The 72,089-nt window shown below is 35.9% G+C and overlaps 1 protein-coding gene across 1 annotated transcript; it reads right to left on the bottom strand.

Moving 5' to 3' along the window:
- Window positions 1–22,767: 22,767 nt before the first annotated feature.
- On the bottom strand, window positions 22,768–64,006 carry LOC149193021 (actin-100-like). The gene is made up of 3 exons (XM_089407183.1): window positions 63,358–64,006; window positions 24,231–24,871; window positions 22,768–23,097 (listed from the first exon to the last, which is right to left on the bottom strand). The coding sequence occupies exons 1-3, from the start codon at window positions 64,004–64,006 to the stop codon at window positions 23,032–23,034; spliced, it is 1,356 nt and encodes a 451-aa protein (XP_089263309.1). The 3' UTR covers window positions 22,768–23,031.
- Between the last annotated feature and the right edge of the window lie 8,083 nt (window positions 64,007–72,089).

Raw genomic sequence — 72,089 nt, 5'->3', positions numbered from 1 at the left:
ACTGTCAAAAATTAATTTAAAATACACACAGTTATCCACTTTTCTTCTTGTGAAGAAAAATCCCCATATATATGTATCAAATTTCTAGTACTACATCCTTGGTGACTATTTTAACCTATACATAGACGGTTTTAACCTGCATTAAAGTTCTTTCTTACCCTCCATCATAAAGCCTTATGGTTGCTTCATGTAGATATGTTCTTCCAGATCCTTGTGAAGAAATTTTATCTTCGCATCCACTTGTCCTACCTCAAAATCAAAAGCAACAACAATAGATAAAAGTAATCTAATAGAATCTAACTTGGAAATAGGAGAAAAAATATCACCGAAATCAATTCCCAACACATGGAAATAAACTTTTTCTACCAACCAAGCTTTGCATTTTTCCACCTTGCCTTCTATATTCATATTCTTATTAAGCACCCATTTGTTTCCAATGGGTTTCATTCCAGCCGAAAAAAAGCCTCATTTTTGTCAAAAGATGCCATTTCATCAACCATAGCCTCTTTCTAGAGGTTTCCATCCTCTAAATCCACTGCCTCCTTGACAATTTTGGGATCATCATCTGTAATAGATAAAGAAATATTTTAACTGAAATAAAATGGACTATACCTCTCTAGCTTCCTTCTCCCTCGAACTGAACTTCTCAAACTGGAGTATGTGTCTCTTCCTCTTCTGATTCTTGTTTTGCTATAGATTTTGATTCTTCCTCCTTTAGTTCAAACTCTATCTTTTCAGGTTACTTTGGTAGGAATTCTTGTTTAATAACATCCTTCACCTCTCTAAACACCACATCTCATTTTTACACAACCTTCCTTGTTTCTGGGTTCCAAATACTATAACATTTTAAACTATCCTTATATCCAATTAAAATGAACCTTTCAGATTTACTATCCAACTTGGTTCTTTTCTCCTTTGGAATGTGTACATATGCATCACAAGAAAACACCCTCATATGTGAAAGAGAGGGTTTCTTACCAATCCATACCTAATGTGGGGTCTTATCCTCCAATGTTGATAAAGGTGATCTGTTAACCAGGTAACATGCAATATCCACTACCTCTACCCATAATTTATGCCATAATCGAGTGCCATTGAGCGTGCTTCTTTCCTTTTCCATCAATGTCCTATTCATTCTTTCTACAACTCCATTTTGATGAAGTGTGTATGGAGTATTATTTTACCATGCTATACCACACTTCTTACAGAACACTTCAAATTCCTTCTTACAAAAATCTCCACCATTATTTGTCCTCAACACCTTAATATTCTTCTCTACTTGATTTTCCACTAGAGCCTTAAATTCTTTAAACCTATTAAAGATTTTAGATTTCTTCCTGAGGAAATATATCCATGTATTTCTCAAGAATTCATCTATAAATGAGACATAGTACATGGAATTATCCAGTGATGGAACCATCATAGGTCCAAACACATAATTGTGCACAAGCTCTAATATCCCTTTCACCCTCTTGGCACTTGAGGGGAAACTCGGTTGATTCTGCTTCCCATATACACAATGTTCACAAAAATCGAAATCCAAAGAGAAATTACACATACCTTCTACCATACCATTACCATGTAGTATTCAAAGGCCCTTATCTCCAATATGTCCAAGCCTTTAATGCCATAGCACGGTCTTTTATCGAGAGACCACTATATATTATTTGCTCCACTTTCAGGAACCACATAACTATTGCACCCATCAATAAAAGTGTTACCTAGAAGCTTGTACATAGTTCCAATCTGAGCTCCCTGCATCAATACCAATGCTCTGTGAACCATCTTTCATGTATCTTTCTCAAACACTACTTTTACACATGCATCATCTATCTTGCTTACAAGAATCAGATTTCTATCCAACACAAGAATATCTAGAACACCAAGAAGTGTTCTAAACCTTCCAACTTACAACTTTAGCTTAACTTTTTTGCGTCTAATGATTATGGACTTCTTGTCATCCCCTAGGGAGACATCAACACCATCATATTTCTCGTACTCACAAAACCACTCCCTACGGGGAGTAAAGTGAAAGGATGCACCTGAGTCAATCAATCATGCATCATGATCTACATCTGTACTTGAAGAAGAAGCCAAGTATAAATCCCCACCTTCATCTAAGGTGATTTTCACCTTTGTAGAAGGAGAATCATCATATCCATTTCCTTTCTCATGAGCTTTAGATTTACAATCCTTTTTTTAGTGCCATTATTTTCAACATTTCGAGCACACCTTTACAAGTTTACTTGGAGATTTAGATCTCCCACTTGAGGACTTATTTTTATCTCTATTTTGGGACCATCCTCTTATAAAAAACACATCCCCATTCTATCTCTCCATATTTGTCCATCTCATCTCCTTCGACTAAGGTAGTTGTATTGTGACCTATTGCAACAACCATAAAATCCCACGAAATCTGGTAGAGAACACAACAAACTGATGCACTTATCCTCATCTAAAATTTTAATATCAACAAATAAAAATTGACTTACCATAGTATTAAAGGCGTTTATATGCTCTGTCACCAAGTCTCCATCCTTCATCCTTAGGTTCTACAAATTTTTCGTAGGAATAGTTTGTTCACCACAGACTTAGATAGATACAAGCTCCCTAACTTGTCTCAAAAATCCTTCGCCATTGTTTCCCCTGATACATTCAACAATACTGGATATGAGAGACACAGTTGTATTGTGTTGTTCGCCTTCTGATATAGCTTCGCCCAATATTCTATTTCCATTATTGTTGGTGCTGAATCAAGATCTACAATGATCCACAAATCTCAGTCTAGTAACAAATCCTCCATCTTGAGATTCCACAACTCAAAACTCTAACCATTAAATTTCTCAATCTCTATCTTTCTATTGTTCATTATATTATTTCACTGCAAGAATCGATCATGTAGATCCCCCATTGAACAGGGTCTACCATAGGCTCGAGAAAAACCTCTTAGCAGTAAAGGCGCCCCCTTGAAGACAAAATTGCTCTAATACCAAATGTAGGTTTTAACTTTTAAAAAAAATACCTACAAATGAATTCTTAAAATAGAAAAATTAACAATGGAAATAACATAAAACAAATATAAACATATATTTTCCCTTAGATCCCAAAACTGGGACTACCAAATTGATTTTTCATTATATTCCTTTAAATGTTACAATACACATATATACATGTTGAAGCATTCATAAACTCCAATCCATAACCATGGATTAGAACATAACCGTTGTTCCCTTGACTAGATCTACAAAATACTAAGGGAAGAAAAACATCATGCCCAAAACCATGTGCAAAACACATGCACAAAATAATGGGTAGGTCCGCCCACCATTTGTGGGTCCCCCCCGCATCCTTGGGTTATCCCAACTATTATTAGGTCTCATAAAATAAAAATTCCTAGGGCATTTCCCAAGACCTCATGTAGGGGGGTTACCACCTCCCGCTACGCATGTGCATCTAGTCGTGGAAAGAATATAACTCACACCCAACACTTTTCCATTGATGTCAAAGGGGGGAATATTGCATATAGGGGGAACCCTTCAATATTAGGTAGCATATTTAAAATTTTGGTAGTTCCCATCAATGAAAAAGGGGGAGATTGTTCGAAAATGTGTTGTCATTAATGTCAATGTTAGGGGGAGTACCTACATTGTTTTAATTGATTTGAATATAGGGGTAACACATTTGGACACACAAGGAAAACACTTGGATTGATGAAGAACAACTTGGATAAATAGATCAACAAATTAGTGGATCAACGTAGCTTGGATGAAATCAATGACTCTTATTCATTTAAGGGGGTCCTAACATGTTCAATTCTTAACTATATGGGAGTTACAACATATTCAGTGCTTCACTACATAGGGTGTCCTAAATGATGTCAATATGGTAAACCACAGAGGGAACATCAAATTCGATAAAATAATTTAGGCCCCCCTTACCAAAACCATCATCGACACCCCCTCGAAACTACTGAAGGTGATATGACATTGGTTAGGGTGATGTCACATTGGTGGGGTAGATGTGATGGGTACTTGTCAATTAATGAATAGAATTATATATAGAATTTACAGGACAAACAGTAAGGATTTCATGTAGGGCTTCGCCTATTGAGCCCCCAAAACATAAATGGTTATCAATACAAAAATTCATGATATTTCATAATTATCTGGTGAACCTTTTCCCCCAGTCATAAGTCTTAGTCATAAAAGGTTGGTATGTAGCACCTGAGTGTTAAGAACCCTCGAGCCCCTAGAACATTCAATGTGTAAATATGTAAGCGTTAGCTAATTTGCCCAACATATAATATGATTTTCCCTTGGCTAATCCCCTGATCATATAGCATGTAAGCATTAACACCCAAGGGATAAGATCCATTAGGTTCTTGAAACATTAGTTATGAAAAATTTAATAATTTTCTCTAATACATGATATGGTTGGGCATTGGTCAAACCTCCATTCAAAGAGCATTAACGAATTAACGTCGAAGGGCTAAGAGCTGTCAGGCCCCTAAAACACTGGATGTGAAAAAGTTAATATATTTCTTTGATACTTTAATTGTTGGTTCCTAGTAAAGCGCATAGTTGTAGAGAAATACGACATAGCGCCCCATCATCTGAATCCCCCTAGAACAATAGGTGTACAAAAGTTCTTAAATTTTTTTGATAGTTTAATGCATGGGATTGGATAGCTGGAACAATGATAGAGCAGTCACATGGTGTGCTAAGTGGATCAGGTGACATGGCGGTGGAGGACACGTATTAACTATTTTTGGAATTTTTGGATGGCAATCTTTATAGAGGCTAGTGACACATGGTATGTGTTAGTAGTGCCATGTGGTTGATGACATGTTAACATTCGACACATGTCAGACTATGATTATTTGTTAGAAGAATGATGTGGTAGGATAAGTGGACCCAAATCCCCAACATACAAAGGTGGTGGCTTGCTACTCGATTACCTGATAGCCCAGGATATGTTATATGACACGCATAGGAGAAAATATAAATCACCAACAATCAACATAAAGTTTGGTGTCATCAGACCCCCAAAACCTTAAAATCCTAGGGTGGAATTTTGTAAAAGATTTCATTTCCTAATAATGTTTGGCCCATATTCATAGGGTCTAATGACAATGGGATGGCATGTAACATATGATGCTTAGCATTCCTAGATCCCTAAAATATTGGAATGTTTTTTTACAAAAGCATTTGGAATATTCCCAATAGCCCAGGATCCCAATATCAGAAGCACTTGTTCATGGTGCACAATTCTAAGTGCTTGTTTCATCAAAACATGGGTACTAAAGGGGATTCAAATCTCATAATTTCAAGGTTGGATGGAAGGGAGCTTAAAGAAGAAGGAAGATCACTTACATAAGTCATTTTTTAAGCCTTTAAAAGAGGTTGGACCAAAGAGAACTCTAAAATATATTAATAATAACTAGAAGTGGCACATATCTAAGATCACTTATAAAAAGTGCCAAGTTAGTTAAATAATGATGAAGTGTTTATAAATTGAGATAGCCCATAGAGGCATTGTAAGTTTGGAAATATGTGCACTACAACAAGTATCGACACAGGAAGAAGTTAGTGGTCTACAATGAAGTTAAAGAATGGTGAATAGAGTGAGGATGGTATACAGTAAAGTGAGAGAGTGTTCTGTAATGAAGCACGAGAATGATGATCCAAGTTAGAATGGTCTACAATGAAGTGCAAGAGTGGTGTGCAATGTGAGAATGGTTTGTAGTGAAGTGCAAGAAAGGTGTGAAGTGTGTGTTGACTAGGATGGGATAGGAGTGTTGATGTAGAGAGAAAAGAACTAATTGCTACAAATGTAAGATGAGTCCAAGACAATACAGATAGTTGATGATAAATTAATGCAGAGTTGTGCAGTGGTAATGAAATTACAAAGTTATAAGATATTGGAGGATAATAATGAGATGTATTGAGGAGAAGATTAAGAGAGGATCAATGATCCAAGAAGATTGAGATAGCTACAAAGAATTGAAGAAGAGTAGAGAAAACTAAAGAACACATTATAGATTAGATATCAGTAGGGATTGGTGTCTCAATGGGTTGATTCCTATAAAGCTAAAGGGGTTGGTGTCTCCTGTATATTGGTGCCTACAAAGTAGTGGGGCTTGGTGTCCCGATCAAGTTGGTGCCTACAAATAAAATGGAATTTGTGTCTCCTTTAGGTTGGTGCCTACAAGAATTGAAACAATAGATCAATGGCTACAAGGTCAATTAATTAAAAGAATTTTTGTGGTTTTCTCTTGTAAATGTTTCCATGTATATCTTATGTTACTTGTTCAATTTACGAGCTTGAAGCCTTTCATGTTGTTTGATTTTTTAAATGATTAAAAAAATTTCATTATATTGGTTCACCCCCTTTCCAGTATAATTATGAATCCAACACTTGGGATGTTAAAAATAAGTTATTGGTTACATGTCCTTATATATATATATATATATATATATATATATATATTGTAAATTAGGCCTTTATATATTGTCGAATAAAATATGTACAAAAGTTATATTTTTTGTCCATCATTAGGGAAACCCAACTAGAAATATAGAATCATGTAAAAAGTTTTAAATAAAGGTCCCAAAACATACTAAAAATTAACTAAGTATTTGAGTCCATACCTGAGAGTAGCAATTGTGACTAAAAAAAATATGATAATTGTGTGCAAAGCTACAGATATGCATTAAGTAACTAGAAACAAATTTCTATAATAAGTCATCATCTTTTATTATTAAGAGAGTCCACTAGGATAGGTATTTGGGTGCGGTCCTCCTCTTCGCTGCTTTGAAGGTCAAGGTTGGCCAAACTTTTAGCAAACTTATTGAGCTTATGATCCATATTGTTGAGTTGTTGCTACAAAACATCAATGTAGAGGATGATTTATGCACGATCCTCATTTTTTCCAATGAGAACCTTTCATGTGATAGTCTTTAACTACTAATATATATCCACATTTCATGTATTGAATTTTTCCTAGTACATGTGTTGCTAGTGTTAGGAACCCACTAGACTACATCTTCCTCAACCTATATGTCAAAGAGAAATGTTCTCTTAATTTAATCCTCATTCTCAATAGCCTCAAATTATTCCTAAACTAATCAAGGAGTGAGGTCTTTGAACTGGTAAGTAGTGGATTATGTACTCTCTTACACATGTGTTCAAAGGTGAGGGGCTCTTCTTTCAAATCCATATCTAGAAGGAAAATTTAACCCGCAAGACATGAAGATGTGTGTGGAAAAATTCCACAAGCTATATAAGCCATGAGAGAGAGTGTAGCTCTGAAATAATGCAAAAGTAGAGAGGAACAATAGAGTGAGATGGGAAAGGTAGAGGATGGAGGAAAGGTTGAATTGCTAAATTGGATGAGGGATATAGAGGAAAGACATAAATGAACCACAAGGGCTTCAATGGGGGAGCAATACCATACCATGTGGATTCATATTAGGGGATATATATTGAAGAAAAAATGACATAATATATTGAGCATATATTAGGGGGTAAAGGGTTTTTATATTGACAGGTATAAAACATGGAGCTCAAAGTTAATGAAAAAATATAAAGGGATATAAAAAATGCTAATGAAAAAATGGATACCTACAATATATGGTGAAAGTAGGGGTTTTTTAAACTGGGAATATGTATTGGATTCGTATTGGTAGGGGGTTAAATAATGTGAGTTTTGGAGGTATTTTCCAATATGTAGTCAAATTAGGGGTATTGTTTAGTATGTCATGAACACACGTGATATGTCAGAGGTTCATTGATTGAATCCCCCATGAAATGAACTAGAGGGATTCCATAATGAGAGGGGGAGGGGAGAGTATTAGTAAGGGAGAATGAGAATTTTTGAAACTATGAAATACAAAAACATGAAGTTGTAGTAGATAAGTTATAAATCCCTCCACGTAGGACATGAAACTAGGGAAAGGATAAAAGAAATAGCAATAATAAAGCCAAGTCAAGATGTGGGGCAGAATAAAACTTTGCAAGGGAGGGAAATGTTGAATTGTGTCTTGAAGTAAAGCCTCCATAACTGTCTACACAAGCCAAAGACTGAGATGCATGAGGTGGATTAAATCTAGACAACCCATAAATAAATTGTAATGAATGATAGTTGTAGGTGGATTCATGGTAAGGTGTTGGAGTTAGGTGAAGTGGTGACTACTTTGATAGTGATTTAATAGAAATGTACTTGCCCTCAACCACATGTCAATTACCCAATAGTTTCTATAAGGATGAATTGAAAGGTGGCCAGTGATTACCATGGTTTGTTGGGGTGATCATCCCACTTAGGGTTACATGTCCTTATATGTTGCATGAGAGGTATTTGCAATGCTTTTTATATTTTTGTTTTCATTTCTTTCATTCATTAACTTTGAATTTATCTAGCTTGACTCTCAATATTAGGTTTATAAGGTATAACTTGATTCTCAATATTTGGTCTTTAGATAGATCTTATTCCTTGTGGTGCCATGTGTTACCATAGTGGTTTTATACTTTTGAATGACTTTACGGTTCTGAAGTCAACTATTTAGACTTTTTCATAATTAGTACAATCCTAATCCCAAGTATTATGTTTATAGAAAATTGTGTATATGTTCTATTTCCATGGTAATTTATTTTCCTTTTTCATTGATCATTGAAAATTAATATTTATTCTGGCCTTCTCCACCTTTAACTCATGTCTTCTAGCCTTGTTTGTCTTTTCCTACATTCTTCCATGAAATGTTCCTCGTTTTTTGAAGGAAAATTATATTCTTTCTTTTTTCCACATTATTGTTTGCTACTTCTCGTCATGTCTTTGTCTTTGGATACCTACATATCTTGACGTGTTTGTGGATTCTAGAACGAGGAAGCATTCCTAAGTAATGCACATGCCATCAAAAGTTTGAAAATTGAAAGTACAAATATATCAAATTTTACTTGGTTAATCATTTACCACTATTATTTAGTAATGTATTATGGTAATCGTTTTTTTATGCTCATACCCAATTTTTAGAACATAATATGGTAATCGTTTTTTCGTGACCAAAGTTTTTGGGTGAAACATACGTAGATTCATATTTGCTATCCACATAGTGCTGTTTGGACTTTTGAGATTGCTCATTTTCTATTTTACTTTATAAAGTTTGTTATCACTTTATAAAGTTTGTTATCAAAAATTTCAAGTATATCTTTGAGCTTTCCTCATAACCCTAGTTAAAAATTCAATGATGATATTTCTTTTTACTCCAAAACCTTTTAAATAATTCAAATATTTTTTAAAATTAATTTGGAAACTACTGAACAAATACTTACATCATCAATAACATTATTTTTTTTTAAATGCACAAAAGAAAAATATTAATCTAAAATAATTAATTTATCTTTATTATTTTATTATTATATTTAATAAATATTATTAAAATTGAAATCCATATAACAATACACATATTTAAATAACAAAATACTTATCTTATAATGAAATCAAAGGAAATGACCCATGAATACTAAATGGTACAACGTGAAACAATCACTAAAACAAAAGCAAAAACTATTAAAAAAACATCTTTATTATTTGATGGGAAAAGAGCTGAAATATAATAATATATAATGAAATATTAAAAAAAATAAATTATACTCGATTATATAAATAAGTTTATCTATTTTAGAATAAGGTTCTTAGAATTTTGATTTAATGATCAACAATTATTACGTGAAAAGTAGGGATTTAACTTCTATATAATATTCATGGATAAGAGAGATTTAACTTCCATAAAATATTTTTAATAGTTACACAAAACCATGACTCAAAATTATTTCGAAAGTAGTTATGTTTTTTTTTTCTTCTTTTAATTAAATTCATTAATTAAAAAAAAATGTCATATGAAATGAGTTATGGATTTTTGGACATGTGGTATTGATAAGCTATGATATTGGCCCATGGTACTGTAATGAAGCATATTTACCTATTAAAATTTTCCATAATAAAGTGGAGTTGAATCTCCATTGTTAAATCTTGTTACTTGTTTTTTTTAATATATATATATATATATATATATATATATATAGATATATAGATAGATAGATAGATAGATAGATAGATAAATAGATAGATAGATAGATTTTTTATTATTAATAATCATAATTATTTTAAATAAAGTTATAATTTAATTATTTTTATGGTTTTTTTAAATTTAAATAATTTGAAATATAAAATAAAGTAAATAATTTGAAGTTATTATAGATTAATATTTATTTATATTTACCAATTATTTAATTTGTATAATTACGCTAATTTTATCTAATTAACAATATCTAACTTTAATAAATATTTTTAAAATAATTAATCAACTAATTTATAAATTCACACTCCTATCACTCGGAATAACACAAGCACCAAATAATATAATCAAAATAATCAATATATTACCTTACAAATCACTTTTCTTACTAATATTGTATGCATATAACAAATCGTAATATATACCTATAAATAATTATTTAAATATATATTTTAAATAATCAGTGCATTTCCCTCGATCAACGCGCTCACTGAATGTTGATTGAATGTTACATTCCATGCGTTTTTAAAGCAAGGGATGAGGCGTGCTGTTTATTCATAATAAAAGTTTGTCTCAATTTCCGTGGAATGAAAGACTTTAGAGTTTACACAGGGTTGTTGTGCAAATTTGACAAAGTTCAAAGTAACTAAAACATAAACAAATGTAAACAAACATTAAGTAATAGATGCTTTTACCAAGTCTTCGTTTCAAATTTTTTATTTTATTTTTAAATAAAATAACAGGACACTTTAATGTAAACAAACATTAAGTAATAGATGCTTTTACGAAGTCTTCGTTTCAAATTTTTTATTTTATTTTTAAATAAAATAACAGGACACTTTCTCCTTTACAATGTGAATGTTCAAGTTGAAATACTTAACTTATTTTATAATATTTCAACTTCAAAACCATCCGTCACTATCATAAGTGATCCGTAATCGTCAAAAATTGACTTGTTTACATTGTAACATTATGATTGTGCAAGTTTGCAATAAACCTTATTATCGGTTAGCCCCAATTTCAATTATCAGAAACGAATTAAAAACATAGCTTATAATCCATATAAAAATATAGAAGTTTACATCATCATTATAGCATTTCAAATAGCTCTTTTAGAATTTTTACAACTTTTAAAACTTATAAAAGGTGTATCTAGGCTCATGTAAGGGTGTTAAGTCCTTATTAAGTGGGGAAGATGAATAAAGTAGTATTTACAAAATTTGTTAATTAAGCCATTCGTTTTATGGATAGAAGTGATCTCTCTAGTCCAATGTGTGGGTCTAGTAATAATCATGACAAAACAAGCAAATTTCCCTATCTAAATTAGAATGAAAAATGAAAAATGAAAAAGGGAGATGGAGAATTAAAAACATCCTTCCCCTTCCCTTTCCTTGCCTTACTCGCTAAGGCCAGATTTTCTTTATCATCATCCTTGGATGAAGAACCATCTCGTGTGCTCCTCCTGATCTCCTCCTGGATGAGATCTGACCACACTCATTCCCAATCCGGTAGTTTCTCCCTTCCATCACAGAGTCGTGGTAGCTATTCCAGCTCTTTCGAAGGCCAAGGAGAGCAAGGCTCACCATATCATCATCGACAGTAGTTATTCCCACACATCCAAGCTCATCTCTATAAGTGGTGAGCTTGTTCAGATATGTGGAAATAGTATCACCCTTCTCCATCTTGATTCTTCGAAGCTTATCCTTAAGCACCAATTTCCTCTGATCGCTCCTGTTCTGGTAGAGGTCCTTCAATGTCTTCCACATTGAAAATGGAGTATCTTTCCCATGGAGACTCAAGACAATATGGTCTCAAACTGCCTCAAGGATGATCCGTCTCGACTTCACCACACACTTCTTCCACTCAACCAACTCTTGTGCATTAGTGGAAGCTGGCTTTGGGATTTATTGATCAATGAAATCCTTCAAGCCATTGTATTCTAATACAACCTCCATTCTATCTTTCCATGCTATGTAATTCAGGCTACCTTCCAAGGCATACTCGAGTCTCAAGCCATAGAATGCCATTGGCCAACCTTGAAGTATGATAAGAATTCGATTTTCACTTGCAACCTTGAAATTCAAACTTTGAATTCTCTTCTCAGTATACTATTCATAGCTTCGTTAAACTAGGCTTTGATAAACTTTGCTCTGATACCATGTAGAATTTCTGCATATTCTCTACAAATCTCACCCTGAGACTTATGTAGAAGATCTAACTGTAGATTAACCCGATAATGCAATATAACTAAATCAAAATACTATAACCTACTTCTACTATCAAGCAATTTGTGGAAGCTTAAAGATTGAGCAAGATCGAGCTGAACACATATAACCAGAAGAAGAAGAATCAATGCACAATACACATGAAAATACTTTGGGGAAAGCCTCAGCTAAAAGGCCCCACTATCTGTATTATTATACAAGGTGGAAATACATAGAGATTATACAAAGCCTTAGCTCTCACAGCTAGCCAGCTCTCAGTACAATCCTCACAGATGCTCATAGGTAATCTTGGCTTCTCTCAAGCTTTCTCCTTTTCCTTCCAAGCTCCAATTTCCTTGCGCTGTTCCTCTGGGAGGATCTTCTCCAACCAAGTGGAAAACTGATCTCAGACACTAATCTCACACCCTGTATGAACTGCACAATCCTCAAGGAACCTTACCTTGACTGCATGCAATATTTTCCTTTATAGTAAAACACATACAACTGATAGTACATTTTCCTTGAAATTTAGCTCAACTGGGTCTTTCACAAAATAGACATGCATGAGTTTCTGATGATAGAATCTTTAAGTATCTAGAGTACACTGGTTGAGGGCATACATGCATCAACTGACTGATAACTCACAATTAGTTCCTCAAACAATTTGGAACTAATTAACTCAATAAACTGAGTTAACTGATTACAACTCAAATATAACTCAATCTTATCTCCTTAATTAAGGGATAATCTCCTTAATTTAAGGGATAATTGTTGCATGACTTCAGAAAGACTTCTAACTTGAATTTCTCCAACTAATTAATCCATAATGAATTAACTAATTAATTCCAAGCAGTTGGTGAGACCAAATTAGATTTTAATACACAATTTTAATTCAAGGACAAATTAAAATTGGAATATCTAGATTCTATTTTTATCATTTCTTGTTGCTATTTGCAACAAAAAATAGCATGATGGATATGAATCATGACTAAATGGAAAATGCGGTAGATATGTTCAAAGTAATTCTCATCCTAGACAATGCTATGGTATTTGTGAATGGGTAGAGGATATGAGGGTCCATTTCCACCCCATGCAACAAAAATCGAGAGAGAAGCAGATGTCATCCATTATGTAATCCGACATATAGAAGGGCAACACACATTAAATAGTCTTTTTGGAAAAATATTGCAAAATTTGTGTTGCCATATTATCTAATAAAATTTTGGCCCAATCAAAGACATTGTCATGACATGCATTACCGATTAAAGGGACCCAAGCCTTTGGGAACTATGAATTGTTTGGCTTAACATAGATACAACAAAGCATGGAAGCAACATAAAAGAAAGGGGTACTGAGGGGTATAACCACATATTTTCTCAAAGGTTCTAATTTAAAATTATTTTATTTTCTCATCCATTATTTTATTGTTTGAGGAAATTTATTTTTGTCCCCCTCACATTTCTCCTTAACGTAATGCTCCATAAATTGTGCATGCAATATATTCAACTTGGGGTTTTGGAATATTATACATACCACAGATACTTTCATTATTGAAAGAAACAATATTTATGCCTTTTCGGGAAACAAAGAGTCACTGAGTGATATCAACCTCATCCAAAACCTAGTGAATAATACCTTATAGGGAATTACCGAAGCACGTGCTACAACCTTGTGGAGGTAAGACCTAGTAGCATCATTATTTTTTGTGGACTAAGAACTTAAGCTGCCTTGGTCTGCAACTGCTACTATTTTTGCATCCTCTAATGTATCTTGCATTTCTTCTTCAAAGAGCATGTAAATAGAATTCTAGGACTTTTCTCTGGAGTCTATGGTGTAAATTGTATCTAAAAACTAGAAGGAATTTGGAAGTTTTTTAGTAATCTCCTCTCTAAAAGGACTATCTAACACTTGAACATGGTTTTTACTCTTACCTTTTTATGTATTACTTGGTGGATGAAAACTCCATTTGAAATTACATTGTTAACATAAAAACACTAGAGATAAGAAATAAAACAACCGTTTATGAGGAAAAAGCAGGAATAATAGTGGGTTAAATCAACTCTTTAAATGAAGATTTTGCGTAATTAAGTCACACCTATTTCCTGTCATATTAATTTTTTTTATTAAAATCCACCATGGATGTATTTAATATGATTATCAACTAGCATTTGTACCTGATGTTGCAAAGAAAACGCCGTAAGGCAATCCAATAGAAAATGAACTAGTAGCTTGAAGTGTCTTGTAAAATCAATGCAATCTCTGCACAACATTATAATGTTTCAAAATGATATATTTACAATGTTCAAGATCATTTAGTCAACATTTATTACCACGAAAAATAACAATATAAAGGCCTGGAAAATAGGCTTTTGATCACCCTATGAGGACACAAATAATAATGTTGAAGGTACATTTGAGATAATTTCACAAAATGGCTACTGAAGATGCAATATCCACTTGCAAAAATTAAATTAACCTGAATAAGCATAGAGGAAGAGTGGGTTATGTAGATGGGAAAATTGAGAAGAAGCCCAAGATCATAAAATGAAGGAGAAATAAACTTCAAATAACAATGTTAAATTGACCCTGATTTTCTGAATACAACCATGACCATGAACAACAATGGTGTGATACACTCCATTCCTAGATCTCAACTATAATATTCTATACAAAGCCTTTGTGCCCATTTTCGCTGAAGAAAAAACCATTACATATAATAAGGTGACAATAAGACAAAGATATGATAGATATGAAATGGGAAATAACCAATAATTGGCGACAAGACTGAAATAGCTATGATATTAAATTTGACAAATAAACTTCTAACTATAATAACAGTTCAATGAATGGAAAAGGAGCTCTACAAAATCTAGAAATAGATGTTGACTTATGAACTTCCATTTAATAAAAATATCCTATTTACGTTAAGAACTTGTAAAAGTACGGAATCAAGTTGTAGGTGGAAATTACCTGCATTGCTTCCCCCTCCTTATCACTAGATTTTGGGCCTTTCATTGGTCCTTCTTCACCAAAAATATTTCCCTCATCCATAGCAATTTTCTGATTTGTTTCTTTCTTTGTTCTCACTTTAGCCTTTGCTAATAGATACAAAACAACCGTTGGCATTTTTACTGTAGAAGTTGTTTTTGGAGGTGTTGTAGGATGAGGATACTCAAATAATGAGGGTGTGGCGTGTGAAAGAAACTTAAATTTTGGCTAAAGAACCTTTGTGCCCATTTTCGTTGAAGAAAAAACCATTACATATAATGAGGTGGCAATAAGACAAAGATATCATAGATATGAAATGGGAAATAAGCAATAGGTTGTGACAAGACTTAAATAGCTATGATATGAAATTTGACAAATAACCTTCTAACTATAATAACAGGTCAATTAAAGCTAAAGAAGCTCTACAACAGGTAGAAAGAGATGTTGACTTGTGAACAGCCATTTAATAAAAAATTACCATTTATGTTAAGGACTTGTAAAAATATGGAATCAAGTTGCAGTGGAAATTACCTGCATTGCTTCCCCTCCTTATCACTAGATTTTGGGCCACTTTTTTGGCATTTTTACCCCGACAAACTTCATGTCCATTTGAGTCTGTTCAAAAAATGCAAAAATACAGAAGATGATCTAAACATGATACTATCATTTAATATTCGGTGTGCACCCTGCATTTAATTTCAGTCTCCTTTTATAGTATGGGTATTAACCTATTTGTGATAACATAGTTTCTTGAGCTCTCCCAACCGCATTTTAAATTTATTTCTTTTGTTTCCAAGCACGCATCTTGCTACCTGAGTTGTCTCATCTTCATGGGATTTCCCAACTTTTTATTGAAAAAAGTACGCATGACACAAAATTCTGGAGCAACTTTAAGAAGATATTTCATAACAGTAACATTATTACTTCAAAATGGATGTCTGTTAGTAGTTAGTGGCTTTTGAGATTTATTATATTTGACATGAAATACATCTACGATGTACAATAAGAATTCAAAAGGCTAGAATACCAACACTTTGCGAGCCCTATTATGACCAGCGTTTGCAACAAATCTTTAGGGCACCTCGTAAAAGTAACAAAATTTGATCTCTATTATAGTAAGATTACAAGATTAATTTCCTTGATAATTTGATTGGTCTTAGCCATAATGTGTTTTTTGGAAAAAGTGTTTCAAGTTCAACAATGGACAATATCATGTATTATTTTTTTTATTAAAATGTTATAAATATTCTTTTTCTTTGTGGAGAAGTCATACAAACATGACATGTGTCACGAGCATGGAAGGAATTACACATCTCCCTAATGTTGAGCAACACACTATTGAAATATTTTAACTATAAGAACTTTCTTATTTTCAATTGCTTTACTCACACATATATACTTTCAATATATATATATATATATGCCAATCAAAGACTTCTATTAAGTTGTCAAAATATTACAGAGTGCTTGTCCATAAATTAGTGTTCTTTTGACCTCACTTCAATCAAATTTGTTGGCCAAAAGAACAACACAGAAAATACTTCCAAAATGCCAAAACCTTCTTGAAATTGAGAACTGGAAACACCAGTGTGCCCAAAAAACCCTAAGATATATACATAACCCATAAACATCAGTGAACAAGAGGACCCAGATCACTACCTGAAGGCTCTGGATGCCTGAGTTCCCCATGAATGTGAAATTCTACATGTGGTAGGTGCCCCTCAATATGTTCCATGTGTTCACCTAGTCTCCTTTAGCCTCTTCAGAGTGATGATAGTCGATCTTACATATTCCATTGATTGTGTTGAAGATCGTTCATGAAATTAATTATTTCATTGTGATCCTCGTGCCTGTTGTGATTCATCTGCTCGAGGAGCGGAGTAACTTGCTACAATTGTGCTTCCAAGGTGTCAAGGGAGGTAAGAAGGGGAACATGACCAGGTGACTGATTAAGATATGGGCCAACACCTCATCAAAATCTACATCCTGGATGTCTCCTCCCTCCATTACCACATATTCTCTTTTATGCTTCGCCCCCTTCCCTTGCGGTCCAATCCCTGTCCTCACTCTGCCCCTATGCCTAATCATCTTCCCCGCCCCTCCAGTCTGTTGTTCCCAACTTCAAGCCTCCTTTGCTACACCATGAGCCCAAGAGTCCGCCAACACCCAACGACCAACTACAACATTCCCACGCTTCGAGGGTCGCTCTGCTTTAGTAGGCGATCATCTCTAGCAAGGGTTGTCTCCACCAACCCCAACAAGTTGGATCCTGCACCAAAGATCCCATTTTCCAGCCCAATTTTGTGAGAATCCTCTCCCACAACCAACCCTTGAACAAAGATACTCCACTAGAAGGAATTTTGGAGCGCCACACAAGTGATCTTTCCTGCCGCTATCAATTGACTGAACTAGATGATCTTGGAAACCCAATCTAACCTCCCACATGAAAGTCACTGACCCTGAATTCCAAACAAATGCGAATAACCCACAAACTTCATGACAATAGGATTAGTATGCTCGAAAGGCCCAACTTTGTTTAGCCAGAAATTGTAAGGCCTAGAGGCTAGCCTGACTATTAATCACCTCCTTCCAAACACAATATACAATGACACTATAGAGACGGAGAAATCTGTTTTATGGACTTTCCTGGATGACTAGAGACAAGCACCAGAACAATATCTTTGCTCTCATAAACCAATTATGCAATCTCCTCACACTTTCCTTGCTAAGCCTGTCACAATGGAGTTTCCAGCTACAATCCTCTCCAGGGTCCCATATTAGACTTTGACAACCTCTTATAGAGTGCCAAGAACAATCTCACTTACAAACATCACTTATATCCCTGAAAGCCACAATCGAAAAAGTTTGCACAGGTTGGTGGCCTGCACAAACGCATGCCCATACTCACTAACAACTTCCCTCCACCTACCCTCGTACATATAGATTTAACACTAGCCATCGCGGAACATCCATACTGTGGTCGCATGCATCACACATGCCATATGTACCTTGATTCAGTTCTCGAGGAGGATATGAGGTGTGCCTTCGTGCCCCTCATAATGCCCCTCATCCACCCCCATCATGGTGATATTCAAATATTTTATTTAAGGTAGACATTAAAATATTGTATTTATGATTCACATTGAAATATATTTTTGTAAATAATACCTTTTCCAAAACCCCATGTGCAGAAATCTAATTGTGAGTGGAATAAAAACTCTCTCTCTATGTACAAAGTTGATATAACATTATTTTAGTTAAAATGAATATTAAAATACTTTATTTATAATTTCGTTGAAATATTTTTTTCACTTTCATTTTTTAACTCCATATTAAGCATGAAAGGAATTATATGTTTCCTAATATTGTGCTAAAAAAGTGTTGAAACATATACATATATGCATTTGCTATTAATATAAACATATATTGTGCCCATAGTTGCGGGGGAGCACTCCCCCCACCCTTTCAAACCTGCTCCCAATCCGCGCTCTGGGTGGGAGCGGGTTGGGAGCGTGCTCCCAATAAAAAAGTTTCCGCTCCCTGCCAAAATCGAGAGTGAATTCGGGAGGGTCGCTCCTGGAGCGAAAATTCAACCTTGGGAGCGATCAAGGAGCGATCGCTCCCAATCGCTCCCGAGCTTTTAATTTTTGCTTCGGGAGCGACTCGCGTGACGCCGGGAGCGACTCGCGCGAAAAAATTTCTGCAGACATAAAAAGAATAATAAAAATAAATAAAAAAATAAAAAAATAAAAAATAAATTGTTTTAAAACGACTTGGGGGGCAAAAAAATATTTCATTGTCACTTGAATGAGTTGAGGAGAGCAAAGGAGACTGAGCAAAGGAGTGAGGAGAAGTGAGGAGTGAGTGCTGAGGAGCAAGGAGCAAGCCTGCAAGGAGGTTAGTAACTTAATAATTTAGTATTTTAAACCTTAGTTAGGTAGTAATTTAGTAATTTAGTTTAGTTTAGTTAGTTTAATTTAGTTTAGTTTATTTAGTAAAAACATCATGAATCTAAATAAATTAAATTAAATAATCTAAATTAATTAAATTAATTTTCTCATTCATATTCCCATTCCCATTCCCATTAAATTTTGCAGATTCAAAAGCCTACAAATATCAAACATCATGGACCTGGCTATATTTCTTGGCATTTTCCTCTTCTTGGTCCCTTTTATGGTTATTATGGTGCTGGAGAGTAGGAAATGGAGGGGCCAAAATGAAGAGGGGGATGAAGAAGCTGGAGAAAGTGGATTTGATGAAAACCCCGGTGAGGAGGAGCTGGAGGAGGGTGAACATGACTCTCAAAAATCTAAACAAGACCAAACCCCATTGTGGAAATATGTTAACATGCCTGAAGCAGGGAAAGGGGGTGTAACCACTGAATTTCATTGCCCCCATTGCAACAATAATTACACAAGTCCATACACCCGTGCCAGAAAACACCTCTGCGGGAAAAGACCATGGGATGTAGATAAACAAATAGGAATCAAAACTTGTGCAGCTGTGTCAGCAGCAGATAGAGCCAAATACATAAGGGAAGAGGAGGAAGCCCAATACAAATCTAAAATCAAGGGGTTTCTTTGAACCAAGCTCACAATCACAAGCACAAAGAACTCCTTCAGCATCCTCCCAAGGCAGTGGATATGGAGGCATATGGTCATCAGCTTTAAGGCATAGAACCATATCAGATTTCCTTGAGGAGGGGTGTAGGAATGATGTGGATTCAAAGGTTTAAAGGTTTCTCTATACATGTGGGATACCATTCAATGTTCTTCGCTCACCTTATTGGTACAAAATGGTTTCTGCCATAAATGATGCCCCTAAAGGATATAAGAGCCCTTGGTATGACAAGGCAAGAACCGTTGGCCTTGATCATGAAAAAGAAAAAATATCACATTCTTTGAATAGAATGACAAGTTCTTGGACTAACCATGGGGTGTCCATTGTATTTGATGGATGGACAAATGTAAAAGGCAAGCCATTGATAAATGTTCTTGCTGTGTCTGTTAGTGGTGCCATCTTTCTAACTGCGCATGATTACTCAGACAAGTTCAAGACCGCCATCAAAATTACAGAAGCATTACTTGAAACAATTGACCGTATTGGACCATACAATGTCATCCAAGTCATCACTGATAATGCTCCTAATTGTAAGGCAGCGGGAGCAATTATTGAGGATAAATACCCCAACATATTTTGGTCTAGATGTTTGGTTCACACATTGAACCTTTTGATGCATGATATTTTCAAGAACAAAAATGCACAATACAAATGGATTGGTGATTTGTACAAGAAAGGCAAACAAATGATAAAATTTATTACAAATCATAGCAATACCCATGACCTTTTCCGCAGTCACTCAAGATTGGAGTTGTTGAAGATTGCAAAGACCAGATTTGGTAGCTATTACCTCACCTTCAAACGCCTTTTGAAGGTAAGAGAGTCATTAGCTAGCATGGTATCAAGTCCACATTGGCAGGTATTAAAGGAAAGGGCTACAAATGCAGCTGACAGGCGAGGTTTTGAACTGTTGGAGGAGGCCGCTCTTGATGGTCAGTTTTGGACAAGTGTGAGGCAAGTATTGGATTTCACCAAGCCCATTTATCACATGATTCAGTTTGCAGATATAGATAAACCAGTGATTGGCGAGGTGTATGAGTAGATGGATACCATGTTGGGGCAAATAAAAGATATTGTTCATAACAGAGATCTCGACTTGTACAAATTGATTCACGATTGTGTGTGTTAACGGTGGAATAGACTTAATCTTCCACTACATTGCTTGGCATATATCCTTACACCAAAATACTACTCTACATCTTGGTTGGGCCAACCTGCACTAGGGGGTGGGATTAGGACCAAACCCCATTTAGATGCAGAGGTAAGTAATGGACATTTGCAAGCATTAGAAAAGTTGATACCTGACAGGGAGGAATGTGTAGCTGTGCGCCTTGAAATAGGCAAATACTTCAGTGGCACTGGTTTGTTTGGTAACTTCCATGCAATGGAAGACAGAGACAGATTTGATTCTCTCACATGGTGGGAAACATATGGCGGCCAAGGACTTTTGCCAAAATTGGAAAAAAAAGTCCTATCACAGGTTGTAAATACTTCTTCTGCAGAGAGGTGTTGGAGCACCTACAGCTTCATACATAATGTGAAAAGAAACAAACTCAATGAAAACCGGGTAGAAAGCTTGGTTTATGTGCACTACAACTTGAGATTGTTGAATCATTACTGTGATCGGGCTTATGAGGATCCCACATATAAAATTTGGGACAACCACCCAAAGGAAGACACTTTGGAGGATGTCACTATACATCTTGAAGAATTGGAAGAGGAACTTATAAGGGATGAAGATGAAGCAGTTGTAGCAGCCATGCCACCTCCACCATCCAGTAGCAGTGCTTGAGTTCTGAGTCTTGTTCCTTTGTTGTCGCCACCTCCATCTACAACCTCACGTGGAGAGCATGTGCCTTCTAGTTCTAGTCATCGGTCTGTGCGGGAGACTCCTATAAGACCACCACGACCTGCTTATACTCCTAGAGACTCTTGTGGCAAGGGCCACATGTAGATTTACAGTTTACTTGTCTTTTCTAGTTTCTATTAGTTTTCATAACTATTGAGTCTTGAGTCCTTGAATCTTGACTCTTTCATATCATAATGATATTTTTTGTAAACAATATATGACTGTGACAATGAAAATTTGAAGTTTGAAGTTGGCAATTATAACTCATTGGTAATGATTGTGAATTATGAATATGATGCTTCGTGAAAGATTAAAGTTGTTTCATTTCATTATTCATGTTTCATTTTATAACATTTCATTTCATGTTAACAGTTAGAACTTAGAACTTAGAAATATCTAAGATATTATTTCTTGTAATGGTTAAACTTAGCTTACAAGTACAACTTTGGTGATCAATGATGATAAATGTTATATATTGAATTTTCAATTTTGAAAGCTTGAAGTTGAAACTTTAAGATTGAATTTGATGAATCATGATTCATGAGACTCAATATGTTGCAGTTGTAATATGTATGTTACTAACTTGTGGACATGGTTGATGAAGATTATAACTTCTAGATGATTGATGTGATATGGTTCAATGATCAATCTATGTTTTTTTATGTTTTTTATATCTAATTCATCATTCTACATGTTTTTGTTGACATATATGTATCAAAAATTAAAAAATATAAAATATATATATATTTTTAAAAAATTGTTCTGGGATTCGCTCCAAAACCGGGAGCTTCTAAAAATGTCGCTCCTGCTCCCAAGTAACATTGATTGTGCCTTTGTATTGGCAAGAAAACTTGTTTCATGAAAATTGAAATTTTGTAAGTTAATATACATGTAACCAATTCAAACAACCAAGAATGAGAATTGAAATTCTGTAAGTTAATATGGAGTGACCAATTCATACAGCCAAGCACATTTTAGGAGACAAAAAGAACATTATATTATTCGTTCAATATAAGTAATAGTTACAAGCATCTCAAAAGAAATAACAAATAGACAACCCATTTTCCTTCCTACATAATTGCCAAACCATAATGATCAACCCAAAACATACATATTGTAGAAATCTAGTTGTCTCTGAGCTGTATGTAGTTAATCCGAAATCAATATCCTCAACCATACTTTTACAAACCTGGAGCCAGCAAACCATTTTCTCACAAAATAACTACTACTCGACAATAACTACTACTCGACAAGATTCAGGAAACAATGAACTCTCTACTGGAAACTACAGGATGGACTAAAAGCATTTCCTGTGAACAATTGATGGGCCACATTCGTCATATTCTGCTCGTGTTACCCACATCTGTACAAATCAACAATGAAATTAGTCACAAACATGCCTTTATTTGATGAATCAATGAACCAAATATGAAATAATCAGAATGATGTTATTTGATGTTAGAACCTTAGTATCGGTTAATATAAACAACAAAAGTTATAGTTCCTTAGCCAGAGATATCTTCGAGTAGAGTTGGGTCCAACTGGTATTAGAATGAAATTGCTAAGGTTAGGGTTTCATTTTTTCTATTAGACTAGTTCCAGTGTCTAAATTAATAAAATCAAAGAATACTTGTAGCCAAAGGCATTGGTTCATGACTAGCATCAAGCCATTCACATAGGTTCTATTATCAGTTTGGAGTCTGGACTACCCTCTTACATTTTTTATGTCAATCAAGTTATACCAGAGTTGGATACATCAACTTGTTCTCAATCGAACATTCTAGCTCAGACCATTTAGGACTAACTCTTTTCCATGCTCAAGTAAGACCTAGTAAGGTCTTTTTGGGACATGACTTAGCAAGCTGGCCTTTTAGGACTAGAGCTCTACTAAGGGCTGAGCTTCTATGATTGAAGCTCTACTTATATAAAACCTTTCAGGACCTGAAGTTCTATTTACATAGGACCTTTCAGGACCTTTCGTTTGGCAAAGGGAAGTTTATTTTTGGAAAGCTCAGGAAAGACCCTTTAACACCAACCTGGTATAGTCCTTCTAAGACCAGAGCTCTGCTTAGATAAGACCTTTCAGGAGCTTTCTTTTTGCAAAGGGAGTTTCAAGGAGACGAGGCACAGTGCAAGTCCTTGGTGATAATTGGTGGAAAAACTATAGGTCAGACCTGACACAAGAGTCTAAGGAAGTTTGTGCTTTGTGATGCAGCTCCTCAAGTATGTTTCTTAAGGAACTTAAAAATGTGTGGTTGTAAATTTCTTCCCCTATCAGAAACAATACCTGGGAGGGGTTTTCAGATCTCAAAACAATAACATACTTTTTATAAGCATGAAGGATACTAATGAAAATAATTGGCAATTAAATAAAGCCTATTTTCTGGAGTCTCATGATCCATTATTCCAAATATTTAAGCTATAGGTTATAGTTCAAGTGTTGAAATATGGTTGAGTTGATATTTCTGATTTCAAGAATGTGGTGGGCAGGACTACCTGTTGGAATGTGCTGAGAGAAGCCAGGATGGAGCCTCCAATCCAGACACTGTATTTTCTCTCTGGAGGAGCAACCACCTTGATCCTCATGCTACTTGGAGCAAGTGCTGTGATATATTTGTTCATCCGATCAGCCATGCCTGGAAACATAGTGGATCCCCCGCTCAAAACTATGTTACCATACAAGTCCTTTCGGATATCCACATCACATCTCATGATAGAGCTGTAAGTAGTTTCATGTACCCCCGGAGTTTCCATCCCAATGTGAGCAGGCTGGAATAAAATCTCTGGACAGCTAAATCTTTCAGAGCCAATTGTAATCACTTGGCCATCGGGAAGCTCATAAGTCTTTTCCAATGCAGTACAGGTCTTTTCCAGTTCCATCTCCTTTTCATAATCCATTGCAACATATCCGAATTTTTCCTTTATGTCTCGAACTATTTCTCGTTCTACTGTTGTAGTGAAGGAGTAACCTCTCTCAGTCAGGATATTGCATAGTGCATTAGTTAAGTCTCTACCTGCAAGGTCCACTCTATAGATTGCATGTGGGAGGGCATAGCCTTCATAGATGGGAACAACATGAGTGACACCATCTCCTGAATCTAGAACAATACCTGAAAATAGAATTTGGAATTCAAATATTTAAACATACTCTTTGTTTTGAAAAACCAAAATAAGTATCAAGCTTAACATCACTTGTATCAATCTCAGAGTGGTACTCGGTCTGGCAATTAGAGAACTTTGGGCTTGTCTCTTACTCAAGCCTGGAAAACTTTGACTTATCCTTTTATATTTGTTTGCTCAAGGGATTCCTTTTGGATGTTTGCCATGTATACTCCATTAGGGCAATTCTGGGAGCTTTGGGATATGGATTTCCAGGAAGTTCCGTAAATGCACAAAGTTTTGTGAAGGCATGAAGACTTCATTAACAACAATAGGACATCTATATTCTTGGTAACATCTAAGGCCCATGAAAAATGAGCACCAATGAATTAGAATAAAATGGCTATTAGATAAAAATAAAAACAATACAATGCCAGAATCTCACAAAAGAAATAATAAAAATAATTTGACTCTTGCAACACTTGCCAACTTCTGTTTGCCATTTTGACTATAAATGAAGATTATAGAAGTGCTCAGAACCACTTATGTTGCATGCTTCAAGACATCCTAAATTAAAACCTAGGTTAACAAAGAAAATCCTCCATAAGCTACATACATATGATAAGTCAGTGCTCCAAGTACTCTGGATCTAAAAAATTTAAGGATGTTCAATTTGAACTAGCGATTTTTGGCAAATTTTTAAATTCGTGAGTGATCTAATTATAAATTACAATTTACTTGCATCAAAGCAAAGCAAACAAATTAAAAAAAACTGAAAACCTGCAGCATTGTACATTGGATGCAAAGGGGTACACCTTAAAAATCAAATAACTACAAAGCTTTAAACAGTCTACAGTAAAACGGCATGCATCTTAAGCTCCACTAGCCAGAGCTAGCCACAGACTTGACAATCCATAGATTCAACCTACTATCCATCACGAGTTGACATAAGAAAATAAGTGATATAAATATATGCCGTGTGAAAAGCCTCCCATCAAAATTGGGAACAAAAACTGTAACTTAATTTGATTTTTAACTTCTGAAATATAGGCTCAATCTTAACAGTTACTGTCTCAAGCAGAGCAATCAATCTGCTAACTTATGCAAAAACAAGCAGAACTTTTGAGAGTGCACACCGTGAAAACTTTGGTTGGCAGAATGAGGGTATTAGCGCATAAGACACAAAATAGTCATTATTTATAATTATTTACCCACCAGACATGATCATAATTAGGAATCTCTAAATTTGCTAAGGCTCATCACATGAAAAGCGATTATACATGACATAAAAATGACTTGAGATGATGGCACGAGTCCAGACACTACTAATAATGTTCAAGCAACCCTGTGGAAGTAAGTGTGATTGACAGTTTCAGAATAGGGCAATCACAGAAAGAAACAGCAGCAGCAGTACTAAAATCAAATTACCAAATGTGCCTCAAATTATGGAGAAGGAGGCTGCTCTTTCACTCTATAGGGGACAGAGAAACTAGGGTAAAGTGCAATTTCAACTAAGGAGGATCTGGTTATGATGGGTACCTGATACATTTGCTTTGTAATTCTAACGTACTCATCCTAGTCTACAATATATCATGTATTTTTTAAATGTATTATATAAAATTTCATTAGCAGATTTTGAAGTTGAACAATGGATGTATGTCAAACCATGCACCAAGCCTCAACTTCTCCAATGGCAGGAAGCAGACTGGGAAAGGTGAAAGTCTGGGTGATTTTGACCAAAATATGCCCATGTCATAGTAGTAGCTTAGCCAAAGGAAGTGCATTAGGTTAATGGTTTTCCCTTGAGCAATGTTGCTCAAAGCAGGGATGAAGCGTGTCTATTTCTTGGAAGCAAAGCGTCGGAAGTGTTATTTTCCAAAAATCGTTAGAAGCAAAGCGTCTTGTGTGTGTGTATATATATTATATATTTGCATTTATATTAAAAAAACATCCAAAATGCCAAAGTAGCTGTAGAAGATATGAAAACATGCATATTTGTACATAAATCAAGATAAATATGGCATCCATTGTACATCAATGATTAATTATTTAAGAATCAACCATCTAGAATCTAGATTCCTCTCCTCTTGTCTAGTTTTTGCCTCTAGTTCAATTCTCTAGGGATATTAGTCAACACTGCCCAATTTTGATCAAACGTCTTAATCCAAGCCTTATAATATGGTAGAGAAAGCTTAACGTGCGTGATCAATGATTTTGACTTGATTGAAGGGTACACTTTTGCTAAGGCCATGGCAAAAGGGTTCAACAATCAACACCAAACACTGGGATACATATAGGGCTTGGTGCTCTTGATTAAATTCCAATCACCTATCCTCATACATGATATAATCTAATGAAATGCCACAATCCCGTTGATCCTGAAATCCCGAAAACTGTTAAGTCTGCTAAATTTTGAATGGAATTTGAAATTCTATTTTCTCCATATGAAGTCTGATAAGGTTGGAAACACTCTCAAACATAGTGAGTCATTTCATGGGAATGTTAAAAATTTCTAATCAAGTTTGAAAGGAGGCAATTACAAAAGAGCTATTATATTAGTAGACATGTATCTAATCCCATGTCAATAACACTATATCATGGGGCCAAATGCCTGGAAGAAAAACAACTACACTTTGGCAATGTACGAAGACCATACTAAGGCAGCAAACTGCACATCTATTTTTCAAGCATGTTTGAGTGAATTTCAAACTACTAACACCCACTGAATATGACAGAAACAACAAAATTCTATGACATCTTTGGAAATGCATTACGGCCATTAATAAACACCAATTTGAAAAGGGGCACAGCCTTCATCTTCTAAATTCCAACACATGAAAAAATATAAGTGGCCAATAGGACCTTATACGACTGTAGTGTGATTGCTAAGAATGTACGGCCATCAACATTTGACGATAGAAGATGATCAATTCTTATATTTTTAGCATAGAATAGACTGATCCATCGCTCCACTAATAAATTGTCCTTTCAGCTTTGAGGCATGCATGAGATTCCAGAGTAGAAAGTACTTTGGCTAGATGGTAGAAACAACAAAAGAAAGTTACTCAATGACAAGCTGAAAAGTTCATCAAGCATATCAACAAAATGCATCGATGGGTGGAAGTGGGCATTGCAAAAGACTCAGAAGTATAAGGAATCTCTTGATAAGCAACGAGTCAACCACAATATTAAGCCAAAGGAAAAGAATGGATGAAGGGATAGAATTTTAAATTGAAAACAAACTAATATGGACTATTTCAAATTCTGAAGCAAAGTGGTAAAAGTGCCTTCAAATTGGATCTATCACAATACATAGTCATTCTTCCATTTTGTTCAGTGTGGATAAACTAATTGTTTTGAACCATCAATGTTAGATGTATCAACCTTTCGAGAAAGACACCATTCTACAAGTCAGGGAGAATGAACCAAGAACAAAATGCAATAAATACACTAGATTTGAAGACAAGGACAACTCCATTGAACTAGCAAGTGGTTTCTCGAAGACCAACTCAAGTCTCAAAAGCAATTCCCTCATTTGGTGGACCAGATGATGGAGGAACACTATCCTCAAAAACGAGAGGTTTGATCTCTACCTGATTGACGTGAACAAGTTCACCAGCTGACCTCAACAGTGAGCTGACATAACCATGTCTTCCTTCACCCCTCCCCTTAAAGAATAGACATTTGTAATTAGAAATTCCCATTGACCAATGAACATAATATTCAGAAACATTGTCTACTATCTTCTCCCTCTTTTCGTATTTTTGGATTGAATGTTATCTATAACAGTGACGATAATCCCTTTGTACTCTTAATCGCAACTACTCTGATTAATCGCGATTGGAATATCTCACATCCGTTCAAAAGAGGCAGGGGAACTAAATGTGGTTGCATATTCTCTCATCTTCAACCTCCCCGTTCTCTTCACCCCCCGAAGATGTCATTATCAGGAATGATATCTAAAAAGCTCCATTCTAATTTTTAGGTTGCCCATTTTAGGCTTCTTGGTCTTATTTTGACTTCACACTTTGAGAAGATCCTTCAAATTCATGCTAGCCATATAGTTCATCTCGATGATCCTCAACGTCAGGGAATGTTCTCAAAAGCAGAAAGCAAAGACTGTCGATCACATTTCTTGTGAGGAATGGGTATGTAAGCTTTTGACCCTTATGGAAGGCAGAGACTGAAGATAATTTTATCTTTTTTAAGTGCTCAATCTATTATATCAGGACGCAATATGATTTCCCTTCCAAGGATTTGAGGGAGTTTCCATCCATGTTTTACAAATACTTTGATTGGAGATGTTTCAATTTGCTCCTCAAAGAGGTGGTCACCTTGAAAACTCTCTTGAGTACAATGAAAACTGCATATATTATTTTTTTACTCCCTATAATGAACGATGATTGCATGGCCGCTACTACTACAGATATTACACTGATATTCATGACAACAGTCATATAACCACTAGACATTACCCTTTCACAATAATTACCCAGAAGTAAACCTGTATTTGGAGACCCAATCTGTAGAGAGGAATAGGCCCCACTATTTTCCATTCCATCGTAGAGGACCATGCTGTGATCATATTAACTCCTCCACGTCTTCTTGGAGGAATTTTCAATTGAGGCAATTCAACTCATTGGAAAAAACAGACTTCCTGTGGCCTTTATATGGTAAGAACTAGTTACCTAGCTCTAAATAGACATAGTGGTTCTAAAGAAGTTTCACTGTTTAAAGAAATCACGATGAAATTCCATGGCTACGCACAGTCATCCTAGGAATACTAAGAGGGTTGACCTGCTAGGAATGAGTGCTATTTTCTTTTCATTTGATTATGATATTGCCCTGAGGGCTTAAACATAATACTATGTTTATTTTAGGCACACACATTCTCACCACGTCTTCGGACCCAACCACTTACAAATTTCAGATCATCACGCTGTAGAGTATAGTGATGCTCAACATACAACAAAGCCAGTGGGATGCGGTCATTCTGGTTCCTCCGCGGACCATGATCCAGGCTACATATTTCGTCAATTTGTACCAAATTTTGATTTCTGATAAAACGACATGATGACTGAACTTGTGGGTGGCTGATACTGTTACACTAAAAAATGTCACCATGACCACTTACAGTTAGTATGGCTCAAATCAACAGTCATGCTACCCTCTTAGGCAAGTCTTATGCCTCTGTTATCCATCTCAAACTCAAAGAAGAGAGAAAGTCTAGTCAAAAATATGTTTATCTCTGGGGTCGCAGGTTCTCTCTAGCCTCACCTGCGGGGACACTGACCATGTTCACAAAAGCTGCGTCCTTGGGCGCTCTGTATGTTAAGGGACAGGTGCGTCCTTCTGTAAAAGGCAAAATGCGCGAGTTTCATCTTAAAAAAGTTACTTGTGGTTACTTCTAGAACTTTCTAGAGGTCGGTTTGATGATTTGGATGCGCCTCCAGTTGGTTCATGTATCTCTATTAAGGGGGAACTTATCCCATCAATAAGGGAGCTATCCCACCCAAAGAGGGGGATTATCCCATTGATGGTGGACCTGAATAACCTCTTTACAGCACTATAAATAAAGACATTGAGCCAGAGGGAGGAGAGGTTGGAGCTATACATTTTCTTTGGGTAAATGCTGCAGGAATTAGGACTCCCATTTAGAACCTTGTGAGGAGAGATTGTCTTTGCTTGATTCTACTTGGAAGTGGGTGAGCTTTGTCAAAGTAGAGGAAAACCCTTGATGGACCCTGGGAGAAACTCTCCTTGCGGTTGATTATTTTACTAAGTGGGCCGAGGCGATGCCTACATTCGACGCAAGCGGCAAAACAACTGCAGTTTTCGTATTCAATCATATCATAACTAGGTTTGGTGTCCCACAAGCAATCGTTACCGACCATGGGAGCCATTTTCGAAATGTCATGATGACTGAGCTTACAAGCCAGCTTGGTTTGCGCCACGATAGCTCTACTCCTTATTATCCGCAAGCCAACGGTTTGGTTGAGTCTATCAACAAAGTTCTAGTTACCATGATCCGACGAACCATTGGTGTTCATCGGTCGAATTGGCACAACATGTTATTTTCAGCACTATGGGCATACCGAACCTCAGTGAAAAATTCAACAGGGTTCACTCCTTTCCAGCTAGTTTATGGCTTAGAAGCTGTGTTACCCATTGAATGCGAAATCCCATCACTTCAAATGGCTGTCGAATTACTTCCAGCTACTTCCGAAGAGGAGACACGTTTATTGTACTTGGCTAAATTAGATGAGACTCGACGTGATGCTACATTGGCAATCGAGACTCACGCGAAACGAATGAAAGCTCAGTATGATAGAAATGTAACCCCTCGAAGTTTTTCGGAAGGAGACCTAGTACTATTATATGATCAAGCTAACGATAAGCTAGGTGCCGGAAAATTCGTTCCCATGTGGCATGGGCCCTACATTGTAAAGCGAAAGCTAGCAAAAGGGGCTTATGAGCTAGTTGACTTTGATGGGGACTCTTTGGGTAAACCCAGAAATGGACTTTACTTAAAGAGGTATTATGCTTAAATGATGGGAATGGAGAAATGATCTTGCTCAAATCAACAGTCATGCTACCCTCTTAGGCAAGTCTTATGCCTCTGTTATCCATCTCAAACTCAAAGAAGAGAGAAAGTCTAGTCAAAAATATGTTTATCTCTGGGGTCGCAGGTTCTCTCTAGCCTCACCTGCGGGGACGCTGACCATGTTCACAAAAGCTGCGTCCTTGGACGCTCTGTATGTTAAGGGACAGGTGCGTCCTTCTGTAAAAGGCAAAATGCGCGAGTTTCATCTTAAAAAAGTTACTTGTGGTTACTTCTAGAACTTTCTAGAGGTCGGTTTGATGATTTGGATGCGCCTCCAGTTGGTTCATGTATCTCTATTAAGGGGGAACTTATCCCATCAATAAGGGAGCTATCCCACCCAAAGAGGGGGATTATCCCATTGATGGTGGACCTGAATAACCTCTTTACAGCACTATAAATAAAGACATTGAGCCAGAGGGAGGAGAGGTTGGAGCTATACATTTTCTTTGGGTAAATGCTGCAGGAATTAGGACTCCCATTTAGAACCTTGTGAGGAGAGATTGTCTTTGCTTGATTCTACTTGGAAGTGGGTGAGCTTTGTCAAAGTAGAGGAAAACCCTTGATGGACCCTGGGAGGAACTTGCACAACACCAAGGCCAGGTTGTAAGAGTTTCTTTGTTTCGTTATTAATACAAACTGGTTTATTTTTCTCAATAGCTTGTGTTAATGAGTTATTTCATGTGTTCCTTGGTCTGCATGTTAAATATATGTTTTATTATATGAAATGCAAGTGCTTGGTAATTGTTTGATTGTTTGTGGTTGCAGGAATTGACTTGAAGGAGGAGCTCATCCAGATCGGCAAGGACGGACTACAACAACCGCGCTTTGGAATAAGGTAAGCCTAAACACTTGTAGTTTTCATGTTTTAAAAGTTATATTTAGAGAAAGATCACTCCATTTTGTCTTGTTTGTCGCTAGAGAGTTTAGACTCCTAGGGAGGTCAGTTGTGTCCGCACAAACGACTTTTTCCGCCACGACAAATTGGCGACTCCGCTGGGAATGGGTATTATGCTTAATCCTGGTTTTCCAGGAGGATATAATATCCCAAATGCGACTCCTGTTCCTAGTTATCCTGGATATCCTCCTCCTGGGGCTGGTATTGTGACCCAGAGTTTTAGAGATCCTAACCGGCAGTTACCGTTTATTGCAACTTTAGATTTACCCGACTTGACGCGCCTAACGAACGATCCAATTCAATATCTTCAGTTCTGGCCGCCAATGCCAAATAAGTTGCCTAGTGATATACCCAAGTTCGAAGGTAAGTCTGGAGAGGATCCGTCCAATCATGTGATGACTTACCACCTCTGGTGTGCTTCGAATTCTATCTCAGATGATTCCATCCGCTTACGTCTTTTCCAGCGTACACTCATTGGCCTCGCGGCCAAGTGGTACATTGAGTTACCACGGGCCTCTTTTTACAACTTTAGCCAGTTAGCTACCTCGTTCTTAACTCACTTTCAGTTGCCGGTCAGATACGATAACGGCACGGAGTTATTAACTTCACTAAAACAATCGACGTCCACGTATATTTCTGATCACATTCATGAGTGGAGACGTCGAAGGCGATTAGTGAAAGTTTTTATCCTGGACCAAATCTTAGCTGAATGGTTTGTCAAATCATTATTACCGAAGATTACTGAAGATGTTGCTAAGGCCGGAGTAGTTACTGAGGAGCAAGTCATTGCTCAGGCACAATACCTTGACTTAGTTTACACTCAGTCAGGTACGTTACACGAGAAGATTCCGGATCTTCCAAAGTCGAATCAAATCGCTGCTGCTCCTTCGGGATCTCATGCCGCTGATGGTATGATTGGTATCGTGACTACGAAGAGTAAGAAGAAGTCTTCCAAGGCCTCCAATACTCCAATTATCACTTTGCCTGATTCTCCGACGGGAGAGTCTTCTCCTCCTGAACTTACCGCCGACATTCACGCTATAGAGTCATCTACGGCCAAATCAAAAAACGGTGGAAAGAAGAAAGGAAAGAAGAAGGCTAAAGCAGACAAGGCTCCAAAGGAGAAAACTGAAAATTCGGAAACCAATGACGAAAAACGAAAACCTCGATATCCTTGTCTTATTTGTGAAGAGGATCATTTTACGAGAGATTGCCCTCATCGGGCCGAGGTTGTAAAAATAGTCAAAGGTTCTCCCACTCCTGCTGTGTTAAAGAATCCATTTCCAGAGCAAGAGAATAAGATGATAGGTTCTTCTTCGAATGCCAGTGAAGAACCCATTTTGATGATGTCTCATGTGAGGATTGCGACTCGATCGCAAGATTATGGTAGTAAGGCTCCTGTTGATGGTAAGGAAGCAGAATCTTCTCAATCTAACCCATCAACCTCAGCTCCTGGTTCCGATCCACTACAGATCGAAAAACCTAACCCAGACTTAGTGATTAAGCCACCCGCCAAGGGTGTACTTCGAAGGTCTGCTTTCAATCCACATGCGAGAGCAGCCCAGAATTACAACATTGTTGAGGACTTAGCTGTTTCACCTTCAACAATGTCGGCACTCGAAGTGCTGCAATCATGCCCAGCACAACGGAAATTGCTTTTGTCGGCTATCGGAGCTGTCGATGTTCAGGACCCGAACCTAATGATCTTTGATCTAGAAAATAGTACACCACGTCTCCCCCATCAAATGGCTTTCCAAATTCCAGTGATAGTCAAAAACAGGCCTATTCATCGGACTGTGATTGATGAGGGAGATTCTACGTGTATTATGTCGATTCGATGTTGGAGATCGCTTGGTTCTCCTTCGTTGAACCAATCCCCCACCATCCTTAAGGCCTTTGATGGCCGTGGGTTCCGTCCGTTTGGTATTCTACAAGAATTGCCTATAGGGGTTGAAGGTAAAACCGTTAGTCTGGATGTGGAAGTGGTTGATGCCCCTCTAGACTACAACCTTCTTTTGGGTCGAAGTTGGTCATATGCTATGACAGCGGTCGTTTCATCGGTCTTCAGAATAATTAAGTTTCCACATAATGGTAAGATCGTGACTATTGATCAGCTGACATACTTTTCATCCGACCCAGCCTCTTCAGAGAGTATCCAGCATGTTGGTAAAACGACAATCCCTTATAGGGATGTTGGTGTAGGTTTAGTTAAGGATTCCGGTTTACTGGGAACTTTTCCTCTCCCTCCACTCAACGCAGATCCTTCATTTGCAACCATTCATATGATTACATCAGAAAACATTATTTATGACGATCCTTGGTTCGTCCCATCTGATTCTGAGATAGACTCACTCGGTGATGTTATGCCTTTGAGTCCATATGAAATTGCTTATGAAGCTCTCATGTCTTTTACTGACTTTCATTCAACCAAAGTCGACCAAATGAATGTGGTCAGTGAAGAGTCACTTTTCACCTCACCCTTAGAACGGATAACGTTTCCCGAAGTCGTGTCATCTGACGAACAACTTCGCGAAATCCTAAGTGTAGACGATCTACCATGGGAAGATCTCCATCACAGATCTTCGTTTTTACCTAAGGATGATGCATTTGAAAATGATTTTTCATCTATCTTTACCGCTGAATATGTCAAAGACGCTCAGGATCCAACGAAACATTCTGATTCAGAGCTGAATTTAGGGAATATTTCTCGTACTATTCCCATTGATATTTCAGTGAAGCCCGGAATCGAGGAAAACATTCATATAGGTGCCGCATGTACTGAAGAAAAAATCCGAACTTACAAGGCCCTATTCCAAGAATTCCGCGACGTGTTTGCCTGGTCTTACGAGGAAATGCCGGGAATTGATCCTGCCATTGTTATTCATGAAATAAAGACCTACCCGGATGCTAAACCCGTCCGGCAACGGTTGCGTCAAATTCACCCTCGAAAAGCGGCTGCGATTAAAGCAGAAGTCGAAAAGCTGTTGAAAGCAGGTTTCATTTATCCGATCCCGTTAACGGATTGGGTATCGAATATTGTTCCGGTCAACAAGAAACAAGGAACAATAAGAATCTGTATCGATTATAGGGATATAAATCGAGCTTGTCCAAAAGACAACTATCCTATGCCTTATATCGATCAAATTATTGATGATTGTGCCGGAAGTCAAATGTTTTCCTTCATGGATGGTTTTTCGGGCTATAATCAAATCAATATTCTACCTACCGACCAACCAAAAACGGCATTCATTTGTCCATGGGGGACATTTGCTTATTGCAAGTTACCTTTTGGACTTAAGAATGCCGGGGCCACTTTTCAACGGGCGATGTCTTATGCATTTCATGATATCAAGCACATTGTGCAACCCTATCTCGATGATTTGCCTGCTCATTCTTTACATCGAGCTGATCACCTTGTCCACCTACGAGCAATCTTTATGAGGTGTAGGCATTATCGAATTCGGTTGAATCCCCACAAGTGTGTTTTCTGTATAGAAACAGGTCGATTGCTGGGATTTTTTGTTTCAAAAGCCGGCATTCGCGTCGATCCCTCGAAAGTCGAGGCTATCATCAAATTGCCTCCTCCTTCGAGTTTGCGCCAACTCCAAAGTTTGCAAGGGAAAGCGAACTTTTTACGCCGATTCATCCCAAACTACGCCGAGGTCACTAAAGGTTTTACACGGTTGTTGAAACAGAATGCACAATTCTTTTGGGACGAGATTGCCCAACAATCTTTTGATGCACTTAAACACGCGTTGACCCATGCACCGTTATTGCATCCTCCCAACTACAACCAAGACTACTTCTTATACCTCGCAGCTTCGCATTCCACCATTGGAATGGTGTTAGTTCAAGAAGATGAATTCGGAGCGGAGCATGTGATATATTATCTTAGTAGGACCTTGAATCCAACTGAGCTAAAATATTCGCATGTGGAGAAATTGGCCCTGGCAGCCGTTCAAGCTGTCCAGCGTTTCCGTCACTACATTCTTCTCCGCAAAACTACAGTTATTTCGGATTGCAACCCTATGATTTATATTTTGACAAAACAACTGCTAGGGGGAAAGTACTCTAAATGGATTGTTATCCTGCAAGAGTTCGACTTGGAGTTCGAGAAGTCCAAGTCTAAGAAATCCTTAGTTTTTGCGGAATTGATGTGTGATTTCCCGAGTGCTGACACAGAGACTGTGGCAGAGGAGTCCATTGCGGACGAATCTTTGTTTCTTATCAGTACTGTAGATCCGTGGTACGGGGATATAATCATTTATCTCCAAACCCAAACCTTTCGGCCTGAAGCTTCCAAAGCAGAACGTCGAAAAATTCGGTTTCAATCCCAGCCATACAAAATTATTGGAGATACACTTTATCGCCGGGGGGCAGACTTTGTTTTTCGACGTTGTTTAACTCACGAAGAGGCTGAGAGAGTTTTGAATGATTGTCACTCTGGAGCATGTGGCGGTCATATGTCTGGGTATGCCACAGCTCAGAAGGTGTTGCGCGCTGATTATTTCTGGCCGTCTATGTTTAAAGATTGTATCATTACAGTCAGGAAGTGCCACAACTGTCAAGTGTTTGATCGCAAGATGCGCGCTCCACCTGCTCCTCTCCACCCTATAATTGCCGTTGGTCCATTCGCCAAATGGGGTATCGACTTTATTACTTGTAACCCTCACTCGGCCGGGGGGCATACGTATATCATCCTTGCGGTTGATTATTTTACTAAGTGGGCCGAGGCGATGCCTACATTCGACGCAAGCGGAAAAACAGCTGCAGTTTTCGTATTCAATCATATCATAACTAGGTTTGGTGTCCCACAAGCAATCATTACCGACCATGGGAGCCATTTTCAAAATGTCATGATGACTGAGCTTACAAGCCAGCTTGGTTTGCGCCACGATAGCTCTACTCCTTATTATCCGCAAGCCAACGGTTTGGTTGAGTCTATCAACAAAGTTCTAGTTACCATGATCCGACGAACCATTGGTGTTCATCGGTCGAATTGGCACAACATGTTATTTTCAGCACTATGGGCATACCGAACCTCAGTGAAAAATTCAACAGGGTTCACTCCTTTCCAGCTAGTTTATGGCTTAGAAGCTGTGTTACCCATTGAATGCGAAATCCCATCACTTCAAATGGCTGTCGAATTACTTCCAGCTACTTCCGAAGAGGAGACACGTTTATTGTACTTGGCTAAATTAGATGAGACTCGACGTGATGCTACATTGGCAATCGAGACTCACGCGAAACGAATGAAAGCTCAGTATGATAGAAATGTAACCCCTCGAAGTTTTTCGGAAGGAGACCTAGTACTATTATATGATCAAGCTAACGATAAGCTAGGTGCCGAAAAATTCGTTCCCATGTGGCATGGGCCCTACATTGTAAAGCGAAAGCTAGCAAAAGGGGCTTATGAGCTAGTTGACTTTGATGGGGACTCTTTGGGTAAACCCAGAAATGGACTTTACTTAAAGAGGTATTATGCTTAAATGATGGGAATGGAGAAATTTTTAGATAGGTTAGATTTTCTTTCTAGCTAGCAAGTGTGTTAGTTTAGTCAGTGTGCTTAGCTTAGAGAGTGTGGTTTTTCGTCGTTATTCTGGCTTATCTTGGTTTTACTCTTGATATTGCAGATGTCGACGCCTCTCCAAACATATATTGGATTTGCTGATGGTGCTTGTCGTAGTACACAGAACATCTCTTCCGCAGCTTGGGTTATCTATTCGCCCTCTGACGAGTTAGTTTCTATGCATGGGGTAAGCCTCGGTCAAACAACGAACAACATTGCAGAATACAGTGCAGTGATTGAATTATTATCTGAATCTATTTCATTTGGAATTCGACGTTTGACAGTGAGGTTAGATTCTGAACTTGTTGTATTACAGCTTAATAGAGTTTATGCCATTAGGAATCCTGTGTTATTAAGGTTGTTTTTGAGAGTGCGTCTCTTGGAACGTGAATTTGATTACATTGAATATCAACATATTCCAAGGTCTTTGAATACATTAGCAGATGCAATTGCTTCTCGAATGTTGGACAGACATTTACGATAATCATGCAAGTAAATTTAAAAACATTTCATCACATATGTTAAACAAGATAAGCCGGTAATAGTGATATATATAGATATAAGTGTGTCAAAAAATATATACATCGTCTTCGATCATAGGTTGAAAACACCTTATGATCGGCAAAATGATAGTACAAAAAGTCAAAATGTCACATGTGACTACAAAAGTGACTAGTCAATCACTGGTGGTGCTCTCTGTATGACACCACTGCGCGGGCTACCTTACGCAAAAATCTCCTAAACGGTCCAGGGACTGCGACTACAAAATGCTGAAGTCTGATAGGAATGTCGTCCATAGTAGTCTCAGGTATGTCTGCCGTGAGACGCTCTAGATCATGCTCCAACTCAGCTAGTACGTCTGCAGCCGCGTCCTGTGGGGCCGGTACCGGTGCAGCTGGATGTAATCTATCAAAAGGCCGGAGGTTGGCTGGACGCTGTGGACCAACATCTGCATTTTGAAAATTTTTACTGTTAGTTTTGAGACGATATATATGAAAAATAAAAAAATACATAATTAGAAAACTTGTGAAAATAAAAGTACCTCTGTCATCCCATTGTTCTCCCTGTGGAAGAACCATGTCCGGATCACCTCTGAAATCCATTCCGGCATAAGGAAAGTCCTGTATCGAAAAAACCTGGTCCTCTAACCAGTGAAAGTAACTATCTGAGAATCGAACTACTGTCGCACCCTCGTCAGGATGCCGGGCCATCACCGCAACCCATCATATCAGCTTTGGCTGCCGAGGACCCAAGATATCAACAGTGAGTTGCTGAGGGATCAACATTGGAACTCTCTCCAAGGCAAAGCTCACGACTATAGGCCCATATCCAAAAGTCTTTAGTCGTCTGTTCTTTGCCTTGGTCAGTTGGCTCTTCATATGAGCCGACACAGCTTCACACCAGTTGAAAATGGTGCCTTGGTAACAGTCAATTGCCATCCGCATTTGGGATCCGGAAGCAATGTGTAAAGCGGCCGCACCGCAAATTCTGGTAACCGTGAACGCTATGACTTTGAGTTCCGGTAGAGTGATGTGTTTTATCTCTATGCCTTTTGAATGGTGAGCCCCACGTGTGCACCAATCCTCGCGGAGACTATCAAGGGATTGGCCACCCGGCCTAGTCCCCGCAAGACTGAGTTGCTCACCTTTGTTCAGCAAGCCAGTGAGAAAGTATACATCCGAGGGCTCTATCTCGAGCTGGTGCCCTCCTATGTAAAAGCATTGTTCTTGAACGTTCCATCGCTCAACCAGCCATTCCAAGAATCTTACCTGGCCCCTCATGCCCGGTATGGTCCAATATTTGTATAATCCGCATGCTCTTAGGGCATCCAGAGAAGGTTGGTGATTTATTGCAGCTTCATCTTCCTCTACATGCTCTCTTTCTCTCCAGTCTAACATGATTAATGCCCTGCATATCAAAAATAGCAATTAGAAATTGATTTGGGAATTTTTGGTGGTTTTTTGAGGGAGTTGGGGTTTTGAAATGCGCACTTCTCGGAAGACGCACCCCGGCTTTGTAGCACAGGGCGCCCAGACGCAGCTGGCCTGAAGGCGGGCTGCGTCTTCCGACCGTTTTCCCGTATGAGAAAAAGTCGGGGGACGCAGGTCACCCGAAGGGCACCTGCGTCCGCCGAGAGGCGCATTCCAAAACCAAAACCCCCTCAAAAAATGAAACTAAGACCTAAAAATTAATTCTAAATGGATAGAAATGCAGAGTAGGATGTGTAAAATACCTGGATGAGACGGCGTTCGATTCCGACGGTCAGATTTTCCGCAGCGACCACGGGAAGTTTCTTGTCAAAAGCTCCTTTTTCAACCTCCAAAGTCAAATGGTAAAAATGACATGGTAAAAGGTCTTTTTATAGGTTTTTTGGATGAATTAGTTCATTTTTTACCATGAAAAGATGTTCTTCAATGTATTTTTGCCTATTTTAAGCAGGTATGAGTAATGTGTCGCTTTTGTGCAGGACAAAGGGATTTCGAGGGAAATTGTAATTTTTTCACAAACAAAATATCAGAGTCATCTTTTAAGCCCTTTTCTGACTCCTAAAACATGAAAAGATCGCCGAGCATTTCTTTTACACTCGTTAAAACGGAATTAAAAGACGGTCCCCTTTTAGCTCTTTTCTGACCGTAAAATCAGGAAAAGATTGCCGGGTTTTTGTCGTTTCAAACTCGATAAGGAAATAAAACGACGTGTCCTTGATCGCTTTTTACTTTTCAGGTCAACGACACTATTATGAAAGTACTCCTTGGTCGCAAGATCAAGCGGTTCCCCCGGGTATTATTTTATACTTTTTCGGGCTTGAGGGACACAAATTTACGAAAAAGTTCAACGTGGAGTCTCCTTTAGTTTTTTCAGACTCTCTAAAATTGAAAAACGCCGAGTTTCTCCTATACTGGGCTCGTTAAACTTTTACAGTAGAGGACCTGTTCAATTACAAACAGGAACGAACCACTCCTTCCTAGGGTTCGAATTTAAACTAGGTTGGACTCGTCCGAAGGATGAGCTTATAATCAAGCATATGTTATCCTCCTCAAGCTTGTTAAAAAATAAAGAGGTACTTGCCAGAAATGGTGGGGGAAAAGAGAGAAGAATGAGCCTATTTGTTACCTTTTATCTCAAAAGAAACTTTATTACTGCTCTTGAACACGACACTTTTCATTCACCTGGGTTGGGAAATCTTTTACCTCACAGTTGACCAAACCACTTTGAAAGTCTTTAACCGGGTTTCGGGGATTAACTTTGAGTTATTCGTCACCAAGCCATCTGTCGTGTCGTTATGTGTTCAAGAGGTCTGCAAGCAAAAACTTTCATCTGCAAAATACTTGTCATCCATTTGGCCATCCCTGAGTCAGTCCTTACAGCAACATTTCTTCAATTTGAACAATGATTTCGTGTTGCGGGATTGCCTGCAACGGGTCGCTTTCTATCGACATCGACACATTATCTAGAAAGATGACTTAGGAATCGACAGCACCTTGAAGTCTGCATGCATCAATGGCAGGTTTCTCGCCTTTGACGTCAGTTTACATCATTGACTTTCGATCCAAGGATTCCGTGAAGTGTTCGACACCAAAACATCTATTCACATTTCACGGGTTGTGCTTGGTACTTTGAGAACCATTGACATTACTGGTGGTTTCTCTCACGCTTGTTAACAGTTTACATCATCGACTGGTAATCAAGCGGTTTCTAACATGTTCGACATCGAATCATTTAATCACATGGCTAGAATCGTACCAATTCGGGAAGTAGAAGTGAAGACCCTGGATCTAGTTTCTACCATCCAGGCTGTGAGGAGTTTTGTATTCATTATCTATGTAGACTAATCATAAACAGATGGCTACGTCCATACTGTGTCTACAAAAGTCTATAAAAAATGATGTACTGCAAGATCATTCCTGTATCATAATAGTTAGTCCATTAGTTAAAGTTTTGAATCTGAGTATGGGAATGCCTACCTCAGTGATGATATAATCTTATCCATGTATTTTGTGTTGAAAATTGCAGGTTCCAACCAGGCCATCCACAAGACAATCCTTGAAATGATAAAGCGCTTCACCCTTCCTAGAATTACAAAACCCTAAATCTATTCCAGGCTTCGCACTTTAGGGGGCAATATGTTACACTAAAAAATGTCACCATGACCACTTACAGTTAGTATGGCTCAAATCAACAGTCATGCTACCCTCTTAGGCAAGTCTTATGCCTCTGTTATCCATCTCAAACTCAAAGAAGAGAGAAAGTCTAGTCAAAAATATGTTTATCTCTGGGGTCGCAGGTTCTCTCTAGCCTCACTTGCGGGGACGCTGACCATGTTCACAAAAGCTGCGTCCTTGGACGCTCTGTATGTTAAGGGACAGGTGCGTCCTTCTGTAAAAGGAAAAATGCGCGAGTTTCATCTTAAAAAAGTTACTTGTGGTTACTTCTAGAACTTTCTAGAGGTCGGTTTGATGATTTGGATGCGCCTCCAGTTGGTTCATGTATCTCTATTAAGGGGGAACTTATCCCATCAATAAGGGAGCTATCCCACCCAAAGAGGGGGATTATCCCATTGATGGTGGACCTGAATAACCTCTTTACAGCACTATAAATAAAGACATTGAGCCAGAGGGAGGAGAGGTTGGAGCTATACATTTTCTTTGGGTAAATGCTGCAGGAATTAGGACTCCCATTTAGAACCTTGTGAGGAGAGATTGTCTTTGCTTGATTCTACTTGGAAGTGGGTGAGCTTTGTCAAAGTAGAGGAAAACCCTTGATGGACCCTGGGAGGAACTTGCACAACACCAAGGCCAGGTTGTAAGAGTTTCTTTGTTTCGTTATTAATACAAACTGGTTTATTTTTCTCAATAGCTTGTGTTAATGAGTTATTTCATGTGTTCCTTGGTCTGCATGTTAAATATATGTTTTATTATATGAAATGCAAGTGCTTGGTAATTGTTTGATTGTTTGTGGTTGCAGGAATTGACTTGAAGGAGGAGCTCATCCAGATCGGCAAGGATGGACTACAACAACCGCGCTTTGGAATAAGGTAAGCCTAAACACTTGTAGTTTTCATGTTTTAAAAGGTATATTTAGAGAAAGATCACTCCATTTTGTCTTGTTTGTCGATAGAGAGTTTAGACTCCTAGGGAGGTCAGTTGTGTCTGCACAAACGACTTTTTCCACCACGACAGATACTCCCTCAGCATAAGAGGAAGCCTAATTATTTAAAATTCCAGTCAAACGAGAAAATAGCAAAAGCATTTCTGCATGATCTACAAGGGACAAAATCAGTTTAAAATGCCTGTCAAACGAAAAAATAGAAAAAGCATTTCTGTATGATCTACAAGGGACAAAATCAGAGAACATGACACTCCAAACATCAATCAGAGCCCATAAATTAAAAACAAGGGTTTTCAATATCTAGTCATTTCTTCTTGAATTGAATAGTAATAAAAACGCCTGCTCTGATTTTTCGGAACTGTAGACCCAACCCAGATTGTTTTATATTCAATTCGCATCACTCAATTAACAAAACCGAGAATATGCCCACACAACTGAATAACCTAACACTGAGTAAACCCAATTTCAGCCCAACAACAAAAGAACAGAACCCCAAAACTGGATCTCAAACGAGCTGTAAAAAAGTTGTACCTTTGACAGGGCGCCTGCATGATAATTTGTCGCTGAAACCCTCAGAAATTCAGCGGCGGAGGGTCTGTATTTCGTTTGGGAATCGAACCGGCGAACAACGGGTAGTCAATATCTCGAGTACCTTGAGGCTCCTTACGCTAGAATAAACCTACTAAACTTATAAGAACGGTGGACAAATCTAGGTTTTGAGGATATGCGGGGGTTTGGACCTGGCCATATCTTCTTCTACCATATTTCCAATGCTATGTTGCTTGCTTGCTTCCTGTTTATTCTGAGATACCACTTACCCCGTGTGAAAACCGACTTTATCAAACAGGATCACCCAGACACAACAAGAAGATCATGTCCAAAGGTATGGTGATGGGCCAGCTCGATACTTCCGGCCTTGAATTTGACAACAAGAAGGTCATGCACAAAGGTATGGTGATGGGCCGGCTCAATACTTCCGACCTTGAATTTGACAATGGCAGCAGCAGGGCTTTCTCGCACGATGCTCATGGATCCCCCGGGCATGATATCCACATCCTGGAAGTTTCTCGTTTTGCTTAATGAACAGAGAGTGCAGGAGGGTTTTGCTTAATGAATAGAGAGCGCAGGAGGATTCAGAGTGCAGTGCATGCTTGCCAGATGCCAGATGCGATGCGCGGCCAGATGCCAGATGTGATGCGCGGCGAGGGATAATGAATCGAACACTTCGAATCAAACGGTGAATATTAATTCCATCGTCTAACAACGAAATCAATGGCGCAGGAAGGTACAGAGTGGCACTGGAGGGGAGTTCTTCCCAGAGGAACGCCTTACGACGTAAATATGTGCCAGTGAGAGTCTGTTGCAGAATTTTAAACTTTCTATGGTCCTATCGTTCTAGTGAGAGTCTGTTGCAGAATTTTTAAATGTTGAAGATCTTGCAAGGGAGAGCATTTTGGGTGTTAAAGGAGTCCCCGTGTTTCGCTCGAAGATGGAGAACGCTGTAATGTACAATCCGACTGCTAATACCATCTTAAGAGGGTGCGTTTCCCTTTCACTTCTTTTTACTGTTATCGAACGGTGTAATGAAAGATTCGAGGGTGCGTTTCCCTTTCATTTTTTTTAACTGTTATTATACCTGCCCACGGCATGGTATATATCGTTGCCACTAGCATTAGTTTGAACCAAAACAATAAATTTAATATAAAGTTTTTTTTTTATTCATATCTTCTTTGGGCTTATCAGATATTGACAACTCCGTTCATACAGTTCGGAGTATTATTTCCGGTGATATAGATAAATACATAAACCAAAATTCTAACCGTGAAACTAATTAATGCTAGGTTAAGGCTAGCATTAAAATATGAAATTTTCGTAACATTTTATGTGAAATACTGTGGAAATATATTTGGTATGCCTTGCAACATGATGGTGTGCTTTCATGTGCCGCGGTGCAAATACATTTGCGTTGACAAACCGCATCCGCTGGGGACTGTGCCGAGCGGGTGGCCCCTGCTGGAAATTCTGTTCTGGCACTAACCTACTATAGTTTCAGTTTCCTACGGCTGGCGCTCATATAATCTATTTTTTCAGTCTCTTACGACAGTTTCCTAATGTTTCCTGTTATTTATATTTTCCATAAACTTCAACAAAAATGAAGAAAGAAAAAACAGCGAGCGCATTAGCAAAAAAAAGTTGACTCTCACTGCAAATTTCAAAAATAGGGATGCTCGCCTACTATTTTATCTGGAAAACACAGAGGCTTTGCAGCTGCAGAAATCTCCACGCGAAATCTCCACAGCCCCACACCACCAACCAAATTTGTTCACAGCGGCAATTACAAATGCCATGGGTGACCAAGTGAACTCATAAACCCCACATACCTAAGAGGAATCCAGAAAGATGTTATACGACCCTATAAACGTCCACAGGGCTTCCATGGTTCTCCTTTGCACTTCCCCTCCTGGCGACATTGGTGAGCTCCAGTATTGTAGCAATAATGCTACAACTCCTGGGGCTTCCTTCTCTAATTTTATGAACCCGGTAGTTCGTGACAAACTTGGAAGCGACGATGCTGTATGCACAGGTACTAGCTCTTGTCGCAGCTGTCACTTGGTCAGCTGGCACAAGTCCGCTAGGGCTCAAGGCAACTTCTATATGTTCTCAGAAGAAGCTTTCTAAATGATGAACGAAGGTTATCTCAAAGGAAATTAACCTACTTTGTAAGAATGAACTGAAAGCCAACCAAACATGGAAACCCTAGTAAACCCTAATCTGACTAGCTTAATCCTTATGATGCAATGGTGGGAATGAAACTTCTAGAAATGATGCCATTACTTCTAGTGAGATGAGATGCATGAATTTAAACTACTTCCATTGAAGAGAACACGTTTTTGTATTTTTGCTCAAGTGGGTGGAGTTATTATGATTGTGCTTCTTACTGGGTCTTGACTGTGCAGGGGTAGTTCAAAGGGGAGGAAGGCTTGGGAAAGGTCAGGAGGACTCTGAGAGGTTCCAGGGGATCCCTCACATCATTCCACAAAAGTCCACAACATTCAGGTGCTTGGCAACCGTGTTTGCAGGCTTCTACAGGATGTCTGCAGGGGATCCTACAGGAAACTCGGGATTTCTACAGGAAGTTTGCTAACTTCTACAGGATGTTCTACAGTCGGAGTTTTGGGTGATGGAGGAGTGAAGGGGCTGTGTGGATGGATGGGTAAGATGAAAGAGGAGCTTGTGACGACCTATGGACAGAGAGATGAGATGGAGAGAGAGTGGATAGAGCTGGTTGGTCGATAGAAGGGTAGAGGCAATGGAAGGTCAAAAAGATTGAGCAACGTGGACAGTAGAAGGGGTGGAAGGCAAATGAGCTGAACAGAGGAAGAGTAGGTGGATTAGGCACGGTTCAGAAGGATAAGAACACGATGAAGTGGTGCTGCGCAGTGTAAATGAAACAAATCACCCTTATCTTGCATGTAAACGAAAGTTCACCAACCTATTCTAACTGTTTTATTAGGAATCAAAGAACAACAATGTAAGTTGAAGGGAATTCGTGCATGATGCTGAACCAAAGAGTCATTACTCAAGATATAATCGCATGGACAATTCTTCAATCGAAAACACTACATCAATACTTGCATGCATATGTTAAAACAGTGTTTTTGGCAGTTGGCACGGTCTACACTTCCGGTCCCCAAACAGAGGTGAAAGTGAGCATGCATTCAACCTTTTTGAACTCAACATAACTTCAATCTCCCTACGCTAATTCTGAACTACTGAAACAACTGCATTCATGAAACTAACCTACATAACCAAACCGAAACAGTCAACTCAGCAAACTGTATTTTTCAAGTGCATGTAAAGGAAAGAAATGCAATGATAAAAGAAAGACAAGTAACAATACAAAGGAAAGGAGGTCTATTGCTCTCAGGTTGGGCCCTAACCTGAGAGCTATAGCTCCCCTAAGAACTCAGAATCGAATCCAAATCTGCCTGCCTTTTATTAAAAGATCATAATCATGAGTCTAACAACATGCCAAAATTGGCTTACAAAGAGCAAAAACAGAGCTACAACTCGTAATCCAAAATCTACAACAAAAGTTCAAGAGTCTCATCGAAGGCTACAACCTCAATATTTATACATGATGAGGGCCAAGCTGGCCTCCTCAATTAGTGGAGCTTGGTTGTCCAACTAAAAGTAAACTGCTGTTCCTGTAGAATCCGTTGGCTTCCTTCTAGCTCGGTGGTGATAGCTGTTGGAGCTCGGAGTTGGGGTGGAGATCACGAGGAAGGTCATTCAAGGCTATGGACAACCTCCCTATAAACCCGCAATGCCACCTTGGCTGTCTCCTTGTCTTCATTTGCGTGGTCTTTGCTCCATTTAATGTCAAAAAACCTGAAATCATCATGTATTAGCCACATAGGCATAATGACTACCCTTCTTCCTACAAATAACACGAATATACTAAGAAATGATGCATAAGTGATAAAAAATGAAGGGTTGAGCAAGGTAAGTAGGCCAAATGAGCCCAAATTGTTACCAAAATTTGGGGCTCATCAGACATCACAAACCCCATCGAGGAGGCATCTTGGAAACGGACCACAATGTGTCTACAACTTTAGGCCCACAACGAACGGCGAGGGATAATGAATCGAACCCTTCGAATCAAACGGTGAATATTAATTCCATCATCTAACAATGAAATCAATGGCGCAGGAAGGTACACAGTGGCACTGGAGGGGAGTTCTTCCCAGAGGAACGCCTTACGGCGTAATAACAACTACAGGTATTTGATGAGAGTGACGCATAGGCATAGGGCGGAAGGGCAACATGTCACTTGACGTGTTATTCCTACGTCATCCCACTAAGGGAAAGATCGAAACTTATTGTTTGATTGTTTACATTACTTACTTGCTAATGAGTGGGGTAACGAGAAGAGGGATTATGTGGAATTTTATTGAAAATATCTAATCATAAATAAGGTAACAAGACCCACAACTAGTGAGTTATCCCGCTAAGTTCATCCTGACATTTTCTAAAGGAGAATATAATGTAATTTCTAGGATTTTAAATAGTGGGCTGAGCTGGTAAGAGGTGTCGCATATGTAACTAATCAACGTTTCATAATATGTGTCAATGGTATGGGCCCAAGGAACTTCATCCTGTTAAGGGATAGTCTGGCGGAATAAAAACAATTACTAAAGGAAATATTTGGGCTTAAAGTGATAGGGTGATCACTTATATTATGATGTAGCCAATGATAATTAGCTTCCGGTGTGGGACATTGCCATGTCATACCACTGAGGGAATATTGGGAAAAGGTAAGAATTGTTCAAAGATATATAGAAAGATATAAAAATATCCAAGTATAAAACTTCAAAATTCAAAGACAAACTTGAGGAAAAAAGAGGTTATAAAATAAGAGTAAAATCTCGACTACGGTGGTTCTCTTAAATGCATGTCTTATTATTAAAATGGGTAATTAAGGCATATTAGAGAAAAATTATGCACTTAAATAAATAAAAAATGATCCCCATTATTATTATGAATAAAAATCAATGGGCGTTCTTATTTGCTACAACAATTGGTGATGCAATGAGAAACAATTATCTCTCTAATGAATACAATTTTTTTTAAGATAAAGGAATAAGTATTACATGATATAAGAATGCCTAGATTCAAATTTTGCAACATAAGTTTCTTTAATAAATCAAACCAATTTCAAATTTTCCAACATAAGTTTCTTTAATAAATCAAACCAATAAAAATCATTATCATTATTTGTGAAAATTATAAGTATTTTCCCTAAAAAGCATGCAACAATAGAAAATCATGCATTAACAACAACAAATTTTATAACAATCAACTTTGAGAATACAAAGTAGTAAGTAGAGTTCATCATTAAAAATAAACTTCAATGCCACATGTAGAACCACTACTACCAACAAGCGTCCACAACCTTGACAGGGTTACCTTTTAACGTTGGAAATGCCGATGTCCCATCCAATAGTACAAGTTTTTAGAGAAATTATATTTTAAGTAATTTTATGTTTTGAATTTGAATTAATTGAAAGCCATTATCCTATCTTGGTAACCAAATGTTGAAAATTCCATTCACAAAACCAAAATGAGGTGAACAAGCCATCTCATGATGAGACCTCCTATCTTTCAATTAACTTTATATTTTTGAATTACACTCTAAAAATATTTTAATTAATGGATGGGGAGGAAAATCTACTCCTTAAGAGATGGGATGGCATAAGAAGTTTTAGATGGCTAAAATCTTACTTGATTGGTTTGTATCTTAGACACTGAATAATTTATATCAACTGTTGATAAGTAAATTTTTTTATTATGAACCAAGGGTTAAGAATAATCCACAACATAATGAAAAATAAACCAGAATGAACAATAATCAAGGACTCTAGTACTTAGGAAACATAAATAAAAGAATATCAATATCATCTCAATGGTGTTCCCATTTAAAATATAAAACTTCATATATAAATAGTAGATAATTATGGATAGCCCAAACACATAGCCAAAAGAAATAACCCTCAATTTGCAAAACAAAATAAGGAAATAAGGGCATTGAAGGAAAAGAAAACATGAAACTGTAACACATCGGATTGTGCATGTGACTATTTACATATTTACATAAGTGATATTGACTTTTTAGGAAAAATATTTTTTTAGGATCAATACATTTATATGAAGAGATTCTTTTCTTCCTTGAAGATATTACAAAATAAATGTAGATGGGACAAGTTGTTCTGCAATCTGAAATGGGCCTAGCCATAATCTTTTGAAATTTAGTATTTTTTCCCTCTTCCTCATCAAATTTGTGCCATTTTAATACTAATTCGCCAACTTGAAAAGAATTGCTACCAACTGAATTGGAATTGAACGAAGATTTGATAATATTTTGGTGTTTAACATATGTTTGATTTTTTTTTATTTTTTTTTCCATTTCTTCCTCTAAATTAAGTATTTGGGGCAATCTCTACTACAAAGATGAGAAATATTCTTCAATCGCCTAAACTAGAGCTAGGGAAGAAAAAGAAACATTAGGGGGAATAACTGCTTCCTTACCATGAACCAAGAAGTAGGGTGCCACTCTTAATGGTTCTTTGTAGGTTATTATATCTACCTAGATAGAAAAACTCAAGGCTTTATGCTAATTCCTTTGGTTATCATCAATGGTTCATTTAATAATCCTTAAGAGGTTTTTATTGGTTGATTTTTCTAACACATTTCCTCGGGGGTAATAATTTACAAAATATTTAATATTAATTCCTCTTTTAAGCGAAAATTTAGTAGTAAATTCCCAGAAAAATATGATGTGTTATCAAACATTAAATCACTCGAAAGACCAAACCTAGCAATGATATATTGATAAATAAAATCAATTACTTGTTCTGAATTGAAAAATTTTAGAGGTATGGAATCCACCCACATTATGAAATAATATATGCAAGTAAGAATGTACTTATGTTTATTAGAAGAGTGTGGAACATTCTGACTATGATATCCTATCCTTGTTGCTCAAAAGGTTGTTCAATGCTTACTGGTTGTAATGGTAGGGTAGTCTTCCTCTCTTTTTCTGAAGTAGTTTGGTAGTTCTTTCACTTTCGAACATAACCATGAAAATATTTAAATAGTTTTGGCTAATAGTATCCAACATGAAGGATTTTGTGTGTAGTCATATCACCTCCATAATTTCCACCAATTGGGCCATCATGCATTTCTTGCAAGACTTTATCATCTTCAAATTTCTCCAGACATCTAAGAAAAACATAACCATAATTTTTTCAAAATAAAATACCATTCACAAGTTGATATTGGTTTTCTTTCAGTCTCAAGTATCTCTTATTCTTAGGTTCTAATTCAATAGGTGCATAACCATAACTTAGATAGAAAATGATATCTGCATATTGAGAATCTAAGTTAATTAGGCATACCTCTTGTGCTTCATTTTGTTCACCTCGAATGTCTTTTGATGAAGAATGATTTGAAACAACAACCAATTTTCACAAGCCTTGACCTCTGAAAATATTCACAAGTCTGATCTCTAAGTCATAATCTTGTAGTGTTGTGGCCCAATTTTCTCTTTTTTCTCCAAGCTCTTTCTGGACTAGTAATTGCCTTACCATTGGGAAAGGTACAATTAATTTTGTATGTGACTTCAATAGAAAGGGTATAAAGTGTTTGCTTTACTTAAAGACAATAAATAATTGTTTTTCCACTTTTGAATAGTTTAGTTATGCCCCTCGTAATGTTGATATATTGAATGCAATGGGATCTGCTTCTCCTTCATCATTATTTTGAGTTAGCACAACTGGATATGAATGATCAAAAGCAAAAGTATAAAGAATAAATTATTTTGAACAATCAAGTGAAGATAGAGAAGGAGATTGAATGATGGCTTGCTTGATTGAGTCAAAATCATTTCTTTTAGTTGTACCCTACTTGTATGTTGCATTTTTCATAATCATGTTCCATAAAGGTATGATAATTTGAGAAAAGTATGGAACAAAACACTTTACAAAGTTAATTTGTCTAGGAAATGATTGCATTTATTTCTTGCTATGAGGTAAGGAAATTTTAGAAATGGATTTTAATTTATCAGGATCAATATTAATACCTTTGGAAATAATGAATCCTAATAGCTTAACCTCAGTCAAAGCAAAGAATATTTTTTATGGTTTAGAGAGATCCCATATTTTATGCACCTTTCAACGATCTTATTAACATCATATAGATGGTTACCTTATTTTTTAGAGTAGATAGTAATATCATCCAAGTAGATAACCACAGATTCGTTAATAATATCTCTAAATTCTATGTCCATAGATGTATGAAAATATGCTTCCACATTTATTTGACCAAAGGGCATATTTCAATAAGCATATGTGATGCCAACCTAAGCCAACAATACCCACATTATGCAAATTAAAATTGCATGTCACTGACCCGAGACCTTAATCACCCTGTCCATGATGAAAACCTTCATTAACTAATGTTTAGGCTCTTCATTAATTTAAATGCCAAAATGCTTTCATTAGACTTTCTATAGTCTAACCCTTCATTAATCTTTCTATCGGGACTTTATTCACCCTTCAATAAACTTTGATTAATCCATAATTTGCTCGTCTTAACCTTTTAATTCATTAATCCCGCGCATGATAACCAAACCCATACCATGGTCTCCGACTTTGGTTAAAACCCAACTTAAACCTCAAAATACCTTTATCTACTTTATTTCTATTATAATTCTTATACAATAGAAATACACCACAAACACACATAAACTTACCTTTTCACCAATTCTTTTCCTTTGCACATTTACCGATGTTTACCTTTATCGGATCAATCCTCCACCGTTGATTTCACTTCATCAGATCAACAACTATCACGTGATCTCCATCCATCCTCTAGAACTCAAATCCATTTAACTCGTATCCATAAACTTTTAGGTCAGCTCTTTACCCAAGCCTCATCGGCTTCAATCTCCACTGTAGATCTTACCGTTTAATCCGATGGTTGATGTCTTTCCTGATCAATAGAACTGCTCGGTGATCCTTCAACTTAGATCAAAACCATATATGATCCGACGCTCCATAATGATATCAGTTGAACTACTAGCACAAGGATTACTCGCCCAATAAAGAGGTTTCCTCTCTCCTTCGACGTACTACATGTCAACTGATTAATCGGATTAGGTGACTCCCTCCTATTACCACTTATTGCTTATTCTCAACCCGATAAACCATTTCCGCTTACAAACTGATTTTATTCTTTGATTAACGCCGAAGCTTATTAGCGCCTGATGACTGTAGATCTTCTAGCATTGACGGCTCCTCCAGATTCCTCTTCCGCTAACTCTTAAATTGATCTCAGCCATTCATTTCTTGATTCCGTTCTACGCGATCTAATCCTGGTCGCTAATCCATAAACAATTATCTTCGTTGATCTCTAAGATTCAATAAATCCTATCCATCACTACACTATCTTTTGTTTCTTCTTTTTTCTTCATTTTTACGTCGTTCTTTAGTGTTCTATGTGGTTTTGGGTTTCTTCCAATGTTCTCGTCTTTAATTCTTCTGCCACACAACTTCCTCCTAAGCTTAATTCTGCTCGTGCCTTTATGCTTCCTTCACCTTCTTTGAACATTAAAGGCTCCCTCTTGTACTGTCTGTGTATATAAAGCCCGTAACACTTCTCTGTATTACACCCCTGATTCTGCACCTGCAACCTCTGTTACGCAGAATAACTAAAGATCATACACACTCTATATCTAAAATACTTAATACACACACATGAACTCAATCGAGTTGTTTGTATTAATAAACAAGTATTTACATAAGAGTCTCTCTCTCTCTCTCTCTCTCTCTCTCTCTCTCTCTCTCTCTTTCTCTCTCTCTCTCTGACTTGATATTCTAACCAGTGGCCACTGTTTTCCTACCTGCCTGTAGGCTTACAATCAAACCTCTGACTCACACCTCTAACTACTAACTTGACTTGAACTGACTTGGCTAACTCTTTCTCTACCTTTTTGGCTTACATTTACACAAAAGGATTCTATAACGAATTCCTGGTTTAGATCCATAACCTTCTCAACAAAATCCTAAAATACCTTCCTTATCTCTAAGGATCCTCTTTAATCCATAAAATCATGAACTAACTCATTCTAATTTTTACAATTAATTCTTAAATCCTTCAACTATCCTAAATCTCTCATGTTCCCCTACATTCGAGAATATTTACAAATATGCCTCACAATACTTAATTAAATCCCTATTCTAGATTATCTCATTAAAATCACTCAAAACCTTAATAATTACATTAATTCAACACTTAGGAAACCAAATTCCTCAAAACATAAGACCCCCCTATGTCTACTAAAATACAATGATTTTCTTGAGTTGAATGCTCCTACATCAATATGTTACCCATTTGGTTTTAAATCTAGTCTTCAACCTGTCTATAGGTTGTACCAAAATTTGATTCTATCCAGGAAAGCCATCTCAGAAGGAAATTAATTATGAGCCTACTACAGATTGTAAAAGTTACTCCATGGGAGACAATGAAAAGATGTCTTTCTCATATGCTTTGTTCAAATTTCTAAAATCTATACAAATCCTGATATCACCGCTCTTCTTTCTGACTAGAATTAGGTTGGATACCCATTTTGAATGTCTAACAAACTTAAATAATTTTAGCCTTGAGTAATTTTTTAAGTTCAGCATTAATTTAGGACTCAAGTTTTGGATGGATTTTTCTAAGTTTTTGCTGAACAAGATTAATGTCAGGAAACATGGGTATTATATGTTGAATTATTGAAGTATCATAAGCTTTTAGTTCATCATAGCTCCATGCAAAGGCATCTCTATATCTTCCAAGAAGGTGAATGAAGTTAGGTATTTCACCTAGGGAGAGACCTAGTCTTAAATTATGTTTTGAGGATTTTTATCAATTCCTAAATTGACAACCTCAAACCTTAGAGTAGAACACTAGATGTTGTAGTTAGTTGGGTGTTTAAATATATCTTTCAAATCATAAATATCTTCCAACTTAACCACTAACTTGGGCAATGCATTTTCTATTTTATCATCTCCTGAGGATTTGTTAAGCTCTTTATCATGGATGTCCTCGTCTATAATTTGATCATCACAAGTCCCTTCATATGTGAGAAAAATTATTTTATTAGCATCATCATTGAACACTCTTAAGTTTGTAATATTATTGGGAATAGAGGGTCAAAAACTAAACTCAATTGAAAATCAGTGAGGACTAAAGTCTTCAGAAGGAATGGGCTTGGATGCAAAATTTGCTAATAGATCAACACTAGCATTATGTAACCTAGGAATAGGATAAATATTAAATGCCAATTAGTGTGATGTTAAGTCCTGAACTAAGGCTTGATAATGTTTAAGGTGATTAGAGACACATTATATGTTGTTTTGTACTTTTATTACTATATCTAAATTTCCAAATACTTTCACGAAGTTAACATTAATACTAATAGCTTTATGCATTCCTTGAACAAGTTCTTTATTATGCCACACTATTTATGAGTTGAAACTCTAGTTTGCAAGTAAGCATAATTTTTTCTTTCTTTAGAATAACTAAAATACAACCAGTTCATGCACCATCATTAGACTTTGGTCCATCAAAATAAAGTATCCAAAATAAATTATCTAGAATATTATATATAGAATAATCTACATTATTTATACATCTGGATGCATCTGCTTGTGAGGAATTTCCAAAATGGGAAGAAACAACTTCAAAAGGATGGGCAGAGATCTAGGCATGAAAATTACCAAAGAAATATTCTGAAGAATAATTATCCAAAATATTGTTCACGAATGCAACAAGTTCATTTTCCTCATCAAGACCGGTCACTATGTACTTCATATGTTTCTCCTTGTCAACTCTAATATGATTTGGTTTTCCATTATAAGGTAGCCAGAGATGGGACCAATTTGTAGCAAAATAGCCATTGAGTGTTTGAGACCAGTCCCTACTCAATATCAGGCCATAAAATTCTGAAATTTCTGCAACCATGATATCAATTATTTAGAAAACCTTGGTATTAGATGAAAATCTAATCGAAACCTCATTCATTTCTCTTAAAACCTTGACTTTTTCTGTCTAATTGGACTATTAGAGTAGCATATTTTTTAGGCTTCACATTTAATTTTAAGCAGATGGAATAGGGCATGATATTTGATAAAGCTCTTGAAATAAGTAGACAATTATGAACATTTTTATTAAAGATTTCAAAGGTTAAGAGGAAAGGAGGTGTGTGCAAGTTTGACCTATCTCCAATGAGGATAGCATATGTTGGGTCAATATTTTTTGAAGATGAAGTAAGAGATTATATTTAGCATTACTCTTAGGAGCCTTAGTAGCCATTGTAGTTGAAGGCAATGAAGAAGTAGGTACTACATTCAAAGCATTTAATAATAATTTGCGTTGTTGTTTTAACTTGTTGACATCATAGAGTGAAATATTAACTTTAGTTTTTTTCATATCCTCGACAATGTGGTACTCAATATTATTAGATACTAATAGAATTTTGGATGAAGGTGAAGCTGAGGAAGATGCTTTAAGTGTAGAAGGATAAGTAGATTGATTATAGGTCTTCTTTGGCATACCTTTTTCAATTGCATAATCACATTTAGGTTTATGACCTTTTAAGGGTGCATCAATAGGTCCTTTTCTTATGGTTGTAACTGGTAGAGGTTATTCTTCATATTCATCTAAAGTAGGTAAAATAAAGTCCCAAAGTCTATGCGCTTCAACTACTTCTTCTTCAGTCTTTTTCTCAACATATTGTGTTTCTTTTTGCTCTTCCTCATCATCATCAACAACTGATATTTGTGAAGGTGTTTGAGCATGGGATGTAGCTTGCTAATTTCTTTTGAAAGGCCTCAAGGGTAATTTTGAAGAATAAATTTTAGAAACTTGCTTCTTTAGCTCGACCATTTCATTTGACAGTGTTTTGATAACATTTTGTAAGTCTTCCATGCCATAAGGATCTTTAGTAGATTTTTTCTTAGGCTCTTCCTTGCATGTTACTTTCTTTGTAGGCTTCCTTTCCTCAACAACAAATTTATTCCCTAGTGATAACAATCTCTTTTCGACTGCCAAGGCTTCTTTCATGTTATTAATGAGTGCTTTTTTTTGTGTTCTATCAACAAACATAGTTATATTTGAAGGAAGGGCACTAATACACCAATCACCCTAACTTATTCACCCAACCTGGATCTAGTTGGGATTTTATTCAAAATTTTATTGAATATGGAGTTAAAATATTTTAATTTTTCATTAGGAGAGACCTTGAGATTATATAATTCATTGATTAATATGGTCGACATTTTATCTTCTCCATATTTCTTAAGAAATTGTTCTTCAAATGTATCCCAATCGGTTATTGATCTAACAGGTAGAGAGAAATACTAATACCCAATTGATCCTTAAAATGTGTATGGGGAAAGCCTACAAACTACACCCTCCTAAGAAACTCCATTAAGATTGGTAGCCAACATGGAATTATGAAGATGTTCCTTAGATAGAAGACCATCATCCAAATTGAATTTTGATAGCCATCTCTCTGGATGTTTGGGAAGAGGATGCAAAGTAGGATTGATAGCTACTACACCTGGGTTATTCCAAGGTTTTTCTGCCTATTTGGGATTTATAATATGACATATGGTGGATGATCTAGACCCATAAGTATATTTATTTGAGGAAGGGGCCATCAAAATAATAGTGGGTAATGATGCCCCTGTAGAATTATTAATTGTAGTAGTACCTGTTAGTTGGATAGAAACAAAAATAGTGGAAGAAACTAGTGAGGTTGTGAATGTATGAGTGAAAGAGGATCAATAATGGTAAGAAGCTGGTAAGGAATAATACGGTATAATTTGTGATGAAACTATTGGAATAATATGAGTGAGAGGAGGGGAATAGTATGTGATAATCTCACTAGTGACCGAATCAAAACCAACAATTGGTCTCTTCCTGTGTTGAGCTTGTAGAGGGAACTCAAAAGGTTTGATTCCTAATTTTTCATTTTGTGCACTAATCAGGACTCCAAAATATTTTAAAGATGATATGACATGACCTTCAAAAGGTTCGGGTATATCAGTCTGTCCTTCAAAAATTTAAAACTCTTCAAGTTTATGAATAATGGTTTGGATTTTAGTAGGTTCAATAGGTTGAGTAGGGAGATGAGTATTTACTCAAGGATCATTGGAAGACCTTCTTACAGTGCTAGGATATTTATGATAAGGGTGTACAAATTTTAATCGAAGAGGTTGAGAATGAGAAGGGGATCTAGAAGTTGATGGTGATGGTTAAAATCAATAAAATAATTGATTTGATTAAATAGTTAATCAAATCAATTACAAGATCAACACATATAAAAATATTTAATCATTTTATGTAACAAAAAAATAGATCTACACATATCAATAGTGATTATGCTTGAATCTAAGAAAGTCACAATACAAAAAACAATGTTTAAATCTGAAATATATATATATATATATATATACAAAAGCTACAGACGATAAACGTACTAATTTTCCTCTTTGCCTTTGCATAATGGAACCAAAATGGTTGAGATATATTAATAAAGCAAACTTGAGTACAATAGTGCAACTAAAGCCCTTTTCTCTGAAATTCAGAACCCTTTTCATGGATTCAAGAGATTTATTTATAATATTGTTTACAAGCAATATGGAGAAATAATCCTCGAATATTCTCTCAACTAAAGCCAAAACAAGTTATGCATAAAATAGTAAAATACATTACATTTGAAAATAAAATCCAATGAGAAACATCAACCTAAACATGAGCCAATTGCCTTTTTCCCTAGTTGATATACTTCTAGAAGGGGTGCCATCTCTTGTGGAGATTGTAGCTTCATGTTTAGTTGACAATTGAAAATAGAATTATGAAGAAGTGGCAGCATGTGAGTTATTAAGTCTGTGAGTGTATTTAGAACTTGCAAATGACCACGAGAATTGATTAAAAAATTCCAATTCAACTCAACATTAGCTTTGGCAATAGTTCAGTTCCTTTTCTTAACTTTGTGGTTTCATCTACCCAATATTTTTGTAACATTTTAACATATGGCAATGTATCTTCTTTATAATTTAAAATTAAATTTTCCTCAAAAAGATTCTTGGTGATGGACATGGAAATGGCACATGAGATTTCTCGCATATCATTTACTAGCTTTCTGATTAAGTGAATTATATCCTTCCAATTTCCAAGAACCATGGACTTGTGTGCTTCATCAATCCTGGGCAGTTCTTATTGCATTCTTTTCTTGTCTACCTCCCATTCCAATAGATCATTGAGATTTCACTTGGCCTCATCATGTTGACTGTCCATGTCAATCAATTCATCTATTAATTTAAAGATTAACTCTTTCTATTCCTGCAGTAAGCTCAGTTTCTCAAAAAATATTTACTATTGTTTGATAACCTAAGTAAAGTGTTGAAGGGATTCATATTTAAACTTAGTAACTCTAAGAGGTACTAAATTTTCATGTTCTACACTTTACTACAATTCCTTTACTTGATCATCTCTTTTCTTAAATTCCGTAGAATAATGATCTCTAGATATCTCGATCTTCTTTCACAATTTTGTTTGTGTTTGGCTCACCTGTTGCTCTAGTTGTTGGATTTTATCATCCTTATCTTGATTTTATTTTTCCTGATATGAGCTACTCTATCAATAGCAACTGAAGCATATGCTTCCACTTAACTGGCTATTTCTTCTATTTCTTCATTCAGAGCTATTATATTACTCCTCGAGAGAAATTCTAAAATAGCAGCATTTGCAGAAGGAATCTCACCATTAATTTTCCTCTTCTTCCTACTTTTTTTAATAACTGCTTTCTGTTGTGCATGATAGAAGATTTCAATAGGAGGTATTTCTTCAACATTTAGTTGGATTTTAGTAGTAGGATGAGCTAGAATGATTTCCACATTGACCTAAGTATTCAGAGGGGTCTTATCAAGAGAAAAAGAGTGCAAAAGGGAAGTCTTGGTTGACTCGGGAGTAACAAGAACTGCTTGTTGAACATCAGGCTAAAGGGGATTATTTTGTTTTTTAGCTTCCTTTAAGCTCTTCAAATAATCATCCCATTCCTTATTTGTGTTAGTAAGAATATGATTGGTTGAAGAAGACTGCTTAGTAGAATATACTTGGAATGGTGTAGAAATTTGAGGTGTTTCCTATGATGTAGAATTGTTATTATTTTCAAAAAATCCAATACCTTCAAGAAGCTTAAGAAAATGCATGGGTAATGAAGGTCTTCTGGAATCTTTTTATACCATAAAATACTAGAATTTGTTTGGTGATAAATTCTTTACTTTGAAACAAACTAATTCATAAGTTAGAGCTTGATAAAACAAATCATCATATTCATTATGCTCGTGACCATAACCTTTAATGTGTGCTTCATTAGCTATATCGTAAACCACATTAGAAGGATCAAAAGATATAAATGTAATAGTTGCAAGTTTCATCTCATTTAGGGCCAAAAAATATTTTTCAGCAAGTTGATAGTTGGAAAGAGAAAAAAGACCAACTTTCAAAGGAAATTGAGGCCAAATTTTTTTTGAATAGTTTTTAAGTTCAAAAGTAATATAGGTCCCCACAGTATGCTAAGTAATATTTCTAGAGAGAAATTTGTTAGATATATATTGTTAGAATATTAGATCTACTAGAATAGCTATCTTTCTAAGAAACCAACAATATATCAACATATAAATTAGAACAAAAAGAGAACAAGGAAAAAGAATACAAAAAATATATGTGGTTCACCCAATTGGGCTACGTCCATGGGAAAGTTGTCTTCTATTGTCTCCAGAAATCTCCTACAATCTTACAAAGAAAGAAACTACTAAACCGATACAAATAGCACTATGTTTTGAGCACAGGATAAAATGTGATGGTAAAACAAAATGGTATATGCCTTAAGAGGCTCCCTTGACCCTATTATATACCTAGAGATGTGGAGGAATTACTCTCACATATTAAATATGGGATGCTATGATTCTCCAAAATAACACCTCTTTATATAAAAAATGGATACAAGAGTATACTATGCCATAATAAATGGGGGATATAATGTATTAATCTTTTACATAAGATTTTGGACAACTTCCAACACAATACAAAGACTTTATTACCTTCCAACGAATATAATATATTCCAACACTCCCCCTGAATAATGTCCGGGATAAGGGCCCAACCTAACAATAAGGAAGGAAGGAGTCATTACTAATCCCCCTTGATGACAACTTCCCTCATCCGAAGCAAAGAATGAAGATGCACATACTTCACTTCTGTCAAGGATTTGGTGAAGATATCATCTACCTGTTGCTCGGTAGGACAATACTCTAGAGAAAGAATACCATTGGCAACAAGACCTCAAATATAATGAGCATCAAGGCCGAGATGCTTTTTCTTGGAGTGATATACCGGACTATAAGCGAGTTGAATTGCACCCTGATTGTCACATTTCAAAAAGATGGAACATTTCAGAATCAGACCAAGCTCGATAAGAACATGTCGTAACCAAATGACTTCTTTAGCTGCTTCTTTGGTTGCTCTATACTCTGCTTCACATGAAGATAAAGAAAGAGTCTTCATCTTCTTGTTGGACCAAGAGATCGGACCTGAACCAAGTTGAAATATGTAACCAGCAGTTGGCCGTCAATTATAACTATCACCTGCCCAATAAAAATCTCTATAACCAGAGAGTAAAATTGTAGCACTACTCAAATAAAATACACCATAATGCAATGTTCCCTGTAAATATTGCAGAATTCTCTTGGCTACTTGCCAATGACTTTCATGAGGTTGCTTCATGAATCGAGGAACCATACTGACCAAAAAAGAGAGATCTGGTCTACTGTGAGTTAAATATATCAGATTTCCAATGAGATGAAAATAAAGAGTAGCATCAACTAGTGGAGTGTTACAGTCAACAATTAACTTTACACCAGATTGAAATGGTGTAGGAGTAGGTTTACAATCACTCATATGGAAACGAGCCAATAAATATGTCGCATACTTTGGTTCAGAGAAAAAATAACCATCGGCCATATGCCAGATCTGAAGACTCAAGAAACAGTGCAATGTACCAAGATCTATCATCTCAAACTACTTCTGAAGAGGAATTTTCATTTCTTGAATTAGTACAAGTTGGCTGCCAGTGATAATTAGATCGTCCACATATAAAACAATAATTAGGACATTATCACAAAATATAATCAACATATATATTTGGATCAGATATACAATGCTTAAAACCTTTATTCAAGAAATATGCATCAATTTTATCATACAAAGCCCTAGATGCTTATTTGAGACCATATAAAGCTTTATGGAATTTGCATACTAAAGTTGAGGATTCATTAGAAATAAAACCATGAGGTTGTTGCATATAAATTTCTTCAGTAAGATCACCATTTGAAAAGGCACTTTTAACATCCATTTGATGAATTTCCCACTTATAGGATGCAACAAGTGATAAAATGGTTCTTATTGTGTTCATTTTAGCAGAAGGGGCAAAAGTTTCATTATAATCAATACCTTCAAGTTGATTAAAACATTTTGCAACTAGTCTATCTTTATGCTTTTTGATCTGTCCTTCTATAGTGAACTTAGTTTTATAAACCCATTTACAGCCAACTAAATTCTTTCCTAAAGGAAGAGGAATAAGAGACAAAGCCTTGTTTCTCAAAATAGATTCATATTTAGCACATAGTTTGTTCCCAATAAGGATTACCCTTAACTTGAGCATAAGTAGTAGTATTATTTGTGGCCAAAACTTTGGTCATAAGAGAAAAGTTAGATCTAGTTTAGCGAGTGTCAGAAGGATTTACGACCTCACTACCTGTAGATTCAAGAGTTTTTCAAGCCCAAATAGCAAGAGTAGAAGAACAGGAGTCACTTCAGGAGCTTCATGAGTTTCAGGTGGAATACTTGAGGGAGAGGAATAATCGAGATCAATAAGAGGCAAAGAACTGGAAGAAGAAGTAACAAGAATAGGATTAACATGTGGTATTAGTAAATTTAGGGTAACATGAGATTCTACAAACTCAGGTGGGGAAGATACTTCATGAAATTGAAAATCCCTTCTGATTATGACACTTTGATTAGAAGGATCAAACAACCTATAAGCCTTAGAATTCTCATCATAACCAATGAAGATACACTTTTGAGATTTGGGTTCTAACTTTTTCTATTTTTCATCAGGAATATGAGCCCAACATTCACAACCAAACACCTTAAAATTACTAATATCTGGTTTACGTCCATTCCATTTTCCTTAGGGATAACTTGCTTAACAAGTTTAGTAGGAACGCTATTTAAAATAAAATTAGCACAACATATGGCTTCAGCCCAAAATTTCTTATGCAGTCCTTTAATAAAGCATACATCTAGCCATTTCAACTAAAGTTATGTTTTTCCTTTCAACAACACCATTTTGTTGAGGCTTGTAAGGAACCGTCTTTTGATGTTGATTACCATGTTTAGATAAATATGCATCAGATTCCTGCTTAACAAATTCATCCCATTATAAGATTGCAAGGTTTTAATACTCTTACTAGATGCATTTTCAACCATGGATTTAAATTCTTGAAATTTTACAAATGTTTCACTTTTATTTTCAAAAAATAAACCCAAGATTTTCTACTAAAGTCATCAATAAAGGTAAAAAGATAAACCACAAGAGATATTGAAGGAACTTGAAGAGGACAGATATCACTATGAATTAATTACAAATGTGCTTTAGCATGCCAGGTTTTACCTTTATCAAAAATTTCTCTATGATGTTTACCAAGAACACATCCATCACAAACACCAATAGTAGAAGAAATATTTGGCAAACCATGAACCATTTTATTTAGCATTTTCATTTTACCATAATTCAAGTGACCCAATGTTTCATGCCATAATTGACTTCGTTCATCAGCATGAGCAACATAGGAATAAAAGGGTTGTCTCTTAGTTGAATTAAAACCAACAAATTTATATAAATCAGTTGTATGATAAACAAGACCCGAAGAGACTACTTTGTAATTTTGGTTGATATCTTTAAGAACATATTTATTAGGCCAAGCTTCAAATTTAAAACCTTTTTGACAGGCACGATAAATAGAAAGTAAGTTGATGGGAATGTTTTGAACATGAAAAACATCTTCCAATTGACCATTAGCAACATTAATATTACCAGAACCAATTACGGAAAGTTGTTTACCATCAACAATAGAAACTTTCCGAGATGAGTTATTATTAGTGTCATAAGATGTAAACAAAGAAACATTACTAGTCATATGTTTAGAAGCATCAGAATCCATTATCCATTCCACATTAGAAGAAGAATTACTAGAGAAAACAACAGATACACATAAAGCTACTTGAGATTCATTATAATTTTTCTTGTTAGCTTTAGCCATTAAACGTTTAGCTTTAAAGAAATTCTTTTTAGGATGGTTAGTTTTACCACAATGCTTACAAGGATCATACACTTTCTTCCTCTTACTAGTTTCATGATGTGCGTGAGAAGCATGACCATTATTATTAATATGATTAGAAGTGTGTGAATAAGAACCTTTAGCATTATTAAAAATTTTCTTAGGATTCTTATTATGTGCCATAAGAGATTTATACGTGAGACTTTTCCTGAAGAAATCAACCTTTCTTGCTCATTTATCAACCCTTTACAGAAATCATCAAAAATAGGTTTTGACGTACTTTGAGACAATTCAAGAACCCTATTCCTACTTTGCATTAACATGTCAAAACAAGATGGAAATATTTGTTCTACAAGAATGATAAGAGTAGCGTCTGTCTTCTAGTAATCTTTACCACAATTATTTAACTTTTCATTTAAGATTTTCAATTCAATAAGATATAATTCTACTCTACCAAAATTAGTAGTATCTAGATCATGGATATTCTTTTCAAGGTAATAAGAAAAAACATCATCAGGTTTATCAAATAAATAATTAAGAATTATCCATACCTCAATTGGGTTATCTTCTTCCTCACTACTTACCTGAAGACTATTTGAAACCATTTGAACAATGAGCCCTCTTAATTGATCAAGGCTTGAGCATCTGTAGGTTTCTTGTGTTCACCATTAACCAACATCCATAGATTCTTACTTTTGAAAACATCAATCATTTTCCTTTTCCATGCAAGATAGTTAGAACTAACAAGTTTATGAACATAAGCTACTTTTGAAGTCATAATGATAGAAATTTTGACAAGAAATATAAACCCAAATGCAAGAAATGACAAGAGAAAAAGTGGATAGAAAACTGTAAATTTCTACAATTCATTCTGTCATCACCAGAAAACCTGTCAAAACTGTCAATCTTAAATCAATGATAATTTTTCTTCCAGTACTTCATTTGAACTGATTTTTTTTTTTTAAATTGGGTAGTGTGGTGAGAGGAACCCAAATATCTACTCTGTTATGGGAAATTCTGCACAGAAAGTAATAGATCTGACAAAAAAGTCCAAGTGTCAAAACAAAAAACACTCAATAATGCTCCAAATTCTTATTATAATCAGTTTTCGGAAACAATGCAGTCACTCTACATTCATTTATGCGACTGAAAATTCTTATCTAAATCCTTGGTCTGCCAATCTTCCACCCTGCAAAAAAAGGACCAAAAGACTAGACAAAAATCACAGATCTTACAACCGGAAGATAGATCTCTGTGAGAAGAATAAAAATAACATATAGATCTTACAGAAAAATAATCAAGAGCCCCTTGAAAAAAAAAAAATATGCAAAAAACTACATAACAAAGTTAGGGTTATAAAAAAAAAAACTCAAATATGTAGAATCATGACCAGATTTGAAGAGAAGCCTAATTGCAACCAGATAGAAAGTAAATCTACAAAAAGTAATGAGTGCCCAGATAACAAAAAATGAAGATACACATTGATGGTTAAATTCAAAGAAGATGCTAAATCATAGTAGCCATGGCTCGAATACCATGTTGGAATATTAGATCTACTAAACTAGTTACTTATCTAAGAAACCAACAATATATCAACATATAAATAAGAAAAGAAAGAGAACAAGGAAAAAGAATACAATAGATATACATGGTTCACCCAATTGGGTTATGTCCACCAAAAGGTTATCTTCTATTATCTCCAGAAATCTTCTACAATCTCACGAAGAGAGCAACTACAAAATCTCACGAAGAGAGCAACTACAAATAACCTGATACAAATAGCAGCATGCTGTGAACATAGGATAAGATTTGATGGTATCACAAAATGGTATATGCCTTAAGAGGCTAAGTTGACCCTATTATCTACCCAGAGATGTGGAAGAATTACTCTCACATATTAAATGTGGGATAGTATAATTCTCCAAAATAACACCTCTTTATATAACAAATGGATACACGAGTATGCTATGCCATAATAAATGTGGGATATAATGTATTACTCTTTTACATAAGATTGTGGGCAACTTCCAACATAATACAAAGACATTATTACCTTCCAAGGAATATAATATATTCCAACAGATATAGAGGAAGGACATGACGATCTCCACTGCTTCTCCAAATTTTGATGTAAGTGAATAGTTCTTCAATAAAACAAGCCCCAATTCTTAGAAGGCCATCTTGCACGGAAATAGAAATTCTTGGGGTTTTGGTATTAAAAATAACTTTATGGATAGGAGTCATGACCAAATAGAAAATGCACTAGATATGTTCAAAGTGATTTTCCTCCCAGAGAATGTTGTGGTATATTGGGAGAAGATCTATGAGTGTCCATTTCCATCCCATGCAAGGAAAATTGAGAGAGAAGAAGATGACATCTATTATGTAACTTGACATATAGAACAAAAACACATATTCAATAGTCTTCTTGGACTGGAATTGCAAAATATGTGTTTCCATATTATCTGATAACATTTTGGCCCAATCAAAGACATAATCGTGACAAGCATAGTCGATTAAAGGGACCCAGTCCTTTAGGAATTGTGAATTGTTTGATTTAGCATAGAGTCAAAAAAACATGGAAGCAACATAAAAGAAAGGGAGAGCAAGGGGTATAACCACTTATTTTCTTGAAGATTCTACTTTAAACTTTTTTTCATTTGTCATCCATTTTTTTTATTGTTGAGGAAATTTATTTTTGTCCCCCTCACATTCCTCCTTAACATAATGCTCCAGAAACTATGCATTATATTCAACTTGGGGGTTTCAGAAGATGATACATACCACAGATACTTTTAGTGCCAAAATAACCAATTATTATGCCTCTACGGGTAATAAAGAGTTGCTTACTGATATCAACCTCATCTAGAACTCAACAAATCATATATGTATAAGGCATTAACCGAGGCCATGTTGCACCCTAGTGGAGATGATACATAGAAGTGTCAATAATTGTTGGGAATGAATACTTTAAGCCACCATGGTTTGTAGTTTCTATTGTTGCTACATTCTCTAATGTCTCCTACAATTGTTTTTCAAATAGCATGTAAACAAAATTCCAGGACTTTGCTCCAGAGTCTGTGGTGTAAATTGTATCTGAAAATAGGAAGGCATTTCGAAGATTTTCATTAATATCCTCTCTAAAGGACCAGCTGATGCTTGAACAGGGGTTTCTTACTTGTCAATTTTCATATTATTTTGCAGATGAAAACTTCGTTTGAAATTACCTTGTTAACAGAAAAATTCCAGAGATAAGAAATAAAACAACTGTTTATGAGGCAAAAACATGAATAATAGCGAGTTAAAATAAATCTTTAAACAAATATTTTGTATCATGAATTCACAATTATTTCCCATATAAATTTATTAAAATCCATCACAGTGATTTTTAATACGATTATCAATGATGACAGCAGGTATTTGATATGAGTGGTGCACAGGTATAGGAGGGAAGGATAGCATGGCTCATGATGTGTTATTCGTATGTCATCCCACTAAGGGAAATCCCATAACTTATTTTTTATTTTTTACATTGCTTACTTGATAATGCACAGGGTAATGAAAAGTGGGCTTATGTGGAATTGTATTGAAAATAACCAATTGTAAAGAAGCTAATGAGACCCATAACTTGTTAATTGTCCTGCTAAGTTCGCACAACATTTTTGAAAGGAGAATATAATGTAATTTCCAGGATTTTAAATAGTGGCATGAGCTGGCAAGAGGTGTCATATATGTAACCAATCAACATTTTATAATATGCGCCAATGGTGTGTGCCCAAGACACCATCTCGCTAAGGGATAGTTCGGTGGAATAAAAAGAATTGATAAAGGAAATATCTCTGCTTAAAGTGGTGGCGTGACTTATATTACGATACATCCAATCATAATTAGCTTTTGGTGTGGGCCATTTCCACATCATCCTGCTGAGGGAAGACCAAGAAAAGGTAAGAATTGTGCAAACAAAACGGCTGAGGTTTAGGCACCAGGTTATATAGAAAGAAATAAGAAGTGCCGAGTATAAAACTTTGAAATTCAAAGACAAACTTGAGGAAAAGAAAGGTTATAAAATAATAATAAAATATTGGCTACAACAATGGTCTTAAATGCATGTTTTATTATTAAAATGGGTAATTAAGGCCCTAAATTTTTATTAGATAGAATCTATATATTTAAATCAAAGCAAAGGGCCTTCATTATTATTATGAATTAAAATTAATGACGGGTTGTTGTTTGCTACAACATGTATCTAACGATTCTTTCATATTGTTGGAGTAGTTATTAACTTTGATGAAATTTTTCATCCCAAGAAAAAATTCTTCAACATCTTCTACTTCTTTTACCATACCATTAAATGTAAGAGGTTTAGCTTTGTTAAATTCTTTTGGTACATATTCTTTTTCCCTCATTTTACCATGATGATAGCAATGATGATTTTGTTTGTGAATGTCTTCATATTGTTGCTCATGGGTGCTTGTCCTTTTCTCTGGAGTATCTAGTAGAGAACCTCCTTTCACTATATCCTCACTTGTCAACCTATGCATGTCCTTTTCTTTGGAGTACCCACTAGAGCTCCTCCTTTCACTATCCATACTTGTCAACCTATGCCTCTTTTTGGATCTACTCTCATATGCTCCATTAGTCTTCTCTTCTTGTTTTGTGGAACTCTGCCTATTCCTAAAGATAGCTCCAAACTCATGTTACTTTTGCCTCTGTCAGTATGAAAGATCTACAATATGACCACATTCACTTATGCTTGCCTCTATTATGCTATAACAATTGTTTGATTGCCAACCTTGTAACTCCTTATTTAAGCCCTTAAGCTTCTCAACATATCCATGTAGTCAAGAGAACCTTCTTCTCCTCTTTGTTCAACTAATCTTTCCTCTTCATAACAATGTTGTGACTTGTCAATGCTATATTGCACCATTCTGGTCCTCATGTATTTTAGCCTTTATTTATTCTTATGTGTTCTCATAGATACCCATAACAAGTAAATTAAACAAAACTCAAATGGATAGTATAAATCATCACCTTTCCTTGTTATTGGGAGTCTATTAATGTAATGATAGCTAAAACAATACATTTTGTTACCATCTCAATAATAATTGTTAAAATTATAATAGTTATTTAAAATGATTAACATTGTGTAATATTATTAATATAATTTTTAATTTGAATATAAGATTAATACTATTAATATAATATTAATAATATTAATATTAATATTAATTCGTGTATATATATATATATATATATATATATATATATATATATATATATATATATAACCATTTTAATTTCTGCTAGTGATATTATTTAAAAATATTATAATTTTTAATTTGAATATAACACATATAATATTATTAATATTAATTTTAATTCATACTAATAAGTTTTTTATTAATAATATTATTTAAATTATTACTAATAATTATATAAACAATTTTAATTTAGTTGTATATGTTATTGATATTATTTTTAAAGATTATAATTTTTAATTTGAATATAACATTAATATTATTAATATAATATAAATACTATTAATATTAATATTATTAAAATTATTACTAATAATTATATAAACAATTTCAATTTAATTATATATGTTATTGATATTATTTTAAAATATTACAATTTTTTATTTCCATATAACATTAATACAATTAATATAATATTAAGATTAATATTAATATATCGTAGTAGTTGTTGCCGATATAATTTTAAACAATTATAATTTTTTTTTTCAATATAACATTAATATTATCAATAATATTTATATTAATTCATATCATATTATTAATTTTCTTTTATTAATGTTATTTATATGTGTTATTGATATTATTTTAAAATATTAACCATTATTATCATTACTATTAATTTTATTAATATATTTTGGTTTTTTTAATATTATTAATGTTATTATTAATAGCTATATAAACAATTTTAATTTAGTTGTATATGTTATTGATATTACCTTAAAAAATTATAATTTTGAATTTTAATATAACATTAATATCTAATGATGTGATTAATTTAAAAAATATTATTATTCACAATATAGATCACAAAAATCTAAGATCTAACATATATATATATATATATATATATATATACAAAATAAATGGGTAGCAATTTTCATTAATAAAACTGGAAACAGGTCATGTTCCTTATAATTGAGGAGAATTCTATCTTAGATTTTTGCAAATACATAAACAAAGAGACCCTGTTGCTACCTAAATTATTCCTATATATATTCTTTACATCTTTCAAACTATAGATTTTCCAAAAACTCCACAATGCTTTACTATCCGACAACACTTGAATTTAAAAAATGTTGGCTACCTGTGACTTCCAGGTTCAAATTCCTCCTGAGCTGCCTTAGATGACATGCCCAGTTCCGTGCTCCTCCCAACACCGGGTTCTAGCTCAGGGCTAGCAGCATTAACATTTCCATGCACCTTTGGAGTAGAGCCATCACATAACCCAAATACTTCCTTGAATACCCCCACAGTGGTCGTCTCCACTCGCAATTCAACATTATCCACTTTATGTTTCAAATTCAACACACGTGTTTTCAATTGTTCTAGGTACTTTTGAATCAACTCCATGCCCTTCCCTAAACTAGATAATTGGGAAAACAAAACCACCATGTTTTCATTTATCTCCTTGACAACCTCCTTAATGACCTGTTTTCTTAAGTTTCCAACCATTTCTACAACAGTCTTGTTTCACCTGAGCTCCTCTGTATCATTCCCACTTCCATTACTCACAGAAGCCATCATTTTTTTAATTCTCCCTTGCACCAACATAATTATATGGTTGAGCTTATTCAGTTAGCTACTATATATTATTGCTTGATCCCTATTGAATTTCCCTCCCATCTTTAACTATAGCATAACCAAGCCACATTGTGCTCTCTCCATCACTGCCAATTTCCTGTTGACTCAAACCATGATGATACTAAAATTGCACTCACATGAAGTCCCATTTAATAACCAAGGGAAGAGAGCCCACTTGTCTTGTAACATGTCCGCTTTACTCCCCCGTGCCCACCTGTTCTTAAATTTCCATCTACCATTGTCCTCTCCTAAGGAACTCCTTTGAATCATCATGATGTTATCATAATTAATTTCCTGTTGCTCCTCATTAATTCCCTTTCTCCAACTATGATCAATTTGGATTTTGGTTAAAGTCTTATTTAAGGGATATGACATATGACACTATGTTGATCAATGAGTAAAATTCCATGTTCTAATTCCACTCCCTTATTGACTTAGAGATACGCCAAATGGTTATTTTCTCTTTTGACATGAAAAATGTTGCAATCTTCTAATTTTTTGAGATGATACATTATCCTTATGATTAATGGAGAAATTTTTTAGTCAATAAGGTACTCATTTGTAGAAAGTTTTATGAATTTTTGAATTACCACCATTGAGTCAGCTATGATGATCAATTTGATGTCTTTAGAGATGCTAATCTTTAAACTTTATTAGAGTGAGTGCGCTTCAACTTGATTGGTCAAGGATTTCCCAAGTTCCCAAGCGAATTTTATTTCATATTTTTCCTGGAGGTTAAAAAGCACCCGTCTTGCGCCAACCTCCGCATTAATTTTCTAATATTATTATTAAGTAAAATTATTTATATATTAATGTTATTATTTATAGTTATATAAACAAATTTAATTAATAATAATGTTAGAGAATTAGAAATATATATATATATATATATATATATATATATATATATATATATATAATATTAATTAATTATTATTACTATTATGTCCACTTGGGGTAGGTCAAGTGGTAGTGGTCACGGAAATGTAATTTTACTAAATTGGAAGTCTTGAGTACAAATCATGTGCTACCCTCCTTGTAGTGAGGTGAATAATAAACATTTAAAAACACTAAAAGAAGAGTCCTACCAAGTTTACAAAAAATTGTATTGAAATTAAAAACTATAATCTTTTGAAATAATATCAATAACACATACCATTAAATTTAAAATATTTATAAAACTATTAATAATAATATTAATAATATAAATATAAATATTATATGAA

The sequence above is a fragment of the Pinus tabuliformis genome, chromosome 2_2 (assembly GCF_031772625.1).
Source record: "Pinus tabuliformis cultivar Carrire ecotype Pingquan chromosome 2_2, CPIR1, whole genome shotgun sequence".
NCBI lineage: Eukaryota > Viridiplantae > Streptophyta > Pinopsida > Pinales > Pinaceae > Pinus > Pinus tabuliformis.
The sequence above is the reverse complement of the archived record's forward strand: the minus strand, read 5'-3'. Positions and strand labels throughout refer to the sequence as shown.

Excerpts from the sequence above, each read along its gene's own strand:
- LOC149193021 (XM_089407183.1), bottom strand. The coding sequence starts at position 64,006 with ATGGCTAAAGCTAACAAGAAAAATTATAATGAATCTCAAGTAGCTTTA. Across the intron at positions 24,872-63,357 it reads TAGAGAAATTTTTGATAAAG|TATTTGAATTCCAAATTCTA; the intron begins GTAAAACCTGGC and ends AGTATGTTTAAA. Across the intron at positions 23,098-24,230 it reads CTCTCAGCACATTCCAACAG|ATGTGGGTAACACGAGCAGA; the intron begins GTAGTCCTGCCC and ends TGATTTGTACAG.